General features: G+C 41.6%; 1 protein-coding gene across 1 annotated transcript; it reads left to right on the forward strand.

Moving 5' to 3' along the window:
* The first annotated feature begins 12629 nt into the window (after positions 1 to 12629).
* On the forward strand, positions 12630 to 59663 carry ADAMTS5 (ADAM metallopeptidase with thrombospondin type 1 motif 5). Its single transcript, XM_081199624.1, has 8 exons — positions 12630 to 14412; positions 27263 to 27395; positions 44310 to 44477; positions 50766 to 51049; positions 52026 to 52209; positions 52831 to 53006; positions 54092 to 54267; positions 55897 to 59663. The coding sequence occupies exons 1-8, from the start codon at positions 13324 to 13326 to the stop codon at positions 56465 to 56467; spliced, it is 2781 nt and encodes a 926-aa protein (XP_081055750.1). The 5' UTR covers positions 12630 to 13323; the 3' UTR covers positions 56468 to 59663.
* Positions 59664 to 72089: the final 12426 nt, after the last annotated feature.

A 72089-nucleotide genomic window follows, 5' to 3' on the forward strand; every position in this document is an offset into this window, starting at 1 on the left:
AATGTAAAGTTTGAAGTCAGTGGCTTGCCAAGAGCCACTCTATAACTAAATATGCGCCTATTTGAACCAGTTTCCTAAACCGAATCTGTTACTTCCCACAGCCAAGACAACATTGGCTTATATCATGTTTCCCATTGTCCATAGCTGAACAGCTGTAATAAATCACCTCTCCTGTGAATAAGACTTATCTTCTAAAAATTGAATGTGCACAAATTTTTGTGATCAATAGCATTTTTAACAGCACAATATATGTCTACTCAGAGGAAAGTTCCATTGTGTTTGATGAGACTTACATCCATGTAAATTATCTAATTCAGTTTAAACATTTTAGACAAGTCAGTAAATATTTGCTCAACTAACATGAGTGAAGGAAACATTACTCATGTTAAGTTTGCTAGAATGATAAAAATAAAATTGTGTCACGGAAAATGGATACGTTGTGAGCACATCCTTAATTGCCACCTTTACAAAGTTCTGAACCGCATATTTGTTTTATATTATGAAAGAAACACAACTTTATCTTTAAAAAAGCATGCCTACATTTTAATAAAATGTCAGTAAGAGAAGCATAGCTTTAAACGGAAGTATTAAAATATTTTGAATCTCATTAAGGGTGCCCTTCCTTTCAATATTTGTATTCTACCTGCAGATTCCAGGGGAAGAACCTGTTTCATGCAGAACCACTTCTTGCTTGCACGGTGTTGTTAACCATGGATGGAATCTCTGAATAACCCTTTTAAACAATCTGGTCCCTGAAACTCTCCATTATATGCTGTTTTACTCTGATGCATTATTTGTTTGATCTTATGATTTATTATGCCATGGTTCTTTAACAAAATGTAAGCTTCCCTTGAATATAGACACAAGATATATACAATGTCAGAGGTGGCCTCTGTTATATGTGTTTTCTAAATTCTTCTGGATGTTTATCTCTACCAATATGTCCTCTTTGTAGCTATCTGAACTCTCGTCTGGCACTGAATTATGCAAACAAAATTGGGAGACTTAACCTTCAAACAAGAAGATAGCTCTTCCTTTATGACACAAGAAATCCTACCACATATACAGCCAGCCGACTTTAGTTTGGATTATTCCCCGCCAATAGCAGAGTTGAGCAGGGGAACAGCTGAAGCCCTCGGTACATATGGTCTATAGGGTTGCCTTCCTATTTGGAGTGAGGTGCCATCAGTATGCTGATAATACTCAGCTCTCTCTTTCCATTCCAACTGAATCAGGAGATGCTACTGAAGTTCTGGACAAGTGCCTGGAGGTGGCAATGGGTGAGAGGAAGGCCAAAAAAAGAAAAAGAAAAAGAAACTGAATCTACACAAAATGAAAGTATTATGTGTTCTGGGTTTATGAGTCCAGAAAGTGATGATACAGCCTGTCTTTAGATGGGGTAGTACTCCTGTGTAAAAAGTGATCTATTCTCTAGTAACCTCCAGACTGTTACTGAAATTCACACTATGTGGGGTTTCCCTTAGACCCATTTCAGAAGCTGCAAGTAGTGCAAAATGCAACAATTACGGTTGCACAGTCAGTAGACCTCATATTTCACCTGTGAGAATTGAATTGGTTGCCTGTTTTAATAGACACCACTTATTACTGACATTTTATGAAAACTGAATGTTTGGAAACTCTGAGGAAAGAAGATGAAGAGGAGGAAGAAGAGGAAGAAGAAGAAGAGTTGTGGTAGTAGTATAGCAAAGAGGGAGGAAAACGAGATACCAAAATACAGTTTTTGTTGTTGAGTGTGGGAAATGTGTTAATCCTGGCCTCCAAAGCAGCATTTTCTGAGTTGCTTCAGATGTGGCTAGATTTGGAAATTTATTTTGAAAACCACCATTTTGGAATTTCCCAAGTCAGTGGGATGGATCCAAAAGACCTCTACTTGAAAAAGTGCCAGTGCAGCAGCTTGAGTTTCTTTCTGAAAGCAAAGTTCTGGTAAATGTTTATAACTCCAACTGCTGTATGCATCCTGTGGTCTATCGTTTCCTCCTGATTACTCTGCAATCCAGCAAAGCTCAGACACCCACGGCTGGCAAGCAAAAGAGATTTCAGCCATTTGAACCGAACAAAAACCCTGTAGTCCCACCAAATGGGGCTTGCACACAATGCAATTTTACCTGCAGTAAGAGAGACACATTTCAAAAATAATGACAGGCCTCATTGGGTTTTATCAGAGCAAACACATGGTTAGTGCTCACACTACTTCCATATGTAATACCATTAGACTGCCAACTTTCTGTGGCTTTTACTACCCCAGCGGTGCCTATTTAAATTTGTTCTGGAATCTCGCCTGTGTCCCAATAGAAGTCACATTTCGGGAGAAATATTGATACAGTATTTCAAAGAAGAGTTTTAGAGCAGATATATCTTAAGCAATGCATTTATTTCCTTTCTTCAAATATCTACAGATAATGTACTAAGAGGATGGGTCCTTGTCTGCTTTACATATAACTGATTATCTTATTAAAAAGCTATGCATAACTGTGTCACCAGAGTATGTGTGACACAAAGGATGTTGAGCATCTAGATACTGTTGGACTCCAACTCCCAATAGCTGCAAGCCAACATGGATCAAGGGTTGTAGCTATAGCCCAAGAATACCTGGAGGGTCACAGGCTCCCCACTGTTGCATTAAACAAGCACAAACACATAAGGGCTGATTCTGCCATAGCGCATCTCTCACCAACAAGTGCAACTACTGACACAAGGCATGGAGGGGCCAGGATAAGGAATCGATGTGCAGAACGAACCTGTAAGAATTCACCACACTGTGGCAAATGGTGCAACATAGCAGTGCCCTTATGCGGAATGGGGGAAAGGGTCGGATGAAGTAGTTCTTATTTGAAGGGGTGAAGCTACGTATGTGCTGTACTGCTGCACATAGAAAGCAAAATGTCAAGGCTAGATAGAGTAGAAACTTCTTCTCTGACATTGAAGATTCCTTGGCTTATTTTGTCTGAAGGATCATCTAATAATCTGAGCTTCACCTCCCTCCCAAGAGAGACTCTGAAGTGATATGGTTCAGGAAGAGATTTACCACCTCAGTGAGAAAACCTATACTTTGGTTTGTCCATGCTTATTCTCCCATACTCTGTCTGACTTTAAAAACAAAAGGATGGGGGAGAAATTTGATTCAGATCGTATGTAAATGCAAATCTGCACAATTCATACTTTCTGAAACAATACACAAACCAAAAAAACATAGCCATCCTTAAAAGTTGCACTTCTTCAAATTTTGCAATGGAGTTCTCCAATCAAGTAGCATGTACAAAAAATGCATATACAAATGCACAAAAATGTGGGTTTTACTGCAAATAACATAAACATGTTATATTAGGGAGCTTTGCTGGAGTGTGTCCAATTAGAGGAGAACATTTGCTTGTAAGTTCTTATCCATTCCTGAAAAACAGAATGCTTACATATTGATCCTTTGAAAATTGAATTCTGCATTTTAACATATTTTGCAAGGGAAAAGCCCCAAACTGCTTTGGTATATCAAGGCATAATACACAATAATGGTAAAATATAAAGTCCTCCCTAGTTTTGCACTTTCACTTATATTGATTAATATAGGAAAAGTACTCCAATGATTAAAACTGGTTAGTTGTTCAACATTTGTATATAATGGGATTCTCAAAACAACTGGCCTGGGAAGAGGACTTGGTCAGAGATTGTAAAAGCACTCTAAGAGTTGTCGCTCTGTGAGTGGGGTAGGGGTCTCCTAACAATTCTTAGCACCGTTAAAAAACAACCAACCACACTCCCCAGGATTCTTTGGGAGAAGCCATGATTGTTTGAATTGTTGTGTTACTGCTTTAAATGTATTTGTATAGCATTGTTCTTGTTTATAAAACCCAATTAAAAAAATGTATACTGCAGATGGGGCCCTTTTCACAGCTGACTGTGGCCCACTATGGGGCCAGATCAGCACCACTGGGCACAGTATAGCATGGTTGTAACCTAGGCTTGGCAAAGCATATATTTCGTCCACCCATCAACTTATTAATTGTACCACTGCCATGTCTAGGGAATAAGTCCAGATGGAATGTACCAAATCTAGAGGTTGTGTCTGGACAGCAGAGGAGAGGCGATCACATGGAGTATGAAATATTAATGTAAGGAGGATGGGGGAGCTGAATGGAGCATGGAACAAATGTTGGAACTGGGTGGGTGGACAGAAGAGGGAACAGTGTAGTGGGTAGAGGAGATTAGCTGGGTGGGAATGGATTACCACTGAATAATTTTCAGTAAAGCACATGCTTAAAGGTTTGCACATGTAATGCCAATACTTACTCCCAAGCAGCGCTGTTAGCACAGCAAAACTGACTCAGAAATAGGAGTTCACATTGCATGTCGAAAGCTGTAAGACCTTCCATAATATGCTGAGTATGAACTAGCTGCCTTTCTGTTGCTGATGCCAATTATGCCTGCAATCTATTTGCAAATAACCTGCTGTCATTCATTTCTTCAGAACTGGCACAATTAGCATTACATGAAAATATGGCCTTTTAGTAGAGAAATATTATACCCCAATTGTTTCTCCCTTATTCATAAAACAATGCTTGACTGACTAGTTTGAGGAAACAACCTTTGGATCTAACCTCAAGACTGTGCTGCTTGGAAATATATTGAGTAGTATTCAAATAAGTTTTACACAGAGAAGTTAATGGACCTAACTTAGTCATGTTTGTTAATTTCAGTAGGTCACCTATGAGTACGACTTTGTTGAGTACCTTCCCCATTCTTACACAGTGCAATATAGACGTTTCGCCAATGCAGGCCAGTGAAATAGATCTTTGTGTGCTAGAAAGTGCTTGGTTCACCATTTATTATTTACTGGCTGTAACTGAACAGAATTGCTATCTTCCTGCAGGAAACTGCAAAACAATTTAAGGTTCCTTAGTCCATCTTAAATGTCTTACACAGTAATGTCCTTTGAGAGTAAGTGCTGCTATTGTCTTATGTTACTTTTCAATGATAATTTATCAGGGGCAGAAGGATACAATTTCTCTCTCCCTCTCTCTCTTTTTAAGACAGGGCTTTCAGGTTAGATGAGAAAATGAACTGCTCAGGACAATAGAGGAAATGAACTGGAAGAGGTGCATGAATACACAAGGTTTCCTCTGTTCCAGCCATTCATATGGAGACACAGAATGGAATATTATGCACAGTGCAACACCTGATCCTAAGGGAAGCTAGTGAGAATCTCAAGTTATATCAGTCTGGAGACTCCTATAAAGGATGTATTGAAAACGTCACCGCAGGATGGAAGCATCCATGTTTTGTTCCCCCAGGTTAAAATTTCTTGGCAGGCTTAAAATAATAATAAAAGATTGAATATCCCTTCTTTTTATACTATTATTTTAGGCAAATATTAAGGATAAAGCAAACTTTGCTCAGTGGCCAGCTGCTGTAATAATGTATAATCATTAGGCTGCTTGCCTTGGATGGGGTTGCTTTCCAAAATGAATATTACAGCTGTGAGGTTATATGGATGTAGAACTCTACTATTTGAAAGCCATGTCTGACACTTGTACCCTTCAAAAGTTCGAAGCACAATTATCAGGGAACCTTCTATTCTGATCTATTGGAACAGTATCCCCCATATCTAGTAGATGAAACTACTATCAAGAGACAGGGAGAGTGAAGAGAAATTGCAGTAGACTCTGTTTTTCACAAAAGGTATTGTATATTTGTGTAGGGTGAATTGGAGGAACCATGACAACTGATATTATTGTCATTGGGAGATGGATAGCTCATAAATATACTTTGCATGCAGAATATCCTGTTTAACCTCTGACATCTTGAATTAAATGGATCTCAAGAGGGGCTGGAAAATGCCTCCACCTGAGTCCATGCCATTCCGAGGTGACAAATACTGGGCTAGATCGTTGGTGGTCTATTTCAGGATATCTCAGAAGCTTCATATGGGCATTGCCATTATCTTTGTGTTTCTTTCACATGCTCTGAAATGAGCTCCAAATTATACCTCATAGAGAGGATAGAAAATGGTGGTAGAGGGAAAGGCTTCCTACAAAGAGAGAAAAGATGTTAAGAGAGAAAAGTGGATGGAGAAAAGAGAAAAGATCAGGAAAATGGTACTGTGGGAGAAGTAGAAGACTGGAGTCAACAGGCTATGTGGAACAGAAAGGCTAAGAGTGAAGGGAGAAGAAAAATCTCCAGAAATGTTCACAGGAAAATGTATTGCGATAAATTTTTGCTCAGCTCTAGAAAATGCTGAGCAAGAAGGACCAATGGCCTGCTTTGGTGCAGGGCAACTTCATATATTCATGTAGGCTGTGTCTGGAAGTTATGCTGAATGCACATAGAGGAGATGTGGTCACAGGCACAATCCCACTTCACACCCATTTGCACATAAACGTGCTCAGTCAGCACCAGCAGTCATTCCACTTTTAAGGGTTAAGGCTTAACCCTTGCTGTGATGACACTCTTGAAAGCAACACAAAAAAAGTTCTTGGCCGTTCTGAGTTTTGAATGCCCTTTTCAAGGAATAGTAGCCTCAAGGGCTACTATTTGAACTGCACTTGGGCCTAGTTACATTTGTCCTGCCTTGCTACAGATACATTAACCATTGCAGAGGTGGCCCTTAAATGGCAGGAGAGAGATTAAGGAAACGTTTGCTTCTCCCAGAGCAAAGTCTTCTAAAGTTTTTGACCTCTGCATTTTTGTGAAGCAACAGCTGGAAACTACATTATCTATATCTCTATATAGAGATATATCTATAGATATCTTGTTTTAGAACATATTTTTACAAGAAGTTTCGTATTTTTTAAAAGGAAACAGTTAACATTTTACCCTTCCCTTGATATTCTTGCTGTGGTTTTGGGAAGAAAGGGTAAGGGTCCAAAAGCATCCGATACTTCCTGTAGTCAGATGTCTCCACCCAACATGTGTTTTAAACACGTTTCATATTAGGTTCAGTGGTCAAAAATTACCCATTTATTTTTCACTGTGATTTATGTGAGTTCAGCAGTTGCATTAAACCTAGAAAATGGTGTGATGTAAGGCCTTTATAGAATACACAAGACTTCATGCACTCTACACACACACACACATACACACACACACACACACACACACACACAGGCATGTGGATTTTTTTAAAAAACTATCTTCTTTTGAAGGCATATCAATTAAACTATTATACTGGGGATATTTGTGCCATAAAATGTCAGTATTTCCCATTGCTGCTGATTTCTGAAGCAAAGCAGAAACACGTTATAGTGCTTGGATTTTCAACCATCTTTTTTTCCCCTTTATACCCACAATTTCATGGACAGGCTCTTCCTGTCCATGAAACACACCAGTAAAACCAATTGCCTTTTTTATGACCCAGCTTCCGCACTGACCCACATACAGCTACTTGCCTTAAGAGGACATATGATGCTCATGTAGGTTTTCAGCCTGCTGAAACCGTTAGACATACGTTTTACACACACACACACACACACACACACACTCACACCACTTACAAAAACACAACGGCTAAGCCAAAGGCGTTTCCTTTACTTCCCACGCTGCTCTCCTTCAGGAAGATATCACAAAGAAAAGCAAAACTTTGCTTCTTAAAGCTGCAGTGCTCAATGCAGGGCAAAAGGAAAATCCTCTTTAACATGAAGCAAAAGCAATTCACTGCATTAACTATAAATGAATATTTTTAGATGGGAAAACTATATTTTGGAAACTTTCCTCAGCCATGCTGTGGTATGTGTGTGCTTGGATGTGGTGGGGGGGGGGGGAGTCGGCTGTAGAAGCCCCTGCTGTGTCTGCTGAAGGTGTGAGCTGTTCTGGAGCTATCGCTGGTGGTATTCCTGTCGGCAGCAGAGAGCACATGCCCCTCAAATGTGGTGCTTCAGGTGCAGGGCAGAGCATGCCTGGCCAAGGGTCAATGGAGTCTAGGCTGGCCCATCTGCCTTGATTGACAGGGGTCAGCAGGGCTTCAGATATGGCAGTACCTCTGTCTCTCCCCCAGGACAGAATTAAAATTGTTCTGCAGATCACTGTAGCATTCTAGTGTGGTGGTGCTGTGGTCTAAACCACTGAGTCTCTGGGGCTTGCTGTTCAGAAGGTTGGCCATTTGAATCCCTGTGATGGGATGAGCTCCTGTTGGCCTGTCCCAGCACCTGCCAACCTAGCAGTTTGAAAGCACACCAGCACAAGTAGATAAATAGGTACTGCTGTGGCGGGAAGGTAAATGGCGTTTCTGTGCACTCTGGTTTCTGTCACAGTGTTCCGTTGCACCAGAAGCGGTTTAGTCATGACCCGGAAAGCTATCTATGGACAAACACTGGCTCCCTTGGCCTGAAAGCGAGATGATCACTGCAACCTCTAGTCGCCTTTGACTGGACCTAACCGTCCAGGGGTCCTTTTACCTTCTAGTTATTAACGCTGTTTTACAGCTGATCTGTAAGACAGGCTGGTATGTAAGGCACGTTTTCTGAGTTTGCTTGATTGGTTCAACAATTCCTTTTGTTCTGGTCACATTTCTTCATTGTGGTGTCCTAGTCAAACTATCACATAAGACAATGCAACTTCTGAAAAGACCGAGACTGATATAACATAGCAAAGCACATTGTCAGCTCTCCTGCATCTTATGGCAGTGACAGCTTTGCAAAACCTAGGCTGCTTGGTTAGAGCAGAATACAATAAAAAAAGTTTTTATTCATGTTAAGTAGAATAAGGCCTGTTTTGCAAGAATCTAAACAAAAGAAAAAAAATATCTATATTGGTTCCCATGTTACTGTCCCAGTGCTGATTCTAACCAGTGTGGTGATCTAATAACAAAGAGTAACTTATACCCTTCAGCTGTCAAAAGTACATGTAGTTCCAACCAAGGCCCCACTTGGTTTTTTTTAAAAAATGTAACTCATGCAATCTCAAGCTATTCAAGGATTTGGGGCTTTGTACCTTTGAGCTGGGAAAGGTCAGTCCTGTGATTTCCAGGTCAGAACTATCTGACAAGGATTTGGTGGTGTGGTAACCTGAGAAATGTTAACAAGGGAATGCTGTTAAGAATAAAGAGGGCAAGAAGGACAAACACTGAAAAGAAACTATTATATAATGATGTATTATAGTGGGCCTTGACAAATCTCTCCACCAAAAGCTATTCTTTATGACAAGGCATATTACTGAGGTAGTCTCCATAGTGCTGAAATACTGTTGTTTTGAACAGCGATCTATATAATTATGTACAGGTCTTGCTACAAAGTTTCTGTGGGGTCGGTCATGATAGTAAATGCCATATTTGCTACAAAGTGTTTGGCCTCTTGAAGCCTCCTAATCTCTCAATAAAAGGATCTTTGTTATGACCACTGCATGTAACTGAGGTAGCCTCCTTAGTGTTGTTCTGAACATAAATCTATATAATCATGTATGGGTCTTGCCAAAGAATTTCTGTTAAGGTTAGAATCTATCAGTTCTGAGTTCAGACCCAGCTACGACCTCCTCCCCTTCTGGAGCAGCATTTTTAATGGTAATTTACATTGGGTTTTAATTGCTGGGAACCACTCTGGCAAGCTAAAAATCAAGCAATCAGGCTTAATCCTTTGTCTTTTCTTTGTTAAAAAAAAAGACTTCTAGAATCATACAGCTACAATAAAATCTTGCCAGGAAACTACTGATTCCCTTCCTGATGAACCATGACCCACTTCAGGTGTTTAAACATGCAACAATAACAAGGATGTAAGGGCTTGGATTCACTCAAGCATTCCAAGTGTGCTCCTATCTTTCTGTTTATTGCAATATTTTGAAGGGAGCTTCCAAGCACATTTAGCTGGAGACTGGGAAGTGTAGGGGGTGGAGGCACACACCTGCCTCCCACAGTTTGCTCTTGTGTGTCTAAAGAAGTCTATGGTTTGCTGTTACAGCCCAGTTGGGTGTACTATAGTTTGTACTGCAAACCAGGGCTTGCAGGGAAAGCATAAACTACAGCTTGGCAGTTCAGATATAGACGGCAGGAAGCAGGAAGGTAGGGAAGTGATCACAGCATGGGAGGATAGGAGGGAGTGGGAGTCAGGAGCATGAAGCTTAAGCCTCAACCCACACTCATTTGCATGACTCCAAGACAGGGTTTGATACTATGTCTGAACTAAGCCATGAGCTCCTCTTCAGCTAGGAAACTTATATATATATGGACAATCCAAAATGAATACAGGGGAAATGCTGAATCCTTTCTTGTTGCACTAGAGATTCCAGAATAATAGAGAAGGCCAAGTGTAATGTTCCCAACTGCCTGTCCTATGATCACAGCCCAGGTCCATCAGGACTATTCAGAGTCTGTACACTGGAGCTTGGTTTCTTTGCTGCAATCATGTGGAGCTATTTGTTCTGTTTGCACCTTTCGACAAGCTCCCTGCTTGTAGCCCAGTGTGGTCTGTGATGGGATAGTGGCATAGTAGCCTTAGGCTGCAATCCAATGCACACTTTGCCTGAGATTAAGCCCTTATGGCCTTACTGAACTCAACCGGAGGACTTACTTATGAGTAGACACGCATATGCAGAGCTTCACTGTCAACAGGCCAAGGTACCCTTTTCCTTTTTTTTAAGTGACTTGAGGTTGGGACTGCTAATTCAGAATGCCAGTCATGAACCATACATTTATTTGTTAGGAGTCAAATGTAAGGGACTTTGAAGAAGTGCAAAGAGTTGGGGTTAGAGTTCTTTCTAGTTGGTCCTTTCTAAAAGTAAAATAGAATTGAAACACTGATTATCTTAGCCAAGACATTGTCACATTTATGTTTCACAGGCCACAATACTGTATACCGTATTTTTTGCACCATAACACTCATTTTTTTCCTCCTAGAAAGTAAGGGGAAATGTCTGTGCGTGTTATGGAGCGAATGCCTGCGGGTGGCGGGGGGGGGGATCTGCTGCAGTCGTGAGCAGAGGATCCATAGTTCCCCTTCCTTCCCTCCTCCGTGGTTACAAAGCATGGATCCACATGGATCCTCAGGATTTTTGCATTGGGCTACTCCAAACTCACTGTCAGATCACATGTCTGTGGCCACAGCATGAACCACAAAAATCATATATCCACTATTTCATTTAGAATATTTTTTTTCTTGTTTTCCTCCTCTAAAAACTACATGCGTGTTATGGTCTGGTGCGTGTTATAGAGCGAAAAATATGGCACTTTGTATACGGTTTGGTTGATAGAGGCCACAATACTGCATACTTTGTATACGGTTTGGTTGATAGAGGCCACAATACTGTATACTTTGTATACGGTTTGGTTGATAGAGGCCACAATACTGCATACTTTGTATACGGTTTGGTGATAGAGCTCACGACACTTAATATCAGGGTTGCCCCACATTGGGCAAAAAGATTCCTGCATTGGAGGTGGTTGAACTAGATTATCCTTGTGGTCCTTTGCAATTCTATGATTCTGTGAATAAAAATAAGGTCATTATCTTTCCCAGACAGAATTATTTTCTACATAGGTGATAGAGTCCCATTATTTACATAGCCTCTGAAGCTGCAGAGCTCCAACAAGCACAGCAAACACACACATACACAACCACGAATAGGACTCCTTGTTTACTCCTGTGAAACTTGTCCACTTTGGTACCTCATTTGACCAGATTAGCAGGAATGATGGCCTGGTTCCCTTTTCACTTGTCACATCCGCTTCTGTAAAGAGGCAGTTCTATCTTGGCTTCTTCCTTTGGGGCTGCAGAGAGCCAATCTGGGTGGAATAATGAAATTGGCAGTCAGCTGAGACTATGTGCCCGTCTGTTGGGTCACCAGGGCAGGGGGACATGGGTTAGGCTGGGCAGAAGGTGGGAAGGCGTTTTCCTTCCCAAGACTGTGGTAAGAGTTAACTCTTCCTAACCTTTTCTGCCCTTCTCTTGGGCGTGGGAGGAAATTACAGGCCTTGGAGACTAAGTGACAGTTGGCTTGGGATAATGACAGGCAGGCTTGCCGTGAGAATCCAAGCGATAAAGATAAAAGGAAGGGGAAAGGGCTCGGCTTTTTCTCCTGTTTGCAGAGAAGTGGCAGCTGCTGCCCTGGGCAGGAGCTGCAGGACAGAGCAGCGCCCCCTCAGCCTTCCTTGGTGCCGTCGCAGCGGCTCCTGCCTCTGGTGCGCTAACCATTCCCTCCTCGCCCTGCTTGCAGCACGCCAGGAAAGTGCCGCACGTGTGTTGTTGTCTTCTTCCCTACCGGGCATCTGCCGAGACGGCGGCAGAAGAAAGAAAGAAAGAAAAAGTTTCAGGAAGATCCAGCCTTTTCCTGTCCCTATAAAGTTGTCTCATCACCCGCCCAATAAAGACCTAAGTGCCATAACAGGATCAGGGGCCAACCTGGCAGGACACCGGGGGAAGAAAGCGAAAGGTTGTAGCAAGTAAACAGGGCTGGTGAAGAAATCTCAACCTTTTACCAGGCGACGCTGTGGCTTTAAAGGATTCCGAGAGGCGATCGGGTGGGTTTCCTCCTCCGCCCCGCTTGAACAAACGTCCCCTCCCTGCTCCGTTGCCTCGCTCGCTTTCTCACCTCCGCGAACCTCCCCCGCCCCGTCCTTCTTTCTTCCTCCCCCCTCCCCTTTTCAGCGGTCCTCTCCCCCTCTCCGCCCCCCCCCCCGCGCGCTCCGGTGTCTGATTAAACGAGAAGGAAGTGTGGGAGTGGAGGCTGCGAAGCTCTCCCTTTAAGAGGCAGCCTGCAATGACGAATTGTTGAAATTGCCATTGCAGGATGGCATTCCACTATAAATTCATTGTTCCACCTCCTCTCATCTTCACAGCTCTCGCTCTTCTCCTCTTGTTCACATCGGCGGACTGGGGATAACGCCGCCGCCGCCACCAAACACCCATTAAACTCGGAGAGGGAGGAGGGGGAACCTTGAGAATCTGGGACCTTTCTCCCACCCCCTGGCCGGCAAGGGAGGGCTTGTTTTCTCCTACCTCTCTCTCTCACACACACATTCACTCACTCACTCTTTCTGCCGTCCGCCTCTCCAAACCAACTCATCAACCCAAAAAACAAGGGGACGGAGGAAGCCGGCGAGACCCTCGGAGCTGAGCCAGAGCCGACCTCGCTCCCGTCGGATGACTCGGTGGCCGAGAGAGCGAGCGAGAGAGAGCGAGGCGCCAAGTCCCAACTTCTCCGATGCCTCCTGGCTGCTGCGAGAGCCGCGTCTCCCTCCCACCGATGCGCTCTTGACTCGTCCGGCGAAGACTTCTCCAGCCTTTTGTTTTCCACCAGCCTGTCCCGTTCGCGCCCCGATCTGCCCGATCTCCCGCCCGGATCGCCGACCCGGCAATCGATTATCCGTCTGCTGCTGCTGCGGAGCCCACCATGCTGCTGAAGTTGCCTTGCCCTCCGCTGCCGGCGCTGCTGCTGCTTGCAAGCTTGCAAGCGGCTGCCTCGGCCGCCGGAGTTTCCCCGGCAACTTCAGCACCTGCCTATGATAAAGCTGTGCAGCTCTCCAAAGCAGCAGCAGCGCCGCCGCCGCCGGGCGCTGCGCCCCCCTTCTTCGTCCCGGAGCAGCAGCAGCAGCCACGCGGGTCCAGCGGTCTCGTGGAGCGCGTGGACCAGACGTACTCGGGGGGCGGCAAGGTGGGCTACGTCCTGTACGCCGGCGGGCAGCGCTTCCTGTTGGACCTGGAGAAGGACGCGCTGCTGGGCTCCGCGGAGCAGCTGCTCCAGGGCAAGGGGCGCTGCTACTACCGCGGAACCGTGGACGGCAGCGCGCAGTCCTTGGCCGTCTTCGACCTTTGCGGCGGCTTGGACGGCTACTTCGCTGTCAAGCACGCCCGCTACACCGTGAAGCCGCTGCGTCTGGCAGACGACGGCGGGGAAGGGGCCGAGGAGGAGGAGGAGCCCGCCCGGGAGCGCATCTACGACGGGGAGTCCGCGCGGGTGGCGCACCTCTTCTCCAAGGAGCACTTCAGCTTCCAAACGGTGCCTTCTCGGCCCAGCTGCGAGACGCGCGGCTCGCCCAAGGTGCCCTTTCTGGACCAGAAGAAGCTGGGCCTGCGGCAGGAGGAGACGGATTTCACCACCAGGGCGGCGCTGTCGGGAAACTTCTCCCCGCCAGCCGGCCTCCGAAACAGAAAACGGCGCTCCATCTCGCGGGCCAGGCAGGTGGAGCTTCTGCTGGTGGCCGACGACTCCATGGCCAAGAAGTACGGCAAGGGTCTCCATCACTACCTGTTGACCTTGGCCACCATTGCTTCCCGCCTCTATGGACACGCCAGTATTGAGAACCACATCCGCCTGGCGGTGGTGAAGGTGGTGGTGCTGGGGGACAAGGAGAAGGGCTTGGAGGTGAACAAGAATGCGGCCACCACCCTCAAGAACTTCTGCAAGTGGCAGCACCAGCACAACCAACTGGACGACCAGCACGAGGAACATTACGACGCTGCCATCCTCTTCACCCGTGAGGTAGGTTTGGGAGGAGGCCGTGGCTGAGGGATCCCGCTCAGGCCTCCGCCAGCCTTGCGGAGCTGGGTTCATCACCCTCAGCTTCATTCTTCTGCTTCACTGCAGGTGTGTTGGACTTGATGACCTAAGAGGTCCTCTCTTGGGCTTTATGAATGTATGTGATTGTATTGCTGCTGTCTTTTTCTTTCTTCTTAAATTCATCTCTGGTTGTAAATGTCCAAAGGTTTCGTAGATGCTGTCTTAAGAATCCAAAGTGCTACTGAAAACACCTGTTTGCCATTGGGTTCAATATCACTAATGCTAAGGTGGTGTCGCATCAGGTTTAGTAGATACTTGAGGTTCCAGTAATAATTCCAAGCATCTGCTAGGGAGCCTGAGTGAAAGGGGAGATGATAGATGATAGATAGATAGATAGATAGATAGACATATGGATAGGGAAGCCCAGGGTGCTTCCACACAGCAGCTTATTGTCGACTTGGTGTTGCTCCTGTGCCCAAGTTCTGCACAGCATTCATGTGATGTGCTCATCAAAAGATGTCCCCTGTTATTTTCCCATTTATTGAAGGCTTACTGTTCCTGCAGAAAACTAAAGTTTTGCTTGTCTTTTTTTAAAAAAAAAAATCATTGGGAATAGTCACTCTGGATTCAGTGTGGAAGGGGGAGGATAGGTTGGCAATTGAATGAGAATATCACATGTGCAAAAGTTGCATGCATGAGCAGTGCTGGGTCCACAATGAACTGTTGTGTGGAAGTGCCCTTGTTTCCAAACAAAATAACAAGCAATTGGGTCATGTGTCCATTTGAGATGCAGCATCCTCCTGCACTCATTGCACTAACCATGAGATGTTTCTCCCACTGGTTCACAGATTGGAAGTAGAACCGTTGGAGCTCTGTATGCTGATGGTGAAGAACTGATGCAATTCATGTTGTAGCAAAATCAGGATCTTAAACAGGTGTTTGTAAACACAGTTGCCAACCAGAGGTTTTTGGAAATTATCAGGCCATTGGTCCATCTAGTTCAGTACTGTCTACACTAACTGGCAGCTTCAGGGTTTCATACAGGGTTCGCTTTCCAGTCCAATGAGGAGGTGCTGGGAATTGAACCTGGGACCATTTGCATGCAAAGCCTGTGCTTTAACCACTGAGCTATGATCTTGCACAGCAATTATGATCTTTAAATCCTGCCCAGTGAGCAGAAACTTGCCTTCTGGCTCTTCTGTGCCAAAGACATCCCTGACACCTGGTAGTGCAGAGAGAAAGTATGTGCATTGCTCATCTTTCAACAAGCTCTTCCAAGATTCATGTCCTCATTCCACCTACAACCTGTTAACTTTCTCATAAGGCTGTCATGTGTCCATAATTTGCATAGAATAACCATTAGGAGATTCTTATTATAGGAGAGCAAGCTGTTAGGATTTTAAAAAATAAATAAAAGTAAGTTATTTTTCTACTGATGTTGCTCCTGAACAGCAATGAATATCCCTCTATTAAGATGACGCAACACATTTCTAGCCAAACTTATACCCAGTGCTGAAGCTCACCTAAATTTTCTGTTGGGTGGTGGTGGAAATGAACCCATTTAAGTAATAAGATAAGGCACTGGTAGGCTTGCCAATCTTTCAGTGTATCTACCAGATGAGAAGAAGAACTATGAACACCTCTGGCTCAAATCCCAGTCTGACTCTGTTGAGATTAGAGGGAAAGGAAAATGTGTGAGGTGGCCTCAGGGAGCTCACAACTTCCTTGCTTAGTTGCTGGTAATTTAACATGGCATTTCCAGCATGAAAAGAAAGTAGCAATAAAACCGGAGAGGCGCAACATGTGTGGCTCAAGAGAGGGGAACGTAAATTCAAACCACATGTAAACATAGCTGCAGAAAAGTGGTGCACCAAGGTAGGCGAGGGGCGGGGCTCTAATGCCTCATTATCCACAGCGTGGAAATTGGTCTCCTAATCTGCTAGAATTCTGAACTGGCAAGGGTTCTCCATACAGCTTTCTGGATGAGTGCTGAGTGATAATCCAGCAGCATTGGCTGAACTAGCTAAGGGGAGTGGTTCCAGAGGAACATGTGACACTGTTTATGCAGCAGAACTTTTCAACATGAATGTCCCCTTCAGCATGTTCTTCCGCTTTTCCTTCTTTAATTCAGAAAAACACATAACTTTCCATTAGAGTTCCCTTCCTCCGCTACATCACAAGAGTGCCAGGAAAAAGAGAGGCTTGGGATAGTTTGTGGAATGAGTTACTCCAGTGAAGGAGTAAGGAGAGAGACAGAAAAAGCCCTCGTATGTTTATTTATTCCTCCAAATACTTGAAATATTATGGTGTTCCTGTCGTGCTGCACTTGTGCTGTATGTTCTCTCTGTTGATGTCCAAAGCCATTTGTTTTCAACCATGAACTCAGGAGTCTCCTGAGTTCAACCCAGATTTTTATCAACACAAACAAAATCTGACATGCTTTTCTAGGCTCCTTTGAGACTAGCTTCCCTCAATCTGATTCTGCAGCTTGTATAAGCAAGTCGTTTGATGGCCCACCTGATTTGAGAAAATTGCTTTGGAGAGACCAGAGCTTGACAACTTGCATTTTTCTCAATACAGTCGCACACATATGCATGCACTGGAGTTTGCATGCACAGGGAAAGGGATCTAACAAGGTGGCAACTCAGTACTCTTAAGACAAGTTTTTAATTACTGCACATCAGGGATGACCAATGTAGTGTCCTCCTGATACTTAGCAATAGCTTTTAGGAGCAGTCCATATTACCAAAGTGGGATGATCCACTTCAGATATATAACCAATTCAAATAGACATATAGATAGACAGCCATTATACCTTCAGAACATGAACTGGATGTGTACATGGTGGAATAGTCATATGAAATTGCCATCTAGAGCACAAATCCTTTGTGTATAAAATCAACAAAAAGCGTTGTGGCACCTTAAAGGTTAACACATGCCATCAGCTTTCTTTCTTGGACTAGAATCCACTTTCTCTTCTGATGAAGTGGACTCTAGGCCATAAAATCTTACATTGTAATAAATGTGTTTGGTGCCACAGCAATCTTTTTGGTTTTTACTGCAACCCTATACAGCTACTCTTCTGGACGTTTTGTGCAGATATGATCACATGGATCACTGTGCACTAGCTGACCCACACAAGTTGTTTGTCATTTTTTTTTTGTTCAGTCCTTGAAGAAGGGTAGAAATGGACTACTGACTTATTGATTTGTGTTGTAATGCATCAACTTGTAATGAAGAAGTTGTGTGGGCCTTTCATTGGGTATCTACTGTGATGCTCAACTCTTACTCAACCTTACTAATTCTCTCACTAAATCATTTTGAAAACTTTGGAATGAGATGGTTAAGTTGCAGGTTGGAGGTTCATCAAAACAATATAGAGGAACATTATGTAGAAGAAACAAGAACCATACATTTTGCCCATGTGAGTTTTGCCTTGTCCCACTGACATTTCTTTTGAGCATTAACAAGGGATGCAGATTTTGCAACAAAGTTAATGGCCAGACATAGCGTTCCTTGTCTATGCTGTCCTTGCAAGGGGTAACTGAAACACGAGAACTGTCACATCTTCTGCTCACTTCAGCTCTGTTATCTCAGATTATATAAACTGATGTCTAAATCTGGCATTTTCAGTTCATTGGAGATACATTTGAATTGATTTTCCTCAATTAAAAAAACAATCGAGGGAAGAAAGAGAGGTGTCCAGGAATGAATAAATGTGCATAGGTCTTCATCTAATGGCGTTTGAAGTGAATGATTCACTGTTCACATTTGCAGACTGTAAACATGAAAAAGAGTTAAAAGGTAAAAGTGTCAGAGGAGAAACATCTCACAGGGCACAGGGCATTTCAAGCCTACTAGTGTTTTTTGTGGAGGTTTTTTCTTCCCATTTTTGTTTTTTCAACAAGACGAGAAGTAGCAGCAATTGGCATGAGTGTTCAACTTTTACAACTCTGTTTTGAAAGTATGAAGTCGGTTGCTTAGCAACTAGACGCTTAGCCACAGTACCATGTTTTGATGGGCTCCGAATGCTGCTCTGTTAAGTTTTTGTATACCCAGATGCCTTCTTCTAAATTGCTTGTTTTTCGGTTGTGGATCAAATGTGTGAGGTACACTTTCCATCCCTGTTTATTATTCAAGGCCACTTTGAACTTCAGTAGACTAATATTTGCATATCATCTATCAAATGAACCCACCACAATTAGAATTAGGTAGCAATTCAATTCAATTCATGTCTAAAGGCAAATCTATCAAATGGAAAAGCAGGCATTGTTTGAAATTTGTGCTGGGTATCTGAATTTGCAGTTCTCCAACCAATGTTTAAAAAATGCATATATTAGAGGAAAGTGTGCAGAAAATGGGTAATATAGAAATAATAATATAGGGGAAATTGTTTGCAGAAATCAGTCAAAACTGCATATAACAGTAAGCTTATTAGCAGAAATTGTCATAAAAATGCTGATGAATTTTCACAGTGATTTTTTTAAATCACAAATTGCTCCAGAAATGTGGAGAACTGAATTTAAGACTGGAAAAATGAGAAACCAAGATAACCTAAACGGACAGATTGTTCCATCCCTAAACACACTATGCAAACAATTCTTCATGCCTAACTTTATTAAATATTCAGATTGCCATAGGATGTGCTCTCATGTTGTCAATGGTCTATAACACGAGTGACTAACAGATGCCACTGGAATACAACCTTCATAATTCCTGGTTTGGGGGCTGTGTTGACTGGCGGGAGTGGAAGTCCAACCATATCTGGATGGCCACAAGTTAACCATATCTTGTTGTTGTTTAGTCGTTTAGTTGTGTCTGACTCTTCGTGACCCCATGGACCAGAGCACGCCAGGCACTCCTGTCTTCCACTACCTCCCACAGTTTGGTCAAACTCATGTTGGTAGCTTCAAGAAAACTGTCCAACCATCTCATCCTCTGTCGTCCCCTTCTCCTTGTGCCCTCCATCTTTCCCAGCATCAGGGTCTTTTCCAGGGAGTCTTCTCTTCTCATGAGGTGGCCAAAGTATTGGAGCCTCAGCTTCAGGATCTGTCCTTCCAGTGAGCACTCAGGGCTGATTTCCTTCAGAATGGATAGGTTTGATCTTCTTGCAGTCCATGGGACTCTCAAGAGTCTCCTCCAGCACCATAATTCAAAAGCATCAATTTTTTGGCGATCAGCCTTCTTTATGGTCCAGCTCTCACTCCATACACCTTTAGTCTTCAGAAATTCTTGTTTTGAAAGCATGTAACATTTATCAGAATACAGGCTGTTTTAAAAATGGAGTTACTAGTTAAACATGTGTTTATTTACTTGTTATGTAGCAACACTTTTTCTTGTGACATTTTATCATGGTGAACTTTTAAGCAGTGGTCAGAATCCCCCCTCAAATTGGTGAAACTAGTTCACTGAGCCTAAAGGGGGATGTGCAGTGTGTTTGTCTCATCAAGTTCCACTTGCTCTGTAATAAATTTGCTTAGTTAGCTTCAGACCTTTGTACTGCAGAGGATCATGCCCTGCTTTCTTCACTCACTTGGCCATCTAGGCTTGAGGGGTTCTGCACTTGCTCTGTAACAACAGTGCATGCATGCCCACAGCATTCCTTGTAAGCTCCCAAGACTGTATTTCATGGAAAGATCTGAAACAGTAGGTATACTGACTTTCATGAAATCTTGTCTGCTGTTACCATTCTTCTTATCAAGGGTCTCGTGATACGCTTAGGCTGCAATCCTTAATTAGGATGTATGCATCATCAAGCACAGTGAGGCTTCCTTCTGAGTAAACATGCAAAGGCTTATTCTGTTAAAGGGGTTGCTTTGAACACTACTGAAAATGACTACAAAACTACTATTACTACCTCCAAAACTCAGCTTTCTAGCATTTATTTAGTTTCTGTGTTGAGTAACATTTGAAGAGTGTTTCTGAGGATGATACAAGTGTGTAGACGACTCAGAGTCCAACATTCAGTCACATATTCTGCTAATCTGTGTCTCTGCTGGAATGCTGGCTTATTTTATGAGGGTTTCATAGAATTGTAGAGTTGGAGGAAAAATTTATTTACCACATTTTGACTGCTAACTGTAAAAATGTCCCATTTTTAGACTTTTCCCCTAGGAATTGCAGTGATTGTGGTCTTGGACCACATATATACCAAGTTTTAGCTTAATAATTGTAGAAGGAAACTAACAGTTTATGTCTCTGTGATGGATGGAGTGAGTCAATAAGCCACACACAACTTTTATTTGCACAAATACCTGTATTATTGAATTTGGTTGTTCTTTGTGAAGCTTTTTTTTGGGGGGGAAGCTTATTCTGTTGCATGCATTTCAATCTATGTTTCAATTGATAACCTGTTATAACTCAGTACCCTGAGACAGATTAACAGTATTGCAATTGGAAAAGATGTAGGAATGGGACCTGAGGTGAGAGTCAAAGGAAGTTAGAGGAACTCTTGACTGGCTTGCTACTTATCAGTGAGATTTTTCATTCCCCTTCCCACTCCTGTTTGTTCTGTTTTCTTTATGTTTCCTGTTAACTTCCACTTTATATTTGAGCTTCCACACAATGTAAAAGCCACTTCATGGAATATGGCAACAATTTAACCTAGTAGCCTACATTGGTACAAGTAGAGTTGTTAACAGCACCATACTCAGTTCAGTGGGATTGCTTCCAAATTGGTATTATAAGACTGAAGATTGATGAGACATGTAATTTATTTGGGTTGCGTGGGTATGTAGTTGGTTAAAAGCCAGATCTGTTTAAGAACTCCTGCCAAGGGTAAGATTTTCAAATGTTCATGCCCAAGGCATTCTGCATGTTAAGTCCATTTACATTAGCCAATATGTTGAGCATCAGTCCTGTCTGCCCATGACTAATTTGGTGGTTCTGCAAACTAGTTATTTGCTGTGTTAACACTGCTTATTGACTCAAACAATGTTCTCCAGACTGCCTGTCACAAGGCAAACACATGATGGAAGAGGGTTCCAGCTGTCTAAACCAACGCCATTCTTCTTATTACTTGAGCCTGTTTCATTGTCACTCTGTAAAATCCACCAAATCTATTTCCATCATCACCTGAGATCAATTGGAGCAGAAGCTCTGGGAGACAGAATACAGTAAGCAGTTTGGACTAAGTCCACTTATATTATTTCCCTCTCACCCTTCCCCAAGTCATGTGAAAACTGAAAGAGATGTTTCTCACAAAAGACATAAAAGTAGCCAAGTCTTGAAAGCTGGGTGGTTCAAGAGCTGGGTGGTATATTCAACGATAATGTTAGCACACCTGTCTCATTAAGAAAAACCACATATCAGCCAGAGGTCATTGCTTTGCCGTTTTCCATGCAGCACTTGTATGTGGGATCCGGTTAATTATCAAAGTGAAAGTGGTACTGAAACTTAACAGCAAGTGCTGAGTTATCCAAGTCCTATAAATGCTAATTATGTTCAGCAAAATGCATGCTTTCTTTGGCACTAGTGACTTTTCCTTAACAAACCACTATCCCATGTCAGTATTCCAGGGGATAGGCTATAATACCAAATGCCAGCAATATAGCTATAGGGGTTCTAAGTATTTAATGTCAATTTTAACTGAGACCCTGATTGTGCTAAAAGGATTGCATTTGATCTTCCTAAAGAAACTTCTCCACTATCATTCGGGTAAATATAGGCTAGCATGCTTAAAATACGTCATTCTACTATGGTAGTATAGGATTATCTCTAAAAGAAATTATCTAGTTGTGCAACATGTGAACAAACATACACTGTAATACCCTCCTTCCATCACTTCAAGTTACTGTAGGCATTGCATGGTGTACTGAAAACACTGGTTTAGTACAGATGTCATGCCAAATAAGGTAACAGGAAGATTAACTATGGTTAGGCATGGCATCCGAATTGTCAAACCATGGTTTGAAGTGGATTTATAAACCGTGCTATGGTTTATTCAAGTGTAATGCTTGACTTGACAAATAGTAGTAGCTGTACCTCCAGAGACCACTGTACCATAGAAACAAAGGGCTGAAGAGACATACAAATCAGGCAGGTAGCTCTTGGTGGTGGTTCCCTAAGCATGTGGTACCTAGCACAAAATGTTGCGCCGTAGTCTGCTCAGTGTTTCAGTCCATCAGCCATGCCCTATTCTAGGAGGTTTTATTTCCTCCTCCCTAGTTTTCAGTTTCTGTGTTCTAACAGTCAGCTAGTTCTGTGCCCACTGAGCAAGCTCAGACTTCATTGGGCTATTTGGACTTTGGTTCTTTGCCCTCTTAGTCCCCGTGTCCCCTCCTATTTCCCCCCCCCCACCTACTTCTGCAAACATCAGGCTTCCTCTGAGTATGTTGATGCCTCCTTTTTCTATGTGGATAGTCTCATGTTGACTTCATAAGGATAGGCACTCAGAAAATGAGTTCGTTATAGAAAAATACAAAATCTCTTATCTTTAATTTTCAAATGTAACTCCTCCCCACCCCAAAATCCTGACCTCTAAGAGACTGTCAAATGAGTAACAGATTTTGTGATGTCCTGCTCATTTTTTCCTAAATCAATAGTGTCAAGCCTTAAGTTTCCTTATGCATTGCAACCCTACATTGCATGCTTCCTGTGCTGTGACTTTGTATTGATCCAGCTACTTTGAAAGAATATCAGATAAGTTGAGGCCAGCTGCTGGAATCTTTCTTCTAAAATGCATGTGTGGTACAGCGGTCTTTAATCAAGAGGCTTAGGTAACATACCCAACTCCCTCAACCATTCCTCATAAGGCTTGGTTGCCCCCTTCTCCAGCTTGTCACTATTTCTCCTTAAATTCTACTACCCAGAATTGTACACAGTACTGCAGATCCAAGGCAGAATAGAGTGGTACTATTGCTTCCCTTGATTGGGACACTATACTTTTGTTGATGCAGCCTAGAAAAGCATTAGCTTTTGTTTGTTTGTTGTTTTGCTGGAGCATCACGCTGTCGACTAAGACCCGTCAATCCTTTTCACATGTACTACTGGTGTCCCCCATCTGCCTAAGTGTAGAACCTTATATTTGTCTCTATTGAAATTTATTTTGTTAGTTTTGGCCCAGCTCTCCAATCAGTTAAGGACACATTGGATCTCAATTCAGTCTGCAGCATTGGCTACCCCTCCCAGCTTGGTGCCATCTGCAAATTCCATGAGCATCCCTTCCCTCCACCCCTGTTCTTCAATGTTCCAACAAACGCCAGTCTGTAGCTGAGTCTCCAGGTCCAGAACTGGCTGTTGAATCATCTAGATGTTAGTCCCACACAGGCCAGGACTTCCTCACTTGGTGGCTGCTTCTGATGTTTCTCACAGCCCCAGCCATAGTGGCAGATAGAATGATTGTTCACTGTATGAATGACATCTTGTCTCATTTGGCCCTTTGTCTCAGACAGCTCTTAGTTGCAAATAGATGAATGGGGGAGATACTCCAGTGTGAAGTCTTTGGAGGTCTTCAGTGAGAGAGGCACTGCAGTAGGAGTCATCCCTTTGCCCCGCACTCTGTCTTTGGCCAATCCAGCTGCCAGCCACCATACTGACCATTTTGGTCATACTACCAATCATAAAAATTGGGCATGAAATTAGCAAAGTATTCCAGCTTTCATGAAATAGCCTGTTTCTTTTCATGAAATCCCTCCTAGCATAATCCTCTTCACACCTACTCAAAAGTAAGCACCTTTTATCAAAATAAATTTCAGCGGGAGGCCCAGTAAGTAATGTATGTGACTGTAGCCTAGCTTTTATATAAATTACATTTAAAACATTAAATTTGCTTGGTTTGCCAAATTCCTGCAAGTTGGTGAATTAGGCAGAAGCATAGCCAATGATGTGAGTTACTCATTAGATTGGTTGTATTCCTTAACTAGACAGAGCATTTTGGATGTTTCATGAACTCGGCAATATTCTACACATTTCATGAATCGTGCAAATTATCAAATTTAGTGGCATATAGAAACATGCACACACATCCATAAAGCAACAGTTGTTAAAGTAGGGTGTCTACAATGCCCTGTTGCCAGAATTATTACAGTGAGAGGTTAAGAACTTGCGGCTAAGAGTCACTATGGGATAGTAACAATATAGTATGTGTGCATAATTTTCATGGAAGTGGTAAAAAGAATATTTGAATAAAACGGAAATTGTGGATTTGGAAAAATAAGGCATCATGCTTATAGGTTTCTTGCATGGTTTCTTGTAAAAACAGCAGTATTTTTATTTTTTTGTATTTTAGGTTAAAAAAATAATAATGGAAAGCCACTTACTCTGATCGGAATTACTCCTAGGGAGCATCTGAATTGTTTCCACAGGTGCTGCTTTTAATCAAGGGTCTGCCACATTTACCTTCCTATGGCCTTTTTGAGCAGTTTTGGTATCTGTACATGGGATAACCTACACCATAAACTCTGAATAATTAGAAACTCACTCATTCATTGCAAGAAATGTGCTGCACATGCTGTAGAATTGCAGGCATAGAATATGCGTGCCTGACCAGAATCCATACTTGTTTCAATATTGCTTTGTAGAATGAGCAATGAATAAATTGAGCTTTAAGTAGAAACATTTCCCTTTATGTTGTTAATTTCACATTTATGCTGTTAATGTGTTCAAACAACTCAGTGGATTGGCTCCACACTTAAATTCCCACTTACGTCAGTGGGATAATCCATCGTTTCCTTTCTGATAAGGGAGGGGCAGATATCACAGCTATGGCCATGTTCTCCAGAAACGCTAGTATTAGATCTTAATTGAAAAACGTTGCTTGCCAATCTATACAAAGTGTTGTTTGTCATGTCACATAATCCCAAATTAAAATGGTGCTTTCGGAAAACTTTCATGAGCAACTCCTGAAATTAGAACAGGATTGGCCACATTTCAAACCCTGTGTTTCTGTCTGTGTACACTGTCTGCAAGCAAAAGCAGAGGGCCTATCTCAATCAAAGAAAGCTGAATGGTCTCCAAAGCGTCATGTGGGATGTGTGCTGGGGGGGGGGGTGGATCAGCTGTATATCAGCTGATTCCCAGACCGTCCGTGGGCTGGATTTAGAAGATGATTGGGCCGGATCTGGCCCCCGGGCCTTAGTTTGCCTACCCATGATTTAAAATGACAATACCTATCATGGGTTTGAAGTAAACAGCCATATCAAGGGCCTTATTATTAGAACAGTTCTTCAATAATGCAACAACACTGTAATGCATAAAATTGCATGTCCAGGATTTACCATTAGCTGTCCATTAGAGCCAGTGTGGTGTAGCGGTTAGAGTGTTGGGCTAGGATCTGGGAGGCTAGGGTTCAAATTCCCACTCGGCCATGAAGTTCACTGGGTGACCTAAGGTCAGTCAGTATTTCTTGGCCTAACGTACCTCTCAGGGTCATTGGGAGGATAAAATGGGGAGGAGGAGAGCGATGCATTGCCATCTTGAGCTCCAAGCATTGCCTCTCCTCAAGTGAACCGACCTGGGCCCTGCCATCACCAACTGAAGCCCTTTGTCTGCCCGCCTCCCATAGGAGGTTGGAGGGTGGCAAAGCAAAAATGAGCCTTTTCTGTGGTGGCCCCCCATTTGTGGAATACTCTGCCAAGGGAGGCTCACCTGGCACCTTAATTACATATTTTTAGGCAAAAGCATTCCTCTACAAGCAGGCCTTTGCCTAATTGAACTATCTGTGGCTTTTAAAACTGTGTGTGGGGTATTGTTTTTGTTTACTATTGCAGTATGTAGTTTTGTGTTTCTATACTGTAAACTTCCCTGTGATCCTTGGATGAAGGGTGGTATAGATATTCAATAAATTACAAAATGAAATAAAATTGAAGGTAAGGTGGGATAGAAATGTAATGAATAAAATTACCTGTGCACCTGTATACATCTCTAAGGGAATAAGAAACCTGAGGCAGGAATATAAAAATTAAAAGTGACAGCCATGTGGTAAAGGATCAGCAGTAGCAATCCTTTCTTGATCCATGGAGCTGTGAGCCACATCCATGAGAAATAACTCTGCTTTCAAGGTTACTTATCACAGAATGAAGGAGAAGAGAGTCAGGCTGCTCTGACATTTCCAAGTTTTGTTGTTTCTTTTTCAGAAGTTAGATTTACTTTCTGATTACGTTAAAAACAATAGGAATTGAAGTCAGCTCAGCAGTTGATACTCCAAGCACTTCCCCATAGATCATGTAATGAACCCAAACAGATGAGCTTTGCCCTCTCAGCTACAATAACCCTTGCCTTAAAGCAAAATTATTTTGGCAACCATCCCGGGCCTGGCAGGTCAGAAGAAAGGGGAAGAAGATTATACCGCAACTGGGGGAAAGTCCCTGGGAAGCACTGAAAAGCTCAGAGATGGGAACAGTTGCCAAAGCGGCCTTCATCACTGATAATCAGCACATTGCAGATTCTCATGTCAGCCTGAGTTGGCAAAAGAGAATTGGAACACCACCTCCCAGTCCAGCAAGGCATACGCAGAGAACTGGCCCACACCGAACCCTCCACAGCCAGCATGTGTCTTCACCTCCTTAGGAACGTCTTCCTCACACTTTTAGAATGGTGTTTCTGTATACAGAATATGAGTTAACTCAAGAGCTGCCCCCCCCCCAGCTTTCTTTACAATATATGGAAACGGTTTCCGACTGATCTTAGCAAATTGTCAGCTTGAGCTTTGAGCAAGTCTGCCGAAGAGCCCATGGCGTTGCTCATGTTGACTTTGTCGTTGCCCTCCTGGTGTCGGCTGTTATCGTCTGCCGTGTCTTGCTGCTTGCAAAGAGCCTTCAGCTCAGATCTGTCATTGCCTGTGGGTGCAAAACTGTACTTCAAATGCTTTCTTTTCCCTTTCCTTCCTTTGCAGGATTTATGTGGGCACCATTCATGTGATACTCTGGGAATGGCTGACGTTGGAACCATATGCTCTCCTGAGCGCAGCTGTGCAGTGATTGAAGATGACGGCCTCCATGCGGCTTTTACGGTGGCTCACGAAATTGGTATGCAGTGCCTTTTCTGTTCCCTTGCCAAATACAACACTTGTAACAGCTGCATTAGTAACCAAAATACTTTACAAGTAATTCCAGATTTCCCCCTGGTTCACATATACACTTGGGGATTAAGGCTGTGTACATAGGCACTTTGGGGTTAACTAATAGGGGATCAGAAGGCAAGTGGAGGTACACAGTAGGTGTTTCCTTTCTGACAGTGTCACTTTTAAGCAATGATCGGAATGGAAATTGGAGGGCTGCTACTGTCCATTCATGTCCCTTTCAAAGAGGGGTCCCTCCCATCGATGAAGAATTTGAGCTCACTTGGTGGGTAAACAGCTTTCTATATATGTCTGCCTACTGGGTTAAGTGGCTTGCTGTTTATATTGTACCACCACATTCCTCTGAATGGCAAGATGCAAGTTTCAAATGATGGGGTAATTGGAAATTCTGGTGAATGGGAGCACTGTTTATCTCGGGCAGTGGTGTGACTGTAGGGGTGTAACTTTAGATAGCAGTGAGGTTCAGATAATCAAGGCTCGTCTATTGGGGATTCTACGATAATTACAAAATAGACCCAGGAACAGACACCAGGATTATTTTGGAATGTTTTCTTGGCAGGAAAAAAGAGCTGACATTAACGTTTACAAGCAAGTTCAGATTTTCTATGCCATCGCCCAAGTGTATTCATGAACTAGAGATAATCTATTAGTTTCCTCCTGGGGGGGGGGTTATTAACATTTTCTCTCTTAACATTTCCTCTTCAAATAGCTAATTTTGGCATTTGCAAGTTCATTTCTATGCAGAATAGCAGTAGCTTGAACACTACTGCAACATTTTTCAAGTAGGTATTTCTGGGTATATTTAACTAAAAGTATATTTGACTGGATGGTCATATTAGCTGCCAGCTATTATAGCACTGGATATTAACAGCAAGCTTTGGTATCATGTTTCACTTCCCATTCCTTTTTTTGAATGGCAAAAATAATGTAAGGCTTTTCTAATGTAGATATTACTAAAAAAAATTATACGTGAATTAACCACCTTTCAAAATACAATATTCTCGCAAGGCAGCTTAGAAGATCTGAAACCGCCGCACAACTAAAAACATATACAATTATACTAACAATGCATCATGCAATCAGGGAACAATAATATTGCACTATCCATAATAGCAATTTCATAGAATGATAGAATTGTAGAGTTGGAGGAAATCCCAATGGCCATCTAGTCCAGACCCTGCTGTCACATGGAGGATGGAGCAAGCTTGTTTTCTCCTGCTCCAGATGCTGGAACCTGAACCAATGGCTTCATGTTACAAGGAAGGAGATTCCAACTAAACATCAGGAAGAACTTTCTGATGATAACAGCTGTCCGGTATTGGAACGGTCTCCCTCAGGAGGTTGTGGACTCTCCTTCCTTGGAGATTTTTAAGCAGAGGTTGGATGGCCACTGTCATATATCATCTAGTTGAGATTCCTGCACTTCAGGAGGTTGGACTAGATGAACCTTGGGGACCCATTCCACGTCTACAATTCTAAAGTGGCAAAATAGCTTTTCAAAGCCAGCAAGCACAAATTAGCACACCAGAATCGCTCAAGGTGCTTTGCAGTCCTGCTTCCCTGAGCCAAGCCAACCTTCCCTACTGACTGGCGCCTTTGGCAAGATCAGGTGTGTTTCCAGTGTTGTTATTTGGAGTGGCAGGAACATGATCCAGGCAGCTCAAGCACCCCATGGCAGATCAGGTGTCGGTGGGCTGATGTGAAGTTTCAAGTGTGCAGCACCCAAGCTGAGGCATGCCCTGCACTACACGTACTCTCAAAACATTGCCAGGGGAAGATCATTTGTAGCTTGGAGCATGGATGTTAAGGAAAGGGTTATTGCTGAGCGGCAGAACATATGCTCTGCATGTAGAAGACCCCAGATTCGATTCCTGGTATCTCCAGGCAGGGCTTGAACGGACTCATGTCTTACACCCTGGAGAGCCCTTGCCAGTCTCTGTAGATATTATTGAGCTATAGAGAGGAATGGTCCCCCTTAAACGCAAGGAAGTTTCCTGCATTCCTAAAGTGTGGGTCGGTTTCAGCGACGAACATGCACAAACACAGCAGCTGCCTTTTTCAGTGCCCAGAGAACCCACAGCTTTTTCAGCTTTAATTCACGTAAGGAAGATGATCCATCCAGAGTTTAGCCAGAGAACAGCTGGCTGTAAATTTAAACGACAGCCTTTATTTTACACTGAGCTGTTAAGCGCAGGAGGAAGCAGGAAGAGAGGGCTGTTCCAAAATCAGCCCTCCTTTTACCAGGGGGTCTCTTGTGCCAGCTAGACATTCTGTAAGATGGAATATAGGGTGCTTCTTGCCTAAAGTAACAGCCGTGGTGAAACTCGGGGTCCTTGTTTACCAAGAGAGTAGGCTTTCCAGGTCTACATTTGCCTTGCATGCTAACATAGTCACAATCGCTAGAGATGTTTTCCATGAGGAACATTAGCTGTGCAGAGTGAACACTAAATTTAAAAATGGAAAACAGTTCTCCCTCACCCCTTTACATTCTTGGAAGGAAATAACAAGGCTAAGGGAACTTTCAGAGAGTGCCAACTACGGCTTTGCCTTGTAACTTGTGCCAAACCAAAGTAAAGTTTGCTTTGGGAGTATTGCCGTGCCAGTTCAGTTTTCAAACAGCGAGCAGGTAGGATGCAAGGGTGTTGTGCTTAATATCATTTGACCCTAACACAAAGAAACACACAAAATCTGAAAGCATGGGTTTTATTAGTAGCGCTAATGTAACTACTGACACCGGACACCCTTTAGCAAAGGAGGAGCTCTAGTCTGGAAACATTTGGAAATAGATCATAACAGTGGCATATTACTGAGGCTCTCTACCTCAGGAAACAAGCCGTTTGAGGCTGCCAAGTGTCACTAAGAGCTGAAAGGACCTGTACAGAAAGTATCAGTTGGCAAGAAGAGACCACTTCCTGAAACTTTGGAGAGTGGCTGCCCGCTAGAGTAGACCTGGGATAACCAACCTGGTACCTGTGACTGCCATGGCACCCTTGAAGGCTTCCAGTGACCCCCTGGGGAGATGCTCCAGTCTTACTAGAAATAAAGTTATGGGGGGAAACATGCAGGTACCCCTAAACAATTTATCTGAAATGAGAGTGGTGTTGGTACAGTCAACCTCAGTTCTCAAATGCTTCCGTTTTGAAACGTTTCAGCTCCCGGACACTGAAAACCCAGAAGTAAGTGTTCTGGTTTTCAAAAACTTTTATGAAGTCGAAAAACCAATTGGAAGCCGCACCGTGGTTGTCGAACATTTCGGAAGCCAGGTGGGCTTCCTGAAAGCATTACGTTCAACAACCGAGGTTTGATTGTACCTTGATATTTTTCCTGGTACAGTGGTACCTTGGGTTAAGAACTTAATTTGTTCTGGGGGTCTGTTCTTAACCTGAAACTGTTCTTAACCTGAGGTACCACTTTAGCTAATGGGGCCTCCCGCTGCTGCCATGCCTCCGCTGCACAATTTCTGTTCTCATCCTGAAGCAAAGTTCTTAACCCGAGGTACTATTTCTGGGTTAGTGGAGTCTGTAACCTGAAGCATCTGTAACCTGAGGTACCACTGTGCTGAGGAATGCTCCCTACAGCAACAGTGTCGGGATGTGTGTACCTTCTCCATAATCAGGACCAGCAAGACAGAATCATAGACCTGGAAGGGACCCTGAGGATCATCTAGTCCAACCCCCTGCAATGCAGAAATAGGCATCTGTCCCTTACAGGGATCAAACCTGAAACCTTAGCATTATCAGCATCACACGCTAACCAACATAGCTGACACCCCTGGTAAGCATAAGGTTGTCAGGGGTGGCCATCTCTCTAATTTTGTGTTATGACACACTCCCCATGGTGGCTATTTTCTGTTATGCCACAGCCCCTCCATGAAAGCCATTTTGTGCATGGTTCCTCTGGCACGCTCTCAAAATTTGAAATGTAGTAGAAGACTGAATTGTTGGTTCCCCATTCATGGGGCACCCTTCCTAGGCAAGCTCACTTGAAGCCAACAGCACTATCTTGAAGAGGCCAACTAACCCCTGCTTTATTTTCTGAGTCTTTTATCTTTCATACAGTTATAAAAATTGCCAGTGTTTCTTTCTTGTCTGCCTGCGGCTTTATAATGTGTTTTTATGCTTGTGACATTATAATAGCGTAGAGCACCCTGGATATAAATTTCTTCATGGGCGGTATAGAAATCTGCTAAATTAATTCTATATTTGCTTCTACCCTGCTCTTTAGGTATAATTCAAACTGCCAAACTGCTCATGTGACAACAGCAAATATCACATAAAATGTGGTTATTTGAAGGTTTTGTCGTAAAGCAATTCAGTGGCTGTTAATGGGAAAGGGAAATTATTCCCACGTGAAGAGGTTTTTAATTGGATGTCTGAATCCATTCTGTAGAAATTTTATTTGCTTTTGGACTCCCTGGTTGAATAGCTTCTCTCAAATAGGTTTCTGCTGCTGTTATTCTTGCATAGCCAGCCCTTTCAAAAGCTGCACAGTCTCGTTACTCTATGCTACATAGCGATGAGCAAACCTTGTTGTTCTCAGTTTCTCATTTTTTTTCAATCTTAAAGGTAAAGGGACCCCTGACCATTAGGTCCAGTCGCGGACGACTCTGGGGTTGTAGCACTCATCTCGCTTTACTGGCTGATGGAGCTGGCATACAGCTTCGGGGTCATCTGGCCAGCATGACTAAGCCACTTCTGGCGAACCAGAGCAGCACATGGAAACACTGTTTACCTTTTCCGCCACAGTGGTACCTATTTATCTACTTGCACTTTGACGTGCTTTTGAACTGTTAGGTGGGCAGTAGCAGGGACTGAGCAATGGGAGCTCACCCTGTCACGGGGATTTGAACCGCCGCCCTTCCGATCAGCAAGCCCTAGGCTCTGAGGTTTAGACCACTGCACCACCCACGTCCCTTCTTTGCAATCTTAGGTTCAGATAAATTATCATCACTTTAGTGTGAATTTCTCCCAATTCACACATTTGTGTACACGTTTGTGCAAGTATCGCCTAATATAATGCATTTTTCTCTATGCTATTTTTACTAATAGATGCGTTTTCAGGCACTAGTATATTCACTTTTGTACACATTGCTTGGCTGGAGGACCACACTGAAAAATTGGGAGGAATCTGAATGGTGCCGTCTGGGTGTCCTTGGACTGCAACTCTCATCATGGCCAGTAGTCGGGGATTCATCCCATTTGAAGGGCACCTCATTGGCTACCCTTACAGTTTCCAGAGGTCTGGCTGTGTTAGTCTCTTGCAGAAAAAATACCCAAGTCTTATTGTTTCATGGTACCTTAAACTCAAACAAATGACATTAGCATTTGGTAGTAGACACCACCACTGCTGCTGCTGCTGCTGCTGCTGCTGCTGCTGTCCTGCTGCTGTTACAAAAGTTAACCTAGCTACATCCAGAGCTCTGAAGAATGTAGGAAACAACTTGTGGAAGTTGCAGGAAGACACTGAGATCAGGAGTGAGCTTTCTCCTCCCGATCCTTGCTCACTTTCCTCCTTGCAGGTTGAAGATGCTGACTAAATAGGGAAGTCCCATCTTTATTTGAGCACAGGATTTCCTGGCTGTATCCCTTGCATTCTGTCTACCAGACTAAGTACAGACGGGTGTGTGCAGCCTGAAGGCCATTTCCTAAATCCACTCTAGTCTGGATAGCATTCTGGGGGGTACAAACTGAATAAGCTCTTTGTCTGGACAGTGCCCCCCCCCCCTTCAAGGGAAAATTTTATTTTTTCTAGCTACTTTCACCACTAGTCTTAACAACTTTCACTCACCAGCAGCAGCTTTCACCACCAGGCAATAGTGTTAAAAGTGCTCTTTTTTAAAAAAATGGAAATGACATAGTCCCATGTCATGGCCTGTATGAGGGCAGCATGATAATTAACCATTCAGATTCATCAACCCCAAGCATTTCCTTAACTAATACAAGTAGACTTGCTTAGAAAATGAATTAGTTTACGTTATCATTTTTAACCTTGGCCAAATTGGAGATTGGAGGAAGGGTTGTAGCAGTACCAAGGTAGAGTACCTATTTTGCATGCAGAAGATTCCGGCTTCAATTCCTGATATCTCCAAGTAAAGCAAGGGAATTCTGGAGAGCTGCTGCCAGGTGGTGTAGCCCACAGGTAGGCAATTGTTGCCCATGAGCCACATACAGCCCCTAAACTCATATTATGTGCCCCCTGGTGCCTCCTGAAGCTGTGCATTTTTGCATTTTGGCTTCTTTTTTTCTTCCCTTCCTTCCTGTTCATTTCCTCCTATTTATCATATGGGGCTTTTTTTTAAAAAAAAGTGCTCCCCCTCATTATGTAATTTCATACAATGTAAGGGGGAGTATTTCATTTGTTTAAAAATAAATTCATGGTTGCTGTTTTTTAATTTTTACATGCAAGCAGTGTGACCAAACAGGACTACCAGTTTTACTGATTCAGCCCTCCCCAACCTGGTGCCCTCCAGACATTGTTGGACTCCAACTCCCATCAGCCTCAGCCATCATGGCCGATGGTGAGGAGTGATAGAAGTTGTTGTCCAAAAGTATCTGGACGGCACTAAGTTGGAGACAGTTGTAGTGGTTTGTAAATATAGGACAGATCAGATCAGTTTTTTAAACAATAAGAAACCCTTAAACTCATAGTTCTCAAATATTAAAATGTTTTGTCCTGTTGAGCAGTAGGGGACCTGCTTGGCTGGGAAGTTTTACTGGCACCCCCCCCCCCACCCAGTTCATTGGAACTCAACCTCTTCAACATGAGCCTCCAGTGTGGTGTAGTGGTTAAGAGCAGTAGTCTTGCAATCTGGGGAACCGGGTTCGCGTCTCCGCTCCTCCACATGCAGCTGCTGGGTGACCTTGGGCCAGTCACACTTCTTTGAAGTCTCTCAGCCCCACTCACCTCACAGAGTGTTTGTTGTGGGGGAGGAAGGGAAAGGAGATTGTTAGCCGCTTTGAGACTCCTTCGGGTAGTGATAAAGCGGGATATCAAATCCAAACTCTTCTTCTTCTTCTTCTTCTTCCATCTGTTTTTGGACTACAACTCCCACAATCCCTAGCTAGTAAGACCAGTTGTCAGAGATGATAGGAACTGTAGTACAAAAACAGCGGGAGAACCAAATCCAGTGGAGTGGCCATGTTAGTCTACTACCACAGATGGAACTAGCTTCACCATCTTACACATATTTCCATGAATAGCTGTCTTTTAAAAGCATGCCATAAGCTACATGGCCCTAGACTCAGACATATTTTCTTCCCCTGCTCTTGGCAAAAATCACTGTTGTTACTTCTTCTTTTTTTTAATTTATTAACGGACCAATCAAATCAAATCAAATCAAATCACATAAATTCCAAATTACAAAGCAGAATTTTAAATTTTGTTGAGGGGACCCATATTTCGAGATCCGAAGGGGGATTCTGATCATCTTCTTGCTACTGCGTTAATGTTCAAATCAGTCCAAACAAAGTTCATAATTCTATCCAGTCTTATCTTGCTGTTTCTGCATCTCATCTTGTTCGTATATTTTCTCTTTTTTCTTTATGATCTCTTCTGATAATCTCCTTAAGCCGATAAACACCAATAATAATCCTGTGTGAATTTTCCGTGCATCCAATCCTCAAATCGAGATGGTTTCCATATATCATCGTATTCATAGATAACATCGCTCTTTCCATCATTAATCACAGAACTGTCGTTCTTAAGTCCCTCTGAGAAGTTTCACCCACAATATAAAAACAGCTCTATTTCTCTATTTCTCCTCCCAGACTTAAGTCCTCCGACAGAATTTCCCAATATGGCGACGGTATTTTTAACTGCGTCATTCCAAAGCCCTTATACATTCCACACTCTTCTTAAAGCATGCTTTGGTTAGAAAGTTTATCTCCACACAGACATAAATCCACAGCTTAAGTCCTTCAAACAACATTTCTGACTTGTGGGGGGGGGATTCTTGTTTAATCACATAGAGGAAAGAAAGGAAAGTTTTCCCCCCTCCCCCATCCAGTCCTTTTGCCATACCGAGTCTTGGTGTGTCTTCATCTGGTTAATTCTTGTTCTTCCAACTCGTCTCATTTATCAGAGATCTCTTCTGTTAGCAGTCTTTACTCCCCCTCCTTCCTTGAAATATGTGCATTCACTTCATCCTAATCGTTTCTTTTGAAGTTCTTGCAGCTAGAGGCGCGGATCAGAGGCAGCGTCCAGGAGCACCGATATCCACAGAAGGGCATTCTGCCTAGTGCCCCCATCCCCTCAAATTCGGGGTTGGTATAGGGCACAGCAGGCAAGGGCAGCCCCCCCCCACAATCCTGGGGGGGGGTTGGGAGGCTATTACTCCCATCACAGCCTCCAAATTACCTCGTGTGGGTTGGAGAGATGTTATTGTCAGCCATCTTCTAGTGGCCCCTCCAAAAATCACTGTTGTTACTGATGATGTCAACCCGGCTATATCCAGAGGTCTGAACAATATAGAGGTAGACTTGTAGAAAGAAAAGGCTGTATACCAGACAATGGTCTAAGATGTTCCAGGAAGTGGTCATGGAATGGGCATGGGACAAATCTCATGGATGCAGGAAAATAACTTCCATAAGGCTAGCTAGCCGCATCTGTTTTGCATGTGGTTGACTTTTATGTATAAGTATGTGTGGGAGGAATGAAGAAGACAATAGAAGAGAAGCAAAGAGGGTTGTACTGGCTTGGGGAAAGCTTGGGCATCAACAGAGATCAGATGGGAACAAATGTTTCTACTCACGTTCTCTTCCTTGATATTTCCAACCACCCAGCACTCAACCCCAGTTGATATTTTAAATGCAGCCAGGTTTCCTTTGTGTTACAGTTAAAGACTACGGGTGTTACAGTTACAGAATGAGTTACAGTTGCAGAAATCAACAACCGCCAAACTTCTTGAGATCTGTGCCTTAGTGAGTATAGACGAGGGGAGTCCTGGAACCTTATCTCAGGACAAAATATATAGGTGAGTGGAGCAATTGCAAGAGTGATGAGGTTGGGGCAGAGGCAACTTTAGGGCAGCACAACTGGTTCCTCTACATTGAATGCAAAGCCAAGAGGTGGGTACCACAACTATGGTGCTGTGCATGTGCAGAATGGAAGGTAGGGTGCACAAGGTGCCACTGAAATTTGAAAGACCAAAGTCCACTCCTTGATTGGGGATGCTGTGTGTCTGCAGAGAATATGAGATTATCTCTGTGTGTAGGCTTTATGTTCTAGTATGCTTGAAAAAGAAAGAATGCTTTCTGCACAAACCTGCCATAGTTGTAAATAGGCACTCTGCCTCTGAGGCTACCTGGGCCTCAAGTGACAAAGCCGTATCAAGGAGCACCCCCAAGTAACAGACTTGCCCTTTTCAGCGGAGTTCAGGCTCTCTCTCTCCACATCTAGGGCTCAAGAATTTCAAATTACAGTGGCACTAATGCCCAAACACTTTCACCTGATTTCCCAGTGGCAGGACAGTAAGGAGGATCTCACTGGAAGATGCCAACTAATAGGTGAGAACATAAAGAGAGAGGTACTCCCTCAAATAGTTAGGCCCCACACTGTTCAGGACTTTATATGTCATTTGTAAAAATCAGAATTCAGTCCAGAAACAAAACACCAACTAATGCATATATTTAATAACTGGTGTAATATGGTTCCAGCTGGTGGCCCAACTCAGAAGAGGCATCACAGCTAGATCTTTGTTAGATTCTGTATGAGATAAATGGCAAGCCTGGTGCAGTAGAGATGGTACAGAGGTCAAGTCAGATGAAAATAGGAAGATGCCCTGCTGAATCACAGGATAGAATGCAAAGCAAAGGCAGTCTGCTATCAATAGCTTTCTTTTTCCTGATGGCATTGGTGCAAGTTTGTGTGTGTGTGTGTGTGTGTAGAATGTAGCCAACGTCCTCTGTAACAGGTGCATTCAAATCTGTGATTCAGTAATTTATACACAATGCTTAACCTAATAGCATCATGCACTGCTTTGAGCAAACACTGTGTTCCATATGGGTAATTTATTATTTGAAAAGTGCATGCGAAAACATTATAAAATCCACTGTTGCTTCTTCTTTTTTTTTAACGCCCGTGCTGAACAGGGAGCTTTCTGAGTTGAAGGCCTGTCAGGATAGCTTAGATAAGAGCAAGCCCTAGGCTAGACAGGAGCAAATCTTTTGGAGTCCTTATGGGCAAAAGAAACAATTGCGAAGGATGTCTAGCTTTCATCTTGGCCTTCCCCTGGGAGAGATAAAGTTTGGGCAAATATCCAGGTGTCTGAATCAGGCTCTGTGGCTTTTCTAAAAACCCAGAGACTATAATTAACCCACAGCTGCTCTGCTGACATCTGTGGGAAGAAAATATTTAATGCATTCGCATTGTTACTTCTTTGAAAAGTTCCCCATTTAAGCTTCTGGTGCGAGCAAAGCATTTGGGCTAAGCCCTCATAAACATGCTTACTCGGGCAAAGAGAAAAGACGAGCACTCAGCATTAAGCCTTGGTGAGAGGTGAGCGATAGGGCAGAGACTTCAACTGTTGCTTTCAGCCTTGGGCATGACCTTTGCAAAAGGTTGCTGATTAATGCCAGTTTAAACTTTGACTGCAAATTCTTAGCTTGCCCAGGTCTGTTTTCATTAACTTGTAAGGGCAATAATTGTCCCACCTGCTGTACAGACATGGTGGCATGAAATTTCCCCTTTCAATGAAGGCTGTTCTGTTCTGTAATTGGCATGTCAGACGAGAAGGAAACTCCATTGCTTCGGAATAATGGGGCTCTTCAATACTTTTTCTACTGCTGATATTCTTGAGTGTTTTTAAAAGCAGAATCCAGTCTTGCAGTTACAGAGGCTGCGAAGTGATTTTTAATGGGAACTCAGGCATGTGAAAATCAAAGGGAACAATTCTAGCCGAGACCATGGAAGTACTTCAGACACAACAGCATCTCCACTTGAGTTTGGCTGTGGTTAAAGTTTGTGCTGATCTCTGTGTGAATGTACCCTCTGTGGATGATTAGATTAAGAGAGGTCATGTTTTCAAAAGTTACACAGCAGAGCTTGAAACCTCAGCCAGATATCCAGAGCCAAATCTCAGTATCCCTGCCCTCAGGAAAGCAGCAGGAAACCGAGATTGACCTCAGCTCTTGGAATCTATGTTTGAAGGGGGCGGGGGATGAATGTATGATAAGCATGGATGTCAGGATCTATTATATTTTTACTGTAAAGCAAGCAGTGGCATTAGTAAACAATATGGTATTAGACTCCCATTAAACGTTAGCATCTTGATGTTGAAATTTGACCTTGGAGAAATATGACCTCTATGTGTGTGGCAAAATATAACAGGGACGGGGAGAGAGTTTTCTAATAAGACAAGCATCTTAGTAGCTGACTGGTATTCAGGATCATACCATGTGTGTTTAGCACTAAAGCTTTACTGTTTTAATACCTTAACATTAAAAAATCCTTATCTGCAAATCATTAGCCTCAGGCCAAGGCTGATGCCAGATTTGAGGGGACCACATGCCCTCTGATTGGCTGCCTCTCTCCCTTGATGGGCTCTGGCAGTCTTGCCTGGCCATGGTGGCAAGTAGCAGCAGTGCACCAATTCGTAAAGGTGTAACTGGACGATCCCATTTTAATTTCCCACTATGCTCCACTGTCATGTTAAATGACATGCCAGTTAGATCCAGCTGCCAGATGCTGCTCATAGCACCAGGCCAGGAAATTTTCTTAAAGGTGGCCCAGGGTAGGTTTCAGTGGCACCCAAAGATGTCTGATGCTGTCGCCAGCCCTGGTTACCCAAAAGGTTAGAAGACTGCAGCCTGTAACAAGCATCACTTCAAGCAAGGAGCAAGGAGCATGCCTAACACACTGCTTTTCAAATCAGCACATTGCTGTGTGTGTACAAATAAACAAGTTACTGCATAGTCTTTGTGGCTGACTCAACCTGGGCAAGTAGCTTGACATCCTGCTGCCTCAGTTATGCCAGCTGGTAAGTTAGGTAAAAGTCATGGCCACACTGAGAAACAGATGTCTCATGCAAGCTGTGATTTCCTGAGTAAATATATTGTAAGACGTGTGGCATTCTTAGCAAGCTGTGTCACTGCTTCTGTCCAGTGGTCCAGTGTAAACATAGTGACAGCAATGCTCTGATGGAATAAAAAGTAGTACACCTGTGCATAGTAATAATTCTTTTCCAAACACTTCTGTTTAACTTCGTTTTCATGCCTATATGTTGAATTCGACTATGGAATTGCACTGCTTCTCTGTTTGCAGTTCAAGGTACAAGGAAACAAAAACAAAAGCAGTTTTAGATTTGCTTTTGAATGCCATGTATTAAGAAACAAAACAAAATTCCTACATTATTTAGAGCAGAAGTACTTAAACCATGGTCTTCAAGGCTGATTCAAGTGGCTCATGGAAAGGCTGCAGAACAGTCAAGAATGCTTTCTTTCTGACAGTGACCAAGGCCATTTTGCTAGGAAATTATTGAACAGCTAACAAGGTCCTGGCCAAAGGCCCCTGATCTTCATACTATGGTGCTGCTTTTGCTGGTGATGCCAGCACTGGGGGGGAAAGTTATAAAAAACAAGTAATGTATGTGCTTTGATTTGGAGAACAAAATAGTTTATTAGAGTTTATTAAGCTTATTTAAAAGGTTGTTAAATGGTCTGCCAAGACCCCCAGCCATTTTCAAGTGGTTAAAGGAAAATTAGATTAAGGACCACTGATTTAGAGCATGCATTTTGGAATTGTCATGGTCCTTTGATGAATGGACAGTGCATGTCACCAGAATGCATGTATATATGCATTCCATTTGATTTCCTTACATGTATGTATGCATTCATTCATCTGTACAACTATTCAACACAATTATTTTCAACAAAGAACTGTGCTGACTTCTTTTTTCCACACACCTCTTTCCCTTAACCATATGATACATATGTAAGATGCATTGAAGTAGAATTGAAATCTATGAGATTATACTGAAATGTATGGTATCTAAGTTGCAAGCACAATATCTTAAAACAAACTTCAGAATGAAAAAAGGGCTAAATACAACAAGGCAAAATATCCATGAACCAACAAATCAAGCTGTAAAATCTGTCTGCAAACGTAAGCACCAGGAATATTCTCTTGTCCTCTTGTTGCCACTGCAACCACCTTCCCTTTAAAAAGAAAAGAAAAAAGCTTCAGATACAATCCAGGGTTCTCTAAGCATGCAATTGCAGCAACAAAAATTCCAACCCAAATAGTTTTGGTGAGCCCCTTCAATTGTGCTATGATGTTTTCAACCTATTAAGTGAAAATATGTGGTTGCTGCAATCAGTTCCTAAAGTAACTGAGCAGAGAGAATATCTAATCACAGAGCTGCTTGTACAACTGAAGGGCATTGCTTCAGTTGCAAGGGGGGTGGGGGAGGTAAGAGAAATAAACCCAAATAATGCTGCAGGTTGTCGTGGAATAAGTCCTTAATGTATAGCTTTGATTTAGCTAATGGAAAATCAACATGAACTTCACAACTTCTATAAATATGGACACACATACCCTAAAAGTTGGTCATGTAACCACTGTTCTGTTAGGTGTCAGCTGTGTAATGTTACAATCATGCTTTTCATAATAATCTTGGCACATTTCTAGACATCGAAGTAGAAATATTTATAACAGAACTAAAACATGTAGAATTCAAGTCTGTCTTGAACAAATACAACATGCTCAAATTCGTTACTCATTTTAACCTTCTCCCATGCAACTGAGGGTGCCTAGCTGTGTGGACCAGCGCTCACGGGGCTGTGTTTGGTGCTGAAACTTAGTAGGACAGCACACCTTTAGTGTAAAAGACGTCCCAAATTCCAGGGGAATTGCCATACGCACAGACACACACCTGAGATAGTACAGTATTTTAGCCAGTCAAAGGGGACACATGGGCCAACTGAAGGAGGTTCGGATAGGTGTCCAAATCTACCATGTACCAGTATGTCTCCCCAATGGGAATGGTTTTACTTAAACCATCTATTTTGTTAGCATACCATTATTCTGGCACAGAAGATGGGAGTGACCTGTAAGTGGGCCTACTTTTCTTTGTGACAGGATCCCACAGGCAGTGATACTGCTCACTGGCATAGATTTCACTCTGTCCGTATATTGTTGCATCAGTGCAAATGAATGTAGCAGTGATCCTGTTGCACTCCTCAAGCATAACTGTTGGATAGGATCACTCCCCTGGTTTTATCCCCCCAGAATTTTCTTATTTTAGGACACTTTTTTTAAAAAAATCCACATCCAAGCACTTGCCTCTTTGCACCACCAACAGGCTGTTCTATTTATCCAATCAGGATGTAGCAGTGTTACATACCAATGGAATGGAAACATGTAAAAACTTCCCTTAAGGACTGTTTGCTGAGGAACATTATGCCAAACACAATTCCATTGATCAAGTAGAATTACCCACTTCAGGTTACAGACTCCGCTAACCCATAAACAGTACCTTGGGTTAAGAACTTTGCTTCAGTGTGAGAACATAAATTGTGCTCCGGCGGCACGGTGGCAGCAGGAGGCCCCATTAGCTCAAGTGCTGCTTCAGGTTAAGAACAGTTTCAGGTTAAGAACGGACCTCCAGAACGAATTAAGTACTTAACTCGAGGTACCACTGTATAAGAAATGTTTCAGAATCTGTTAAATGTCCAAACTACAATAACACATTGTTCAAACCCCAAAGTCATAGGCATCTTTTCACTGCTCTTATGTAAAGTATCTGATGCATCCTGCCCCCCCCACCCCGGTGCTAGCTATCTACACAGGATACATATATAGGATGCTTCCAGGTAAGCAGTTCCTCTGCCTACCAACATGCCTGACAGAGATAATTACAGGAGCAATGTATTAGCTTAGCGCTTCCAGTGCAGACACGCCGTTTTCTTGGGACACCACATTCCCAGGTTACTAAAACCAGCTCATTAACATATCATTGGCTTTTTCAGAACAAGCTTGATGTCAGTTGCAAATGACTATAATAAGAGCTCAGTTACCTCAGAATTCATTGAAGTGTTGAGTGTCGCCTGCCTGCAGTGCCTTTAAAACAGTGAGTAGAGCATCCTGGTAACACTCATTCCATGAGTTTGATGTACTCTCTGTGATAACATCAGCCATGGAGACAGCAAAGCCAGCACTGTCTTCATGTTTCTTAAAGGCATCCTTTGTTTCAGGATGGCCTTTCAAGATTTTTTGGCACTGACAGAGAAAGAAGACTATACAGAACCTCTGTCTTAAAATTTCTTCCAATCTGTTGGAAGTATACGAATCCACAACTTGACAAAGGGTGCAGTCTGACCCATGGTTACATGTCAGGCCCTTTTTGTTGATGTTTGTTTCAGGAGTCCATAGTATACACAAGCATAGTACATGCTGAGTACTGTGCTGAAAGTTTTCTGGTGATTTCAGAAATGGCAGTGATTTGAAAGGGGAAATTTCCCCCAGATGTTCCCTCAGGGATAAATAAGGGAGGAGTCGAGAGAAGTGAGATGAAGCACTGTGGTAGCATGGAATGACAGCAAGTAAGGGGAAACCATTTTTGTGTTTGTGGTGCACCTTTTCATTTGCCACCCCACTCTAGATCTTAGAAACAATCTCCCACACCTACTAGTGTTTCCCAGTGAGTTGTGGTTGAAGCTACAAGGATGTGCCATTTATAGGCCAGTAATACAGTAATGCTGCTTCTTCTGCCAACTGTGGGACGAGGTCCTTCTTTAGAATGAGATGTGTTAACAAAATCTATATGCCCATTGCTGAAGTCTCAAGAGAGATGTGTGCTTAGATCCTACCTGCTAGCAGCTTGGAAGCAGGGGCAGCACATATTCCCCTGCGGTGTATGAGATCTTTCACTAGCTTGTATTATCAGATTTGTGTAGCAAGCATCCCTGACATGAAGCATCTTGCTTGCACTTCATCTCCTCCTCTATAGCACATTATAGCCAGGATCATCTGCAGCAATATGCAGCAGTAGACCTTGGTCTCGCATTATACTGTGCCGAGCTTATGTGTGTCCCACTGATGCACACGGTGACTTGGAACGCAACCCCTGTGTAAATGGGGAGTTGCTTGTACCTGGCAGAGGAGGTACAAACACTAAGCTATAAATATCTATAGTTTTATATCTAGAATAAAACTTACTGGTTCTCTATGTTAATATCACACTGTGTATAACGATCTAAATAGTTGCGGTCATTTCTGTGGTGCTGGTTCAGAATGGCCTTCTCAAGGAAAAATGCCTCACATTGACATTGCAATCTTTTTGATGTCAGATTAGGACTTTCCTATTTCCCTAGATTAGATTATTTTAACTGGAACTTCATTCTTTGGTCCTTAGTTTTATGTGTTTGCTCTACTACCTTTTTTGTGTTTTTTGTTGAGTTATCTTTTGTTTTTGTTGGATATGTGAATAGTTTTCATCACACTTTTGTACACTTCCCAGGAATCTCCTGCTTGAGGGTGATTAAGAAATATTTTAAATGACTAAATAAACGAAATACTGATTCTGAGGATAGCTCAGTCAGTAGAGCCTGAGGCGCTTAATCTCAGGGTTATGGGTTTAAGCCTCAAGTTGGGCGAAAAGATTCCTGCTTTGCAGGGGGTTGGACCCTCGTGGTCCCTTCCAACTCTACAATTCTATTATTCAGTTTATTTAGAATATTTATATCCAACTTTATAGTCCCAATCACATTCATAAAGCTTTGCAAGTATAATCCGAAATAACATAGTGGCAGGCTGTTTTTTTGTCCCCTCATTCTTAAATAAATGACTAATGAATCAATAGTTGGGTGGATATTTTAATTTAAAAGGAGTATTAAGACTGAGATGCTGTTCTGTTTCTTTCCTTCAGGACATCTCCTTGGACTTTCCCATGACGACTCCAAATTCTGTGAGGAGAACTTTGGTTCCATGGAAGATAAGAGGCTTATGTCTTCCATCTTAACAAGCATTGATGCTTCTAAACCCTGGTCCAAATGCACATCAGCAACAATAACAGAATTTCTGGATGATGGCCATGGTATGTATGGATATCTTAGTGTCCTATATCATGCTGGACATTATGTGCTGCTAGGAACTTTATTTTTTTAAAAAAACCCATTTTAACTCTAATTTATAAAATATGTGTTTGTTATTCTAATTAGAATTTAAGTTACTTTCACTTTTCTTTAACATTCTTCATGCTATTACAATAATCACTATCTGACTCCTAAATGCAATGAAGTACAGCCCCTGACACTCTGCTACCGCTACCTAAATGAGGAGGAAAAACTGTAGTAGGAATAGTAAACAGCAGTGAGATCTTGTATTAGTAATACTGGTAGATAAAAATAAGTAGTAATAGCAAATACCAAAAGGATTGCAAATAGGTAGCTTATTTACAACAGTGTGAAGTACAGAGGTCCCTCTCACTTACTCTAGCCTAAGTCATGGCAGTGGTTGCCATGAACCAGGGCTAGGAAACATTACAGTGCACAAGACTCAAATAAGGATGGGGTTTGGGCTACTTCCTCAGAGATGAAACCTCCAGTACAGTGGTACCTTGGGTTAAGTACTTAATTCGTTCTGGAGGTCCGTTCATAACCTGAAACTGTTCTTAACCTGTAGCACCACTTTAGCTAATGGGGCCTTCTGCTGCCGCTGTGCCGCCAGAGCACGATTTCTGTTCTCATCCTGAAGCAAAGTTCTTAACCTGAAGCACTATTTCTGGGTTAGCGGAGTCTGTAACCTGAAGCGTATGTAACCTGAAGTGTATGTAACCCAAGGTACCACTGTAGGCCACTTTTATCACCAGTTGACAGGTAGAGAACTAAAATTGAGCAAAGTGACTTGCCCAAGGCATCAGGGGCTAAACAGAGATTTCAACTCAGGTTTCCACATCTTTTCAGAAGACAGCCCTGCTTCAAAAGCTGACAGTTTGATTTATTTAGCTAATATTAGTATTTCAGTGTTCTTTCCCAGCTTCTCCCTAACAACAACAAAATGCTCTTAAAATCCTTCACTGTGCTGCTAATGCAACTGCAGCTCTTAAACAACCTTTTCAAATTCCAGAATGCTTAGATAAAAATGACCTAACTGAACGAATGGATCTAGTTGTTATGGAAACTGAAATCCTTATGGATGAAAAACATACTATATGCATGCAGCACTTGTAAAAGGCAACATTGTGTAGAATGGTTTTGAGTGCTGTGTGCAATGGTATGTTTCATCCCGTTATCATTTGTCGATAACTGCCTCTAACACAGCCAAATGGGTGGGGCATAAATAATAAAATTATTAGTACTATTAACTTTCTGCAATTTTATAAGGCATTTATTAAAGATCTGCAGTTGTATTTCCCATAGTAGATCTACACTCCTTTAGTGTTGTCTTAAACACATTGCATTGCAGTCTTATCCAAGTTAATATTAGCTGGACAAGGATGGGATTGCAGCAAAAGTCCATTCGCTAGTGTAGCTCCAAATCACACCAGCTTGGTAAGTTGTGATGGTATAGTCACAAGATTTAACATAAGGTTAAAGTCAGTGTAAGTTTTGTGCAAATGTAATTAGAATGGCATAAGGAGAAGCAATGGATAGGGGTCTCATTCTGAGACAAATGGGTGGCTTAGTCTGATTCTTATTCTCCCCCAGGCTAGACCCCAACTCCCCTGTTGGCATCAACAAAATAACGGTTATATGAAAATAAGCACTCACAAGAGGTAGTGGAGAGCTCAGGAGAACTCCTCCCACTCCTCCATACCCTTTTCCCACCATCACTAATGGTGGATGATGCAGAAGCCAATCATAGCACACCATCAAAAGTCCATGAGGCACACTCATACATTAAGATGTGTGAATGTCCCAAAGAAGCAACTTGTGAGGTGGAGTCACTATGCTAGTTTCCTGGCAGGTGGCAGGAGAAGGAGGCAGTGGGGAGGTCAGCAGAGTGCAGACACGTTGGCAGAAGTGTCGGATTGGCTCTACCCATGCATTTGCACCACCCTGACCTCCCTGTCACTTTATCCCCTCTCTCCCAGCAAGCAACAGCGACCTACCTACCAGGAAGCTAGCATAGCAGCTCTTGCCCAAGCTGGCCAGCTGCTTCTGCTGCATCACCATCTATGAAACATGAGAATGCAAGTAGGAACTGTGGTGGAGGAGGATTCAGTTAAAGGCACAGTTTGCACAATCAACATGATATGTGCAGAAGATGTGTGTTACAGGGTTCGCTCCCAGGATAACAAAAATCCTATAATGTGTCTCCTTTCTGCTCTTACATGTGTGTGTTGAGAGTAGGATTCTTGCACGCCAATCCTGCCTTCTGTTGTCTCTCCCTTCCCCCCACCTCCGAAACACAATACTGTTGTTTTTGAGCTCCCAAAAAGAAGCAATGAGACACAAAGACTCACCAGGGATGAGATCTTTAGGTTGTGGAGAACTGGCCCATGAAAACATGACCCAGTGTGTGGCAGTGGTGGGAAAGACAAATTCCGTGTTAGGGATCATTAGAAATGGGACTGAAAATAAAGTGAGCAGTGCCTTCATATAAATCTGTGGTCCAATCACCCTTGGAATACGACATACATTGCTGGTTGCTGCTTCTCAAAATGAATGCTGCAGAGCTGGAAAATGTGCAGGAAAGGGCAACCAAAGCAACTGAGGGGCTCAAGCAACTCTTCCATTATGGGAGATGTGCAGCATTCATTATTACACACACATTGTCTGCATAGAAGGATGCAGGAGAACTTGAAGATCCCCATCTCCTGCCCCAGAAATCTATATAGATCCTACAGCCTAGCCTCCTAACCATTGTCCACGGCATGCCCTAACAGATCAGGCACTGTTGTCGATGCACGGCAGACTCTATGTGCAATTTATGCCTTCCATGTATGCCTAATAGGGAGACACTGTTGGCAAGTGTCATCATGATTCCCATATGTCAGTATAGCTGCTGTGGACTTTGTGGGTGGCTGTCTTGTTAGCTCCCCACCCCCACCCCTATTGTTGTTATTGTGTTTTGAATATTGCTCCTGGGTGAATGCATAAGTCTAACTAGAACCTTCCACTACCTCTTTCTGCAGTAGTGCCGTAGACTTAATCTTGAGCAGTTCTATGTGTGGTTAATAGAGTGTTTCTCAAGCACAGCCTTCATGGTTACTTGCAGCCACCAGCTGGCTTCTGAGCAGCTGCCTCATCATAGACCGCCATTGGCATTTCTCAATCCACACACATAGCAAACTTGCAAAGTAGCTGACTTATTTTTCTGTTTATTGTTAGAATAAACAATGTGGTGAGTAAATATTGAGAGTCACATGCTGAGCTACCAAAAATACTGTTTTAACTCATTAATTGGAACATTTAAAGCAATGAAGAAGCTTGTTTGTAGTGTCTAAATGTGTTTATCCAAGAACTGAGACAGAATGTTTTTGAGAAAAGGAACAGTTTAATCCTTACATTTAAGCCTTATTTGACAGAGAGGCCCCCAATGTTAAGTTTCTGGGCATTTTGCACCCCTTATCTATTATCCAGAAAGTTCACTTGGTGCACTTCTAGAAAACACAAAGACCAAGGGGAGGAACCTTCAGATACAAATGGAAGCTTTGAGTAAAGACCTCAGATTTATTTTTAATACTGAAGCTATAAATGAGAATCTTGTGGGGTTTTAGCACCCACAGCTGTAAGCAGGTCAGTTTACAATATTACAAAGCCCAGACAGAAGGTTAAAAACCCTGGACAGATTAATAGCAAGACGAAATTTAGAAATCTTCACTGCCTCCTGGGCCATAGTTAAGACAGACCTGTTGGACCAATTACTGTAATTGGCTCTTTTGATGCACTCCAGTAAATGTATGTGGTTTTTCCCTGACCTGTCTCATAGGATGTTGTACCCAGGGACTTCTTGTGTACTAAGCCATTACTTTTCCACAGACCTATGGCACCACAGTGCCAGATTACATAGCTTGGTTTGCTTTGCCATGTGCATGGCTGTGAGAAAAGGGAAGCAAACATATGTGTTGTATGTTAGGCTGGTTTGAGACTACAGTAATATGAAGAGTACAGTGTGGTCAAGACAGGAGTGGGTGGTTGACCAGCTTTGGCCCAAGGGACACAGGATTCCAGCATTTCTTCTGAGGTGGGGTGGGTCTGCCTACATGTCTTCTCCCAACCACAGGGCTATGGACTTGGCTTACATTATAGGAATGGCAGGTTTTCTTTTGCTGTGCAGTTCTGGCATTTCCCCGGGCAAAAGTATGCTTGTTTGAAGGATGCTGTTAGTTGTGTGTGGATTTCCATATTAGAAACAACTACTGAGATTATTGTGCTGTTGACTTTGCTGCTAGCATGGTGTAGAATCACAACATTACTCCAGTGTTAGCCATGCTGTACATTGTTGACCATATACAGTGGACTATATAAAGGTAGCAACTGTATACAGTGGCGTAGCGTGGGGGGTGCAGGGGGGGCCAGCCGCACCGGGCGCAACATCTGGGGGTTAGGGTTAGGGGGTTCAAATCCACGGGTTAGGGGGCGCAAATCCACGGGTTAGGGGGCGCAAATTACTTGCCTTGCCCCGGGTGCTGACAACCCACGCTACGCCACTGACTGTATATGTTGTAAATGTTTTTCATAGACTAGTAACCTTGCATCTAGCACTGCTCAAGAATTCTAAGAAGCCAAAAAACAGGGCCATTTTTAAATTCATGATTAGAATCAGTGGTTTTGAAATATTTATTCCACTGTCTTGATTCAAAATGATGCCCAATTGTATCCAAATATAAACCAAACAAAAAAAACAACCCTGCTCCTTGATCTCAGGAACCATAATGCAAAATTTGGTTTTATCTTAAGATGTGTCCAAATTCATAGCAAACAAGCAACTTTTCCATATATATAGATAATAAGTTGTTTGGTCTCCTTATCCTATTCATTCTCCAAGCACAGTTCAGCATGCACAAGATAACCCAGGGGTGTTTTATTTCACAACAATGTATCATCAAGTAGCAAGGACACATTATTTTATTTTTAAAATGCAATGAAATATGACTGAGGGAAAAGTTATATCCTGCATGCTGGCTCAGGGTCATCAGAGAGCTGATAAAGTTATAAACTTGAGCAGAGAAATAAGTGATGATGCAGAAGAATGTTTTAACTAAAATTGAATCCGGGGGGTGGGGGGGCAAATAATCATGGTGGTTGAGTTCTGAAATATAGACCTTTATCCCAATTATGTTTTCAAAGTCCCTGAAGTTGGGAGGTATTTATATTCTGCATGCTTTCATCCATCATCAAGTGGAAGTTGGCACTGCTTGCAGCGAGAGACAGGTTGTGGTAATCTATTTTGGCTCAAGAGAAATGAAGCTTTGCTGAGCCACAGGCACCCACACAGGACTCTTACAAGGGTTATAAACAAGACAGAAAGCTCTTCAGATTGGCTGTAATTCCCTGTATTAGCATAAGAGCCAGTTACGTCTATGAGAAAGAAAAATCCTCTAAAATTGAATTTCCAGGACAACTACTTGATGTTGTTTTGGCTTTTTTTCCAAAGAGATGGTGCCAGGTCAATGCTTGACATCACAGATAACATAATTATGCCTTATACCATGTTCTTTTCCGTTTGTATAGACATGAACTGTTTGTTCTTTGGTCTTGTGGCTCTCCTTGGTTTTAGGGGGTCCCAATGAGCACTTGCCACCAATATTGCCTTTCCTGTGCTGATTTGGTTTTTGATTTAATGAATCCTCTTCCCTTCTTACAAGTTTCCCTTGGCTACAGCTGTGTGTCATGCTTTTTCTGGCTTTCCTTATTAAGAAGGCTTAGCTTTTCAACAGCATGTTCAAATGACAGCTTTGTTTATTTTGAAATGCCTCTAGGTCCCATTGATATATATGGAAGACCTCACTCACAGAGTGGGTTTGAGTACACGGAAATTAAAAAGAAACGAAAATCCCTATGCCCGGTTCTGAAGCTGATAGTACCAATTATAAACTGACATGCAAGCCAGAGCAATCTTTTCTTTTTTTAATAGTAGGGGAAATACTTTTTCTATATCTGTAATTTAAAGACCAACTTACTCTGGTGGGACTACTAGAAAATAAAATAAATGGGTTATGAATTGCAGCCTGTGAAATAAAGGTTATTGTAAAAGCAGAGGATATATAGCCACAAGCAGGTTACAGTTAGAGGTTTCCACATGATATACAAGAGCCCAACGGAGAACTGAATGGATTTGGAACAAACTCTTGATCACTTTATCTAGTTTGGAAGCTTCAGAGGTATGGCAAGCATCATAGAGAGGAAGCAAATTATAAACTGGGTTGTCCTTTCAGGTAACTGTTTACTGGATCAACCACGAAAACAGATCTTGGGCCCTGAGGAGCTTCCAGGACAAACATATGATGCCATTCGTCAATGCAAGCTGGCATTTGGGTCTGAATACACAGTGTGTCCTGGAATGGATGTGTGCTCTCGTCTGTGGTGTGCAGTTGTTCGCCAAGGTCAGATGGTGTGTTTGACCAAAAAACTCCCTGCTGTGGAGGGGACGCCATGCGGAAAAGGAAGGATCTGCCTTCAGGGGAAATGTGTTGATAAAACGAAGAAAAAATATTACTCGGTATGTTGCTACTTTAATGATCAAACCATATGAAAGTGTACAAGGCCCAATCATGCTGTGGCCTGTTTTGAGTGAGAATTCAAGGGAAATTAATCATCAACAGAACAAGGTATTAGTCTAGGCATCCCACTTTTCTTTGTTAGGATACAGTTGATACTGGACCTCTTACCTGCTCACTTGGGTTAAAAAGAATTCTCAAGCTCTCTAACAGCCACAGAACATGCTGGTCCTGTAGTCTAGCATTTTAACAACACATGATAGGGGCTCCTGCCTTCACTGGAACCAAACTTACTGGAATTGGAACAGTTTCTGGATACATGTGCCATGACAGTATGTTACCTGGTTGGTTGGTTATGGGCTGTTAGTGCACAGCCAAGTGATTGTATCTGCACCAGAGTGGGAGAACCTGACATAGCTGCTGGTACAATGGCTGCCCCAGGATCAAATTGGGTGTTAACTCTGAGTTCTTCCTTACCTTGTAGTCCTTGGTTTTAGAAACACAAACTCCTTGTGACCTTAGTGTTACCTTTATCCTGCACTAGAATGCAACATTTTGCACTACTCACCTAGTTTGATTCTGATCCAATATGGAATATTGAAAAGGTAACACGCTAAGGGCAGGAGAACACAAGAAATGCCCTGCCAGATTTGACCAATGTTCCATCTAGTGTAGCATCCTATACCACACAGTGGCCAATCAGATGCCTCAAGAGAAGCTGAGAAGCAGGTCAGGAAGGCAACAGCTCTGTCCTTTTGTTGAATACCAGCTGTTGGTAATCAGTGGCATGCTGCCTCTGAACTTGGACACTGAATACTGACATCAAGATTTCTAGTTTCAGTAAAAGAGAAAAAGACGCAGAGGAAGAAATGAATGCAATTAGAAAACAGGGACACAAATGCCAGTGAATTTGGAAGTTGTGTTTCTTCTCCAAGTTTGGCTGATGAGCTTTGTTAACCTTTCTCCTTTATATTTCAGGCTTCAAACCATGGGAACTGGGGTTCCTGGGGACCATGGGGACAGTGCTCTCGCACATGTGGTGGAGGTGTTCAGTTTGCATATCGTCACTGCAATAACCCTGCACCTAGAAACAATGGCCGGTATTGCACAGGAAAGAGGGCAATCTATCGCTCCTGTAATGTCCTGCCGTGTCCTGCCAATGGTATGTTTTCCACAAATCAAAGTCAATAACAATGTCAGAGACTGTGGTACTTCTTAAATGTTGTGCAAATGCTGTTTCTTACTGTACCCAGAGCAGTAGTGACATGGTTAAAGACTCTTTACTATTTCTGCAGAGACTCTAGGTTTAAATAATAATTGACATTTCTGCATTCACTACTGTTCTGGGTTAACTACACTGATACATTCACTTTATGCAATTGCAAGTGGTTATCTGATCTAGTGGGTTGAACAAGAGAAGTCCAAGAAATGAAGAGTTGCCCGGAGAGATTTTGAAAGGATCTGTTAGGGCTTCACCAGATGAGTGTTAGTTGCACATTAGACCTACAGGCCACATACAGTATATCAAGGCTTTTTCCTACCTACTTTGTGCTATGACAGCTGTTTCACAGGTGAATCACCATATGGTAACAGTGTGGCATACTGTTTGCTATGATGTTTTGTTTTGTTAGATATGATCCATAAGCTTTGCATTGGCTGTCCAATGGATTCTGCGTCTTCCAGTGTTGTGAATTTGTGTTTGAAATGATGCACACCTTGTGTGTATGCTAGCATTGGGAGAATATATGTACACAAGTAGTAATGAATGATAATTCTTCTCTAGCTAAAGCTTTTCGCCAGGAACAATGTGAAGCAAGAAACGGTTACCAGTCCGATGCAAAAGGTGTCAAAACCTTTGTAGAATGGGTCCCCAAGTATGCAGGAGTGCTGCCAGGAGATGTTTGCAAGCTCACTTGTCGAGCCAAAGGAACTGGCTACTATGTAGTTTTCTCTCAAAAGGTAAGTGTAGTTTCAATAACTGCTTCTCAGATATCAAAATATTTGTATTATGAATAGCAGGGATGTCCCAGGTCTGTTTAAGCTGAAAGATTTTATATATCCAAATCTTCAACAGCTCCTGGCCAGGCTGTTGCTTCTTCTCTCTCTCTCTCTCTCTCCTGACAGATCTGGCAAGCCCCAGATAATATGCTAAGCCAAACCTTGTTTTAACTAAGCATGGTGCAGTAGCAAAAAGAACCAGGGAAGGGCAAAGGGGCTACTAGCTGTTATTTGTGAACCTGCATGCTCACACAGTTTTACAAAGCCAATCTTTAGCTTAGCATGCTGTGGAAATCAGATTATATACATGGGTAAAAGACCTTCTTTGAATTCTGTGGTTTTACATAGGTAAAGGGACCCCTGACCATTAGGTCCAGTTGTGGCCGACTCTGGGGTCGCAGCACTCATCTCGCTTTATTGGCCGAGGGAGCCGGCGTTTGTCATCAGACAGCTTCCGGGTCATGTGGCCAGCATGACTAAGCCGCTTCTGGCGAACCAGAGCAGTGCACGGAAACTCCGTTTACCTTCCTGTCAGAGCAGTACCTATTTATCTACTTGCACTTTGATGTGCTTTCAAACTGCTAGGTTGGCAGGAGCAGGGACCGAGCAACGGGAGCTCACCCCGTAGCGGGGATTCGAATCGCCGACCTTCTGATCAGCAAGTCCTAGGCTCTGTGGTTTAACCCACATCACCACCCGTGTCAGGACATGATAACAATCATCTGTTCCTTAGCAGGTCTTAAAATTAGGTAAATACAACAAATGACATAGTACACCATGTCATGACTCCTCCAACCATGCTTTTTTGTCAACATTGTTTGGTTGGCGAACTGCATCACAAAATTCAGATGACTGCAAATTTGAAAACACAGCTGTGCTTCATTCTTGATACTGTTTTGACAGATTCAGCTTTAAATGCAAACTGAATAGAATTCCTGCCATCCCTGCTCTTGAGCTTCCCAAAAAGTTAAGAATGTTCACTAAGAAATCATCCAGAAATGAATCTTAAAACTGTAGTTTTAACCAGCAGTGACTTCATCCAACAGGTGACTGATGGAACGGAATGCAGGCCATACAGTAATTCAGTCTGTGTCCGCGGCAAATGCGTGAGAACAGGATGTGATGGCATTATTGGCTCAAAGCTGCAGTATGATAAATGTGGAATCTGTGGCGGAGACAATTCCAGCTGCACAAAAATAATGGGAACCTTTAATAAAAAAAGGTAAGAATTCTGATCACAGCTATTGTTTTGCAAGCTGAATTGTTTGTTGCAATGGTGAAAGCTAATTATGTAGGGTTCAGTGAAATACAGTGTTGAATAGCAAATTTGTATGGCAAAAATACAGCCAAGAGTACCTCATCTTCCACTGGAAAGATCTCACAGGTGCTGCTGCACATTCAAACATAGAGTGTGTAGCAGATGTGTAACAGAACTCATATATAGCAGATAGCAGAGCTTCCACCACTAAGCTGCTTTCCACCAATTTAACACACACACTCTTAACAAAATAGAGATTTTGTTTTCACTCAAAGTTTTCTACCTACAGCGAAGGCATTTGTTATCGGCAAGTAAGTATGCCACTTGATTAGGTTGGCTTGTTTGCTAGATATTCCTACCTTTCTAATAATATTTCTAATAACTGATTGATGGTAACTACCTTGCACAACCAAGTTACCACTGCTCTCAAACTGTGTATATTATACATTATTATATTATGGATTATTATATTATATTATATTATATTATATTATATTATATTATATTATATTATATTATATTATTATATTATATTATATTATATTATATTATATTATATTATATTATATTATTAGTGTGTGGATACTTCACCCTTTTTTGTTCCTGACCAGACTGAGCATTTCAACTATATTTCAAATTTCACATTTTAAATATATAAGACCTCACTTAATGTCAGGTTTCCTGTTATGAAACTTACTCATATATAACACGACTGACACATGAGAGTAATAATTCTTCAAAAAGCAATAGAAATTATACTGTGTAAAATGTATTAGTTAAATGTTACCACTAGAGATAGGTGGCTTTTGGATTAACTCAGAAATTAATACTAGTCAGAAATTAATACTAATACAAAAAGATACTAGTCTCCAATAATTATTTTTCACAGGGATTATGAATTAAATAATCAAAATTAGTATTACCATTATTACTTTGTGTACGCTTAATTTTAATTTTCATTCAGTTGTATTTTTTTCATTTCTTTAAAAAGCAGGGGGAGAACTCGGGTATATTTTCCAAATTAACCCCACATCTTTTACCTGTCCCCATACAAGCTTTGCTCTATTAGTGTCATTGTTTCATGACATTTAATAGGGGGAAATTAAGAAGACAGGGAAGCTGGTATTTCTTCTCCCATTCAAATTTTAATATGAAGGTGGTTCTAGAGGGTGTAACCTTTACCTCTTCTTGGAAGTAATTTAATTTAGTTTAATTAAGTCCAAAAAATTCTTTCTGAAGCCTCAAATAGTTTTCAATTAAGTTTTACTTAGACCTACAAAACTTGATGAACTACTTAGCTGTGTTCAATGGGTCTATGAGTAAAGTTTAGTTGACTATCACCCTATTTTTCGTCATCACGTTTGTGATATCATATTTCAACAAATGCTGATAAAGTGAGATAAGTGCGATGCTTTCATTGGCTACAGCAGAATTTGAATTAGCTCATCTTCTATTGGAAATTAGAAAAGACAGATACATTTAACACTAGACCCAGTTCATTGTCAGATAAGTGAACTACTATCAATGGCTTCAATAGGTTTCGAAAGACTATCCATTTCTTCCTCACTAACATGTACTTTTCTTACATTTCAGTAAGGGCTACACAGATATCGTGAAAATACCAGAAGGAGCAACACACATCAAAATCCGACAGTTCAAAGCAAAAGACCAGAGTAGATTCACAGCTTACTTGGCCCTGAAAAAGAAAAATGGTGAGTACCTTGTCAATGGGAAGTACATGATCTCAACCTCAGAAACCATCATTGACCTCAACGGAACTGTCATGAACTATAGTGGCTGGAGTCACAAGGACGATTTCTTGCATGCAATGGGACATACAGGCACGAAGGAGATCCTAATTGTACAGATTCTTGCAACTGACCCAACTAAACCATTGGACGTCCGTTACAGTTTTTATGTGCCAAAGAAGCCAACCCAAATGACAAACTCTGTCACCAGCAACAGCAGCAGTAACAAACTGGCAACGCCGCTCACCCAACCCCAGTGGGTGACTGGGCCGTGGCTTTCTTGCTCTCGAACATGTGACACAGGCTGGCACACAAGAACTGTCCAGTGCAAAGACAGAAATGAAAAATTAGCTAAAGGATGTCTTCTGTCTCAAAGACCTTCAGCATTCAAGCAGTGCTTGCTCAAAAAATGTTAACCTGTGGTTCTGTCGGCTTCTTAAAAAGGAGCCTCATTAAGTCGTAGTTGACATGTTGACATAAGGTCTACCCCGGCACAGAGAAAAGCCAACACTTCAATATGCTTTCATGTTGTCTCAAATTATGGGCAGAATCTGCCTATTTGGACCAAATGAAGATATGCACTGCTCTGAGTCTCAGTGAGGTGATCTTGATATGTCAAAGGCACTAAACATTAGTCGCTACAAGCCCTTTGTATCTGCAAATAAGAAGAGGATAAACCAGTGAATCATCTCCCTTATCTCACCTACCTCTAACACAGTATGTCCTTAGACAACTTGTCATACTTACCCACGATACCACAATAGCTTTTTTATACTATTTGTAAATATCTCTGCTTTGGTATGTCACTTTATAATCACTTGATCATCTTGTGGAAGAACAAAGGCCTTTCTATACAACACAAGTGATTGACCAAAGTATGTCTGCAGCCATTGAGGACTCCACCTTTTCAAAAATGGCTGTGGATATTTTACTGGAAAGTTAAAGAGCTTGCTGCTTTATTTAAAAAAAAAAAAAGATTTAATTTTTGACAAAAGGAAATGCATTTCCATCCTAGGAATTTCCTGACAAGACTTTAGTTCTGTATTAATGCCTTTCTAACCAGATATTCTCATACAAGTGGACCTCTGCAGCAAAAAGAGAGAGTGCTGCTAGTATGTATCTTGAAAATGTAAAAGGGGGGCATACTTATTTCTGTTTTAGCAAATGAGAGGGTCATGATCCAGTCCCATATGTGCATCCTTCCACGTGCAGGGAGACAGTGTGAAGGAATTCTACATGTGGGAGCAGCACATATAAGAGAGTTTGGTGAGGCACTGGATCATGCCTTCAGTGTCTTCTATCTCAAATATTCTGATACCTATTTACATCTTTCTTTTATTAGTTTCACGGTGGCTTCTACTGGAAATCTAACAATGTAGTGAATTTGTTATCTACTGAAGAAGCTATGAAGAAATCAAAATACATAGCATAGGTTTCTTGCATGTAGCAATGTATTGTCTAATACTTCTAATTTTAGGATGCATTTTTACCACTCGGACAACACCAATCCCAATGCACAGGCTCAGTTATGAACCAAGATATATTGTGCACAAACTGTCCCATTGTTGCGATGGAGCATGTGCAGTCTTCTGCACATGTGGCTTGGGCCACTCCATTGAATTCTTTCAGGTGCACCTCAAAACTCCCATACAATTGGGGGTGCCCATGCACAATTTGTTTTAATTAGTTAATTTTAAAAAAACAAAAAACCCTATAAAATATATTTATTTTTTGTGACATTGCATATTTTTGTAGATTAAGGCTGCAATCCTATACCCACTTACTTGGGAGTAAGCCCCATTAAGTATAATGGGACTAGCTTCTGAGAAAATATGTACAGTATAGCTCAGCAAGGGCCACAAGAAGTGATAGCTATAGTCAGTGCTTTTTTGGGGGGACACAGGGGTACACATACCCCTAAACATTTTGTGAATATAAGTTTAGCCTCATTGAGGGGCAGTATTTCAATATGAGTAGGAAAATGAGAGTATCCCTAAACATTTATTTTAGGGGGGAAAGCACTGGCTATAGTCAATATTCTGAAGAGTATTTCCACCAATAAAAGGGTGCAATTTTTTCCAGGGCATAGGCAAATAAATTTTGCATTTTAGAAAGGTAACATAAATACCTCGATCTGAAATGTGATGAAATTAATTGAATTTTGGATGATGTTTATATAATATGGAATATATATATATGGGTATAAAATCTCAGTAAAAGAAGATTGCCCCTCTGCTCCTAGTGCCTTCCACAAATATTGCAAGTATGGACAATTCTTGATTTTCCATTGCAATTTAGTTTTAGATTTCAGGGGAGTCAGGACTATATCTGAAAGTACCCAAGTTTAATTTTGATCTAAAGTATTTGCACTCCAGCACCAGTTCTGATGTTGCTCTGGAACAGTGGTTAGAATGCACCATTCCAAGCATTTATTTTCTAATGTAGGACGTTTTAGGGTGAATAGATTGTTAAACCACTCCCATTTATATAGGCCAGGAGTAGGAAACCCTGTGGCCCTCTAGAAAACTATGTGTTTGCATTCCTGTTGGCACTCCAGAACCTGTGGCATTTCAGACATCTTTCACCATCCCTGGACATATGAACTAGGGCTGGTCAGGTTTGGTGTCCAACAACATTGGGAGGGCTATAGGTTGCCAACACCTGATACAAGTCCTGTTTACAGCTATTTCAATGGAGTACAGTAGTACTCCTATTTATAACTAATAGCCTGACTTGATAAGACATTATCGTCAATGATGATTGACAACTGCACTTTCACATCCGGGTCAGACTGATGCCCATTAGGACTGGTAGCGCAGAAGGCAGGGAGACCAACAGTAGACAGAGACAGAGCCAACATCAGCCAGAACCAGAGCCAATGACTGGTGGAGCCAATGAGTTCTCAGTATGTCTCTAGTCTCTTCTCTGTTGCATTATAAAATGGCAACACCAAGACTAACAAGGAGGAAGCTGACAGCAGCAGCACCCGCTGGACTGATTGTAGGAAGGCAGGCATTGTCCTAATTGCCCTAAAAGACCAGCTGAACACATATGGGTTTGAAGAATGTAGCTGCATTTACTAGGTACATAATATGTTGATCCAAACAAACAGGCGTTTCCAGAAAACACATTGATCGATTAAAACAGCTGTTCTCCAGCACTGTTCTAGCATATGTAATTACGCATAGCTAGTTGTGGCAGAATATGAATAGGGTTGTGCATCCAGATGTAGATCAAAAAGTGCATCCCATCTGTAGCATTGCAAGGTGAATTAGCAACATCCACATTCAAATGCACGCCTCCTTTTTATATGATTCCTGTCCAGAGAAAGAGTGACACATATGAAATACACTTCTGCAGAATACTTCCACCTGTGACTATAGGACTAGGAGAGATATCAGTTTAGTACATTCTTTGATCCACTTTCTGTTCCAAATTATAGAGGTCCCCTGACTTTAAACAGTTCTCATGCCATTAAACAAATTCTGATCTTATGTGCATAATCAAGGAGATAGAGCTTTCTATCTATAAAAGATGTAGCTCTTTCTTCAGTGATCTTGGGATGTGATCGGTTTTTTTTAACTGAAAGAAAGGGCAGTGCAGAGATATTTTTTTTAAAAAACCCAGGAAATGAACTTCAAGCTGGTGCCAATCTTCAATATTTAATCTTTTTATATTAACTGAAGAATCAATCATATTTGGCACCATGTCCAGGATCACCTTTCAGTACTTGCCTAAATTCTTTATGAGCAGAGGCCTGAGGTGCTTGAATATTATGGGTTATATCCAGGGCTTTTTTCCAGCTGGAACTTGCTGGAACTCAGTTCTGGCTCCTTTCAAGTGGGTGCCATTGCCATTATAAAGCAACAAGGGAGGTGCTCTTGGTGAGTTCCAGCATCTCTTTTTCTAGAAAAAAAGAACTGGTTAGATCAGTGAATCAATGCTCCTATATTCTAGGGTTGATGAACCTGTAGCCATCCAGATGTTGTTGGACTTCAGATCCCATCAGCCCCAATTAGCATGGCCGATGGTCAGGGATGAAGGAAGTGATAGCCCAACAACATGTGTAGGGCCACAGGTTCCCCATCCCTGCCTTACACTCTAGTTTTCCCAAGCAATAGTATAGGAAACTTTTAACTGAAAGTAGTCCCTTCAAGAGCAGGAAAGGGAAAACTCAAAAGAAGCAACTGAATCCAGTAAGCTAAATGCAGAGATTGTGTGCATACAGTGTAATCCTATACATGTAGAAGTGTGTGTGATTGAGTTCCATGAAGCCAACTTCCTAGTAAGCGTGTTTAGGATCACTGCCATCATGGTCTAAGTTACATGGGCACATGTAAGTTACTCAAACTCAGGTAAAAGCATGGAAAGAAACTGAATTTTAGTTTCCTTATTATAGCATGATCCTAGGACATGTGTGACATATGGTAAGCACAGTACACTTTGGCAAGAAATAAAAAAGGCAAAATTAAGGAGAACTGTGCGTTTGCCCTTTTCCTGCCCCCTCCCCACCTCTCTTGCTCTCTTCCACATTGCTTTCTGCACTCATAAATGTGAAACTGGTGCCAATTGTGTCACTTTATAGTTTCTGACTATGTTTGAAGCAGGTCAGTGCCAGAGACTCAAATCTAGTCACCACCTGATGTACTGTTTGGTTATTCAGATTTTCTCTGAGAATTCTACTAGCTTGAATGGGAGTGTATCCACTGCTAAAATCACAACTGGTGCCATGATTCAGTGCATCTCTGTACAGTGAAGGCTAACTTTCCAAATAATCCTTTACACTAGAAAGCTGTAATCCTCAAACCACATGCTGTCACTGTATGAAACCTATTGGGTGGTTTAAAGATTGAATAAGGCTGAATGGAGTATCTTTTCCATGGAAATAGTTTATCCTATGGGGAAGGAGTGGGGAAAGATGTTGGTAACTGATCACAGATGTAAAAAGAAAAAAAGAAAATTAAAAAGTAAAAAAACAAAAAAGTAAAAAAGCAAAATAGCACTGAAAAATAAATAATTTATTGTTTTTACAAATTGGTATGTGAATGGATGTAATGAATTTATTTATTCTTATTTAACATGAAATGCCAATTGTGAAAATTCTTCTATATTTAAATTGTTTTGCTATCACTTCTTTGTCTGTCTTTCCCTCTTTTTTTCCTTTAATTTATGCCTTATATTTGAATGGAAAGTACTATGTGAATTTATCAGCACGCAGCACTGGTTGCTTTTATATTGTTTTTCTTTGCTTTATCTGGAGCGTGTGTGCATGTGAATGTGGAGCATGCATGTGAGAGTATGGTTAATAGTACAAATAAATATACTTGGGTGAATGGCTGTGCGGGTGTTATCACATATATAAACATACAGAATGCACATGCATCCATACAGATATGTGTCTGTATATGTATACTGATATATTTTGTAACCATGGCTTTTCTTTTCCTTGCAGCTACCTTGCATTGCATTATTTTCAAAGCTTGTAGTTACAGGGTGCAGACACAGGTTTAAGTATTGTATAAGAACCTTCGCCCATCACCTCATTCTTGTACCTCCATCTACCCAAGGCCTGATTTCAAACATTATTTCTGCAGCTTCCTCTATAGCTTCCTTTGGGATGTCACGGGGAAGCTGTTTGTGCGAAGTAACTCTCTTGTGGTTCCCCTTTAACCATACCTGCAGCTTCTTTGAAAATGATGGGTTTTGGTGTTTTGACATTAGTGGGCCCCTTACCATAAATGGCTTCCCATGTAGGTGGTATCTAGGCAGTTCCCCATTTAATTTGTAGCTGTGCTGCAAAAATAATGTCTGGGTTTGTCTTGCAAGCTCACTTTGATCTGTTTGCACTAGTGGTATGACAAACTAATCACACAAACCATTTTCCATGGGTAGAAGGCTGCCAGAGAAAAAGCATAGTTACCACAGAGATGGCAATCAGTCTCATTCATTTGATATCTCATGTTACGGACAGTCAAGATCCTCAAAATCAATAGGGCCTAAGCATATATTCATCATTGTAATACATGTTTATTTCAGTGGGACTTGAATAAGACTGTAGTAAATAGCTGGTGGTTCTAAAATGCACTTCATGTGCACAGCCAGGCATCTGATTCAATGTTCTTTGAATTTTGAGCTGAACACGCATAAATCCTAAAATACATGGTTCATAATTTAGTATGCAAAGGTATGATGGGGCACCTGAGGTTTTCTGGAGACTCCACAGTACCAAAACCCAGAACCAAATGGGTTTCTCTCATCCATCCACCTTCCCACTGCTTCTAGTGAAGCAGTATATACAAGAACTGTTTCTCTTTCTTCCTGCAAAGAGCTTCAGGTAACCTGAAGATTGGGGAAAACATCATTAGCTCAGCCCCAGAGAAGCAAGTACTAGCTTTGGCATGTCCTCAGTGGAAGCAGAAGCCTGAGGATGAAGAAAACATACTGGGTCATATTTCTGGATGTGAAAGTACCAATGTATTGAGAATGCAAAAGCAACTAAATAAATCAGTATTACCGAGGCAACTGGCTTGTGAAACCAACTTTTCATAAACCATACTATAAATCCTGCAATCCTAAGCCTATTTACCTGGGAGTAAATCCTATTTAACTCAATGGGACTTCCAAGTAGGAATGTATAGATTACACTGTCAATCCAGAGTAATTTTGGAACCACCTTACTTGTTTAAAGGCCCCTTCAGTGGTGCATATCAGAAACACAAAACAAAAATTACACCAACCATATTAGTGATTCTGAAATGTATTTAATCTCTTCAGGTTGGAAGCCATTGTCTTTTGCCAACTAGTAACAGATGGTTGTTCCATCCAAACGGTTACAACATATTACTGGTGCATCCAGCTACAACATCTGAAACATTTTTACTGACCAAAAGTCCTAGGAGCTGCCACTACAGCACATATATAACAACAGGTGAATTTTGTGAAGTAGCTGAAGAAACCAGACGGCTTCACTAGATGCACAACAGAAAAGTTCAGACACTTATTTAATACTATGAATAATTCCACACTGATCATTTTGCTGACAATTCTTCCAAAACAAGTTTTCCGATTTCCTTCTTAACAACAGCATGGTAGAAATATGTAATGCCATCTATTTATGAGAACTTTTTTCCAGTAGTTCAGGAATTCTAGCAACCACCCTGCAGTTAGAGAGAAAGAGTGCAATACCAAAATTTCAATCTAGTTACAAAGCATTTTTCACTATGTAGCATACAAGTTAAGAAAGTGTGTGTCTTTTATTAGCTTTCCCTTCTATGTACCATTTTATGTTGTTTTCCAACTGCTACTCAGTCAGTTTTACAATTCAGTTGTTTTACCCTAGCGAATGACTTCTGATGTTCAGGTTTCGCCGCAGTACTGGCCTATTGATTACTTTTATCCTTGAATGTGTAAACTCAGTTGCTTTAGAATGTGAAAGGCATTCAAGGGCAGGCACTCTCAATTCTCTTTTTTTTTATATAAAATTTTTATTGGTTTTACAACATTTTTAAGAAAAACAAACAAACACAAAAAGTGACAGACATACATGTATAGTTTCAAACATATTTTCATAAACCTCTTTTCTTGAACTTCCCCATACCCCCCCTCTCTGCATCCCAATGTCCGTAATTCAACAAGCAACTCCCAGTTGTTACTTTCTGATCTCTGTCATCTTAGTCTCTTTTATAGTCTAACCTTGTATCCCTGTACCCTTTTGCTTCTGGAAACCACAACATTTTAGCATTCATTAAGTTTATAGTAGTCCTTAAGATAACTTTTAAATTTTCTCCATTCTTCTTCCACCGTCTCTTTTCGTTGATCACGGATTCTGCCTGTCATCTCGGCCAGTGTCATATAGTCCATCACTTTCATCTGCCATTCTTCCAGAGTGGGTAAATCTTGTGTCTTCCAATACTTTGCGATAAGTATTCTTGCTGCTGTTGTGGCATACATAAAGAAAGTTCTATCTTTCTTTGTCACCAATTGGCCGACAATGCCCAAGAGGAAGGCCTCTGGTTTTTTAGAAAAGGTACATTTAAGTACCTTTTTCATTTCATTATAGATCATTTCCCAAAAGGCCTTTATCTTCGGGCATGTCCACCAAAGGTGATAGAAAGTACCTTCAGTCTCTTTACACTTCCAACATTTATTGTCGGGCAAATGATAGATTTTTGCCAGTTTGACTGGGGTCATGTACCACCTGTAAACCATCTTCATAATGTTTTCCTTTAAGGCATTACATGCCGTAAATTTAATACCGGTGTTCCATAACCATTCCCAGTCAGCTGACATAATGTTATGTCCAACATCCTGAGCCCACTTAATCATAGCCGATTTAACTGTTTCATCCTGTGTGTTCCATTTCAACAACAAGTTGTACATTCTAGATAAATTCTTAGTATTGGGTTCTAACAGTTCAGTCTCTAGTTTTGATTTTTCCACCTGGAAACCGATTTTCCTATCCTGTTTAAAAAATTCCATTATTTGGCGATATTGGAACCAATTTTCTACTTTATGCTTCAATTTCTCCTGACTTTGTAGTTTGAATTTATCTCCATCCTGTTCTAAGATCTCCCAATACTTCGGCCATCCGACCTCCATATTGAGTTTCTTCACTGCTTTAGCCTCCACTGGTGACACCCATCTAGGGGTTTTATTTTCCAATAGATCTTTATATCTTATCCAAACATTAAATAATGCTTTTCTAACAATGTGATTTTTAAAGGCGCTGTTAACTTTATCATACCAAAGATATGCATGCCAACCGAAAGCATTATTGAAACCTTCCAGATCCAAGATGTCCGTGTTCTCGAGGAGCATCCATTCTTTCAGCCAGCAAAAAGCTGCTGCCTCATAATACAATTTTAGGTCCGGCAGGGCAAAACCCCCTCTTTCTTTAGCGTCAGTCAATATTTTAAATTTAATTCGGGACTTTTTGCCCTGCCAGACAAATTTCGAGATGTCTTTGTGCCACCTCTTAAAACATTCCATCTTGTCAAGAATCTGCAAGGTCTGGAACAAAAATAACATTCTAGGCAATACATTCATTTTAATTACTGCAATTCGGCCTAACATTGACAGTTTCAAATTTGACCATATTTCTAGATCTTTTTTAATTTCTGACCAACATTTTTCATAGTTGTCCTTATACAAATTCGCATTCTTAGATGTTAAATAAACCCCTAGGTATTTCACCTTCTTGACCACAGTCAAACCTGTTTCCTCTTGAAATTTCTCCTTTTCCATATCTGTTAGATTTTTCCCTAAAACTTTAGTTTTTTGCTTATTCAACTTAAATCCAGCTACCTGGCCAAATTGTTGTATTATTTCTAGGACCTTTTTCGTACTAGTGTTTGGCTCTTGCAAAGTCAATACTAGGTCATCTGCATACGCTCTTAACTTATACTGTTTAGCTCCGACCTGCACACCTTTGACCTGCTGGTCATTTCTTATCATGTTCAGTAACACCTCCAGAACTGAAATAAAAAGTAATGGGGAAATTGGGCACCCCTGTCGTGTTCCTTTTTCTATCTTAAGTTCCTCAGTCACAACATTATTTACAATCAGTTTAGCTTTTTGTTCAGAATATATTGCAGCCATACCATTCTCAAAACCCTGGCCTACCCCCATCCCATGAAGATTCTTCCTCATAAAACTCCAAGAAATATTATCAAAGGCTTTCTCCGCATCCACAAAGATCAATACTGCTTTAGTGTTTATATTCACCTCTAGCTTTTCCAAAATGTCTATTACATTCCTTACATTATCTGCTAGGTGTCTATTAGGGAGAAAGCCTGCTTGGTCTCTATGAATCTTCTCCATCAAGACTCTTTTAAATCTTTTTGCCAAAATGTCTGCAAAAATTTTGTAATCCACATTAAGCAGTGATATTGGGCGGTAGTTCTTAAGTTGGGTCTTTTCAGTCTCTAACTTTGGTATGAGTGAAATATATGCCTCTTTCCACGATTCAGGTGCCCTTTTTCCCTCAAGAATCTCATTACAAACTTCTCTTAGTGGTTGAGTCAGCCATTCCTTCAGCGATTTGTAGTATCTGGAAGTCAGTCCATCTGGTCCCGGAGATTTGCCCAATTGCATATTCTGAATGGCAGCCTCTATCTCTTGATCTGAGATTCTCTGGTTCAAATCCATCTTACTTTGATGAGAGATGTTTCGTAGTCCATGTCTTCCAAGGAATTTATCTATATCTTCTTCATTTTGCGGGCCTTGAGTGTAAAGTTTTTTAAAATAACTTAAAAAGCAATTTCTAATTTCATTGGGTTTAGATATGTTCTTTCCATCCACCTCTAGGCTTGTAACTGTATTTAATTTCTGCCTTTTCTTCAGTTGCCAAGCCAAAAGTTTACCACATTTATTTGCTGATTCAAAAGTCTTTTGCTTCATTTGCTTTATCTTCCATTCAATCTCTTGGTTCATCAATTCCATATATTGTGTTTGATATAACTTGATCTCTCTTAAGATGTCCTGAGACTTTGGTTTTGTTCTTAATTTCCTCTCTCCTTCCTTTATCATTTCCAAAATCTTCTCTTTTTTCTCAGTTTGTTTTTTCCTCTTTATTGAATTTTGTTGAATCAAAAATCCTCTCATAACAGCTTTACTTGCGTCCCAGATCACTCTTTTCTCCACGTCGGTCCTCAAATTTATTTCAAAATAGTCTTTTAGGGTCTTTTGGGCCTTCGTGAGAATCTCCTTATCTCGAAAGAGGGTGTCATTCATTCTCCATCTAAATTGACCAGTTATTGTGAGTTTCATCTCCATCTTCACGGCGTTATGGTCGGAGCAAGTTTTTGGGCAGATTTCCACTTTCTTAATCTTTGGAGCCAGTCCACTAGTAACCCAGATTTGGTCAATTCTGGTCCAGGTCATCATTGCTTGGGAGAAAAAGGTTCCCTCTCTCTCCAGAGGGTTCCTTGTTCTCCAAATGTCTATCAAGTCCATATTTTCTGTCATTTCGAAAAAAGTCTTAGGGAGTCTCCCTTCTTTAGTGACTGTTAGTCTTTGTGCCTTGTCCATATTAGTGGAGACCACGCCATTCATGTCTCCCATGATTATCATATTGTAATCCAGATAGTCCGTCAAAGTTTCATGAAGTCTCTTAAAGAAGTCAGATTTGCCTTCATTTGGTGCATAAATTCCAACAACTAGAAGTTTTTCTCCTTGTACTTGTATCTCCACAGCCAAATATCTCCCTTGTTCATCTTTGAATATCATTTTTGGAGCCCATTTCTCCTTCACATATATTACCACTCCTCTCTTCTTAACTTTGTCTGATGAGATAAATTCTTGTCCTAGCCTTTTATTTGTGAGTAATCTCCTGTGGGCTCTAGTTATGTGAGTTTCTTGTAGACATATCAAGTCCAGTTGTTCTCTATTCAAAATATGAAATACTTGTCTTCTCTTCAAAGGCCCATTCAGTCCATTACAATTCCAACTAAGGAATTGCAAAGCCATCTTGTTATTTTCTTAAGACTCCTCCAACAGCTCCAAGTTGTTGCTCTTCTTCTGATGGTGGTGGTTTTTGTCCAAACGAGAGATTCAGGATATCCAGTGCTCTCCTCTGTTCTGCAAGTACGTCCACAGTCCCCTTCTGTAGGTCCTCCTGATATCTTGCCAAAAATTTGTCTTTATCTTGAATTGTCTTTATTTTCACTTTCTTTGCCTTATAGTCGAATGACAGTCCTTGTGGGAACTCCCACCTGAAACGGATAGAATTTTTCTTTAACAAAAGAACCAAGTCCTTGTAGAAGTTTCTTAAATCCAAAATGTATTTTGGGATGTCTTTAAAGATCTGTACAGCTGAATTTCCAATTTGCAAGGCCTTTTCAAAGTGTAGTCCTAATATTTTATCTCTTTCCTCCTTGGATCTGAATGTAATCAAACAGTCTCTCGGTGTCTTTCTATCTTGCTTTTTACCCAGTCTAAAGGCAGTCGTAATTTTAAATTCGTCTTCCTCAAGGTCCCAGCAATCCACAAACTCCCGTGTCAAATATTCCACAAGGTTGTCTCTTTCATTCTCCGGAATCAGTCTTAATTTTAAATTTCTCTCTTTCCTCTGTAACTCCCACAAGGCCAAAGTTGCATCATGCTCATAGACCTTCTTGGCAAGTGGCTCTAATTTCTCCTGTGTCTCTCCGGCAGTGGCTTTTGCCTCTTCGGCAATTTGGCGCGTGGTGGCGTTTTCCTCCACCAATTTATTTATAGATTCTGTATTCTGGTTTAATCTTGCTGATATTTCTGTTAATTTTTGTGTGTTCTCTGAAGTCTGTTTTGTCAAAGACTCCAGAGTTTGGTTTATCTTGAGCAAGGCCTCTGTCACAGCTTCCATAGAGACGGCTGCTCCTTTGTCTTGTCCTGTTGTTCCTGCTGATCCGGCTGTTGCGCCTGAAATTGAGCCTCTTTTCTTTGCCTGTTGCAGCTGCAGCTGTTGTTGTTGTTGTTGCTTGATCTTGGCTCTTGTAACTATCTCTTCTTGTGGGCCACTCATGTCAAGGTCAATTCCCACGGGATTATTCTCCCTTGGAAAATTCCACTGTCTTAGGCCGTCAAGTTTTACTTTATCCTCTAGAGGGAGCAAATCAAAATGGCCATAGAACAGGATTTCCAAATACAAAAACAAAGGAGACAGTCCAAGATGTAAAAAAGAAGGAGATTAACACAGTCAAAGTCAATGTTGCTAAAAACTTATAACTCCAAATTGCCACAGTTGCCCAGTTTATACTGTTGGCACTCTCAATTCTCAATACTTCTAACTCAATAACAAATTGGGAAATAAATGTTCATGTCTGTTACACTGGATTCAGTGAAGCAATCTAAGCAAGTATGGTGTCTATTGTAACAGGTAACGGTTACAGATTAACACCCCAAAAATACCAGATATTTTGCTAGTAACTTGTAGTCAGAAATCACTTAGCCTAATGCTCCTGCTCCCTGAACTCTTAATTCAAAGCTGAGATGCAACAAACGAATGCCGGAAAATGTGTTTTCATGCCAGCTGAAGACATTTATGTACAACTAAATAATTAGTGTGTGTGTGTGTGTGTGTGTGTGTGTGTGCAGATTCATGTATCTGTATAAAATACGTGCTGTATATGGATGATCAAGGCGATCAACATCAGCCTTCACCAGCTTGGAACCCTCTACCTGTTTTCAACTACAGCTTCCATCAGTCCTAGTCATCCCAGCCAATGGGATGGGAGTCGTAGCCCAAAATATCTGAAAGGCACCAAGTTGCCAAAGGCTGGCCTATTTAATTATTGGGTACATAGTGTGCATCTATTACTTCCACTACATCAGTCTATAGCCAGAATAACTTCACCAGAGTTAACAATTTACATCATTATATATGTGAATTTAACGCAAAATACACCAAATTTGATATATTATACTATAAAACATAATGGCACTTCACAGCAAAACCCATTCAAAACACATGGTAAACTGCCCCATCGAATGCTATACTAAACATCCGTGCACCGGAGAAATGTTGGTTCAATCAATTTTAACCTTGCTACAGATAAATAAACTTTGGGGTGGGGGAGTGAACAAACATGTAAGAGAGAAAAGGCTGGGCTACACTAGGGACTCCATAGAATAATAATAATAATAAACAACTAGCAGAGATCTTGCTGTTGGAAGATGACTTAAAAGCCAGTAGGTTTGGTCTGGCTGTACTAACAGGACACATTGCACTAAAATACAGGCAGCCAGTCTATGGCCTGTGTGCTCCATGGCCCTGCTTGACACCATTTCTGGCACACATACCAAGAAAGTTGGCCATCATGGCACTAAAGCACCACAGTTGCTGATGAAGGAAAACTCCACAACTGCTCTGAGCAATGAATTCCACAGGCCAACTGTCCTTTACTTATAAAACCTTGTTGCATACTGATTTCTCTTTACCCTTGCCTCCCTGCAGTGTTTTCTGTATACTAAACATGTCTTTTGACAGTGCAGTGACCAAAGCTGGACAGTAACTCCAGCTGAGAACCAATACTGCTAACTATAATGGTGCTATAAACTCCTGGGTCTTTCATATGAATCTGCTGTTAATGCCAACCAAAATGATTTTTATTTTTTTGCATTTCCTGGCCTTATAGTAAACACCTCATTATTGAATGTTAGTGTGGCCGTTGTGTTCTGTAATACCTTGCACTAGATGTTTTAGACATTTATTGGTAATGTAAGTACACCTTAGGAAACTGATGTGTGTGTTGCCAGCTTTTTGTCTTTTGTTGGAAAAATGCCTTACCATAGTGAATTAACACTGGAGAACACTGCAGTGTCAGCCATTGTACAAGATTTGTATTGTACTATGAAACATTAAAGGCCAGCGCCTTGAAACTATACAACTATGATGACCAATGTATAAGAGACCAGTTGTGATCTTAACTGATTTTGTGGCTTCAGTTGAAGTAATAAACTGTGTCATGGGCTTGACTAGTTCCTGTAGATTTTGTCTTTCCATTCCTCCAACCAGCAGCCTTAACCAGAGACTGGGTTGTTTCTTTTCTGCAAGGTTCAGTGAGGTGGCTGTTCATGTACATAAATAGATGTGCATTAAAAAAAATGTGCTTTTTACTTATAGAAGGAGTGGAGGGAGGTGCACCTAAGCTCCACCCAGTGAAAATGGTTATCAGTATAACTTTCCTTAGTGGTAGTAAAGGGGGTAAGGAAACTCAAAAATATTTGAAATCTTCACTCACCACCCCTGAATTCAGAATGATGTTATTCTTCAAAAGGTTTTTAGCTGACATTTAGATGAGAAGCTTACAAATTCAATTAATATTAATGGGAAAGGGCAAAATTTTAACACACACCCCCCCCCGCCCCGCCCCCCAAATTGCTCTCTCTCCATTCTGGAATGTTGTGTTGTTCTTCAACAGATTTCATATTTGGGGTGGATATATATTATATATAGTCAGAAAATAGCAAAGTAAATGTCCCTCCCCCTTGAATCTGCCTACATAATTTTTAATATAGCTGTCCATATGCAGCTACTTTGAGCTATAGTATGATGACACAAGAGAGAGACACAGATAGGCTACCAAACAATAATTTTCTTCCACACAGCACTGAAAGCTTTGATTTGCCCAGGAAAGTAGTCCATAGAGAATATTTTACTGTGCTGTAATATTTTTTTCCAAAAATAACAGGGTTACACCTATGCAATGTGGGTTGAGTAAAAATTCTTTCCCAAGTCCCAGTTCTATTTATGTGGCAAATTGAGAACTGCTACCCATCCAGTTGCTTTCAAGCCAGCATCTCGTTTGAAGTCGGTGTTGTCCTTTTTAGTTACAGCCCTGTTCATTCCTTATAATAAGGGGGAAATGGAAAGAAGAACAGCTGCCTAGGGTCTTGTTGCAATCACCACATATTATCTATACCTGTGGGTACAGCTTTCTTTGATAGGAATCTAAGCTATGAAAAGATTTTGAGAGAAAATACCAGGAGGACATTGCATTCCAATACACAGAGCTATAAATCTGGCTTCCCCTCTTCAACAGAAAAAAAAGGGAAATCGTGGGTGGTGTTTTTCATTTTTATATTATTATTTTTTGTAAACCTCAGTCTCTTGAAATCAGTACTGTAGTCAGATGTCAGTGTGCGTTTTTCTTTCCCTTGAAATACTAAATGCTTTTGGAGTTAGTTCATTTTCTATACATAAATGTTTGCCCCAAACGTAACTGAAAGTTACAAGCAAATGTGTTTAACAATACCCCAGTGGTGTTCTTTTAAAAGACAGGTGGGTAGCTGCTTTGGGATGGAAAAAAATTAAGAGGGAAGGGAAAGGAGGTATTTAACCCTTCCTGCATGCCAAATCTCACCCACAAAGACATCCCTCCTCCCTCTCATACACACTCCTGTTTCTAAACATTAGTGAAAAGGATACATGTGTGTTTCTAGAATGTGGGTGGGGTGGTTTGATGTTGATGGGGAAAGAGTTTTTTAAAAGGCTTGGGTGGGAACCCTTTTTTCTGAATTTGTCTAGTTTTTTGTCCAGGGCATCACATCTCTAAGGTAAAG

This window comes from Podarcis bocagei (genome assembly GCF_964188305.1).
Source record: "Podarcis bocagei genome assembly, chromosome: 6".
Taxonomy (NCBI): Eukaryota; Metazoa; Chordata; class Lepidosauria; order Squamata; family Lacertidae; genus Podarcis; species Podarcis bocagei.

Coding starts and splice junctions, on each gene's coding strand:
- ADAMTS5 (XM_081199624.1), top strand. CDS start 13,324: ATGCTGCTGAAGTTGCCTTGCCCTCCGCTGCCGGCGCTGCTGCTGCTT. Junction 52,210..52,830: donor CCTGCCGTGTCCTGCCAATG/GTATGTTTTCCA, acceptor ATTCTTCTCTAG/CTAAAGCTTTTCGCCAGGAA. Junction 53,007..54,091: donor ATGTAGTTTTCTCTCAAAAG/GTAAGTGTAGTT, acceptor TTCATCCAACAG/GTGACTGATGGAACGGAATG.